Here is a 70,749-nt window from a genome sequence, read left to right on the forward strand (position 1 = left end):
GAATCTGGGTTTTTTTCCGAACTCAGTATCGTCACTATGACCTTCTCGCCTCCCAACCTGGTTTGACCCGGAAGAGGAAACAGCAAAAGCAGCACCGCGGGCAAGGCCGAATTCTCTCAGTACTTTCTCTTCACGACTGACCCGGAAGAGAAAGTAGCGCCACCGAGAAGGAGGGCAGTGTGTTTTTCACTGATTCTCTGTCAAGTCACTCACGTACAATGCAGTCATATTTACTTCTCGAGTAGTTTGTAGTTACAGAAACTGGCGACATACCTCACGTTTTGGTTAGTGTCTTCGTTATAATTAAACATTATTTCTCGCAAGTTGTTGACATAATTAAATCAGCAGATGGTGCCTACGCACTATAATAACGGAACTAATATTAATTAAGATTGTTGTGGGACACCAGTGTATCCAGTGGTGTCAACCCCAGAAAAATTCACATAATATCTCGCCGTGGCCAGAGCTCCGAACGAAAGAGCCTTCGTTAGGTCATTTGTTGTGGGAATTTGAGAGTTAAACCGTTTATAAGGATCTCGTAGCGCCACCTGCTGGACGGACTGGGAACAAGGCCAGGTCCCCGAAGCGGTGTCTGCCACAAATACTGACTTACTTACTGTATAATAACATCGGTTTGTTTTAGCAAATTCTTAACTATGGAATTCGCCGCAAGCTGAAACGTTCTAGCTCGATTCGTGAAGCTACTGAATTACGTATAAACGCGTACAGAAGTTACCGATTCTTCGATGTATTTTCGTACATTGACAGGTTTAATACATTTCGAAGGCGCCTGTCTCAGAGAATAATACAAAGAGTGCATTACATCAACAGAAGGAAAGATTGGACGAAGACACGTGAGTTTTGTCTTTGTATGTTGCATAGCATTCTGGCAGTTGCAGAAACAGAATTTCGTTAAACTTTATGATGACAATAACTTAAGTAATTGAGTTGTAGTAACGTTGGCAAAACAGCGATACAGAGAATAAACCGTCTCGATGAGAGTGTCAAGAGTTTTTCAGTGTCTTTGTTGTTGGATCCACTTTTAAATTGAAATTCTCGTCATAATTTTGCAAAAGAAAATTCTCGGCATGTGAAGATAAGTTGCTCGTATTTAAACCATAAAATCTTGCTTGGAAGCACCTAAAGTTGATAGTCATGTATCAGCAAGGGATAGTGTGTGTGTGAGAGAGATCACTCATTCATGATTGTGTGTGTTGCCTCCGATTCACACGACGCTTCAGCGCTTCTTCCGTTCGCCCGTCATTCTCACAACTTCCGTTTGTTCTGCGGCCCGAGTCGCTGTATCGATTCACACCAGCGCCCGGCGTGACGTCATAGTGACGTCGCCCTGATGTCGGCGCGTGTCGGTGTGAGTGTGTGGCCAATGGGCTCGCAGCGCCCCGCTGGAGGCCGGGCTTCCAGGCCGTCGACTCGCCTTCAGACGGATGTGAGAAGTTGAATGTACAGTACGCGCACAGACACACACACAGACAGAAACACGCCGCTCGGACCATGGCGGAAGAAGACGAAGCGAGGATTCGGGTCCTACAGAGTCTGCGGGGAAAGATCTGTAAGTGTGACCACCGGTGCGGGGTTGGTGGACAAACAAGCGGACTTGCGGAGGGAGGGAGAGGGCGAGACGAGACGAGACGACGAGGCGCGGCGAGTGGCGGACTCACTCACTGTGCCGTGTGCGGCGCTCAGATCACACCGCCGGCCGGCCGGCCGACGTCCCAGCCACGCACACACCGGGACCGGCCGTTCTCACCGGGCCTCGCCAGCCCACTGACTGAGCGAGTTCGCTTCGGCTTTCGGCGCGGCGCTGTGCAGAGAGTAGAATGTACTCACTCAGGTGTATGTGCGGTGCGGTGCGCGGCGCGGCGTGTGTGGTACTGTAGCTCCGCGCGCTGCAGCAGAGCGATGCCCGAGACGAGAGAGGCGCGTGAACGCCGCGCCACGGGGCCATGTTGCGCTGCGCGGATACAATGTATCTATTCCACATGATTAAAGAGCGACGAAGCGAGCCGCCGACGGGGAGACTCGCGCACCACTGTCTTCCTTGGTGCGACCGGAGAACCGTGGCTCAAATAAAGAGAAATATGAAAATATCACTTCTCCGTTCGCCGCTGAACTTGCGAAACGCTCGGGCAGGAAGTGCAGCGCGATCGGCCGGGTGCTGCTACCCTGTTTTTTACACCGGCGGAGCGCGCTTTAAAGCCGCGTCTTCACGCCGTACACCTCTGAGACTCTGTATCGAACGGAACACACACACGAGCTTATTTCGTTGTAGAAAGATGAGCAGATCAACTTGCTTCTTCACGTTTTCTTTTTAGTTACATACAAATTCCGAGACTCTGCCTGTAAGAGTCTGTTCACCTGCTGCGCCTGTCGGAATCCACTTGTATGAAAATAGTTTATTCACAGCCGACAGCAATAAGAAGAAGCTCTTAAAATTGTGCTTTTGTCGAAAATCACTTGGTTAACTTTTATTCCTGAGAACAAAATTGTGGTGAGACACACTGGCTCCTGCATTGCCAATGGGCCAATTACAAATCTCAGTAGATACGAACACTTTCCGTTTTACTTATTTCAACTGTTTCCTTCACTTCTTGCCTGTTCCTAAAAGTTCTCTCTTTAGCAAAATCGGTGTGAGTTGTTCACACACAGAGCCCATCGGAGGTATTAGAGTGAGTACCCAGAGTGACCCTGACCGTGACACCACCTTATTCAACGAACAAATGAAACAAAGTGCATGTGACTCTATTAAGTGTTTATCGATTGTGATTAGTGGCTAAGGTGGCTTTGGAGGGATGAACAAAAGGAGTTGTGGACAAATCGCCAGTCCTAGGAGTGTTCGTACACGGAGGCGCCTGTGTAATACCTAATTTGAGGTCTGGGTGTTGGAGGACAACGCCAAGCTCGTCCTTCTCCGACATATAATTACCTGCATCTTTCACGTAAAACACAAATCCAATAATGTGAATGTTGTTTTCGAACGACGTCGTCTTTCCTGACTAGTAATGGTCTCTCGTAACATTTGTCTGGCCTAACAGGTACTCGCGTATGTCACATTTTATTAGCTAGATGCACAGCTGACTTTGTTTTTGTACTGTTGATCATGTAAACGCAAATTTACCTTGGTCTCTGGTTTTTTGTTTTGTGAACATAACACGGGCAGTGTTGACTGCCAAACAACAGTTTTTAACCAGTAAGCTGACGTTTGTCCCTGACAGATTTGCCTTGTGTTGCTTTACCTGGATAAGGACCTGTGATGTGTACCTTGGTGGATGGGGTGGCCGCAGCAGGACGGCTACTTCGCCTTCTCGGTGAACGGCCGTTTCTTCGTTCCCACCCGTTGATCAGTGTTGAATGGGAGTGTGATCTTGAAGGCATGCGGACATCTGGCCCTTGAGGACAACTCGTGTGACCCCGTGAGGCCTGGCTCCTTGCTTTGCGGTTCCAGGTTATCATGTTGTCCCTCCTCCCTGAGTACAGTGTGTGTGAGAGCGTTGTAATGTGCAGAACCCTGCATGTGTGACAGACTTGTGTAAGATAGAATGACACTATTGGTCCAATATGTTTGGCATACGTGGAATTTTGACGTGTTCGGTGTTCATGCCGCACAGAACGTAACATAAAAGTCAGAGTAAATCTAAAGCATCAAAGTTTAAAGAAAATAATATTAAAGTAGTACAGTTATGTACGGGGGTGTGTATGTGCTTAAAGTGGAAGTAGAAGTGGGATTATTAACTTTTCACTGTCTATCAGGTGGATCTTTTTGAATATTTAAGCGTATCTGCGTATCTAGTGGTGGCTCTTTCCTGTTATTAGCCTGAGAGGAAAGCTGGATATTGTTTTTCACCCTTTGATAAACAGTACCTGTTTGCGTGTTTTTTTTATCTCGTCCATCAGTTTTCATCTGTTCCCTTTCTTCACGTTTGTTCGTACATGTGTTCACACTGCATGCTTTTTTTTTTTTTTTTTTCCCCTCCTCCCTTCTCTTTTTCTTGGTGTAGTTTGGGCAGTTGCCTATTTGGGCAGCTGAGCCTGGGTTACAGTGAGGTAAATGTGCTTGCTGTTCTGCTGTTGCCCCCAACAGCACAAGTGGTGCAGGTGAAAGAGGCTGTTTGGACTCCTGTGTGTGTGTGTGTGTGTGTGTGTAACAGTTACCCTGGAAGAAAGAGGTTCACCGTTGGTTTATGATCTGATTCAGTTCAAACCATAAATGACTCTTCCTTTTTGTGTGACACGGTGTAGTGAATTGGTGAATTTAACCTGCTGTGTGTGTGTGTGTGTGTGTGTGTATTGCAGTGCTCTGCCGTGTAGATGTGTGAATGACTTTAGGGAGTTTACTGCAGTGCATCTAACACTTTAAGTCACCTTGGATACATGTGTCTCAAGTACCAGTTAATCACTTTGTCACTTTGGAGAAAAAAATCTGCTAAATGAATAAATGTAGTAAACCAATGTTTTTACTTGTATACAATTATTTTTCAAAATGGCAAAGTTGAAGCTGATATACTGTTGCCACCAATAGCTTCTTCACAAGAAGTGTCCACTGCCTCTGTGCGCACGTGCGCTGGACTCTTGGTTCGACGTAGGGCCTGCGCTGCTCCCGTGGAAGGACCACGTTAAGTTCCTCCTTGCAGTCAGTGTGTCTGTGTGCAGCTTCTCGGCCGATTGAGTAAAAGTTTCTCGGGAAGAAGGCTCGGCACTCGCTCTGTGAATCAGCGCTCCACAGGAAGGCGTGAGCATGCTGGGAGGAAGCTGACACTGCAGGCCAGTAACCACATCTTATGAGCATCTCTTCTCGACCTTGCCCGCATCCGCTTTGTGTGGTCGTGGCCTAGTCTGCTCAAGTGCCAGGACCCTAAACTCCGCTTGTAAATACTTGACGGTAAAACAATAATTTGAAGGGAAAAAATTCGATGTTTAAATATCAATACACAATGTTCTGTTGTGGGTCCTCTGCTGAGGTTCTAGTTTTGTGAAACGCTTCTTCTGAGCTGCTGTAGATTCCTGCAAACATGACTGAACAGCAGGAGGTTTTTAACTGTTTGGCAGGTGATGCAAAGAACCTGGCTTCCTGCTCTGGGTCGACCCGCCTTAGAGATGCTTGCACCTTCTGCACCATCAGCTTGGACCAGGAGGAGGTCTACCGGACCAAGGTGTTGGAGAAAAGTCTCAGGTAACTTTGCTTGGTTCTTTCACCTTGTCATACAGGCACTGTGTCGGGTACGAGTAACGGGGATGATGGCGGCGATGGGCAGAGCAGCATCTTCCCTTGTCTCATGTCCCGGACCCCATCCTCCCTGCTCATCATCTGTCCACCATCTGTTCTTCGCCTGCTGCCCCTCCATCCCTGTCTCTTCTCCCGTGTTCCTGAGGACTGCTGTCCGCCAGGCCACGGCTCTGTGCACCTCCCCTCAGTCAGTGAAATGCGGCGCTGTTACACAACAGCGGGTTTTATTTTTATGAACCATCCGGAGGCTGCTTCTCGTTCTGTCAAGAGGAAGCACATCCACCCACGCAGGCTTGCTTTCTCTTTCTCTTTTCCCTCCAGATAGGCGGAAGGTCTAATCCTCCGACTAATGTGAGTGATCTTGCACTTCATAGGAGCCCTCTTGCTCTTAACGTCTTTTCTGCTGAATCAAGAATTGTACATGAAGTGGGGCAGGAGCACCATGGGGTTTGTGTAGCTCCTCTGACATCAGTGTAACAAACTTATGTGTAGAGACACTCGGCCTCTAACTAATTCACTGTAACACACAAGTTGTACCACATGTGTGTTCAAATTGGCCTTCAGCTGAAAAGAGAATAAATTCAGTAAAGTTGAGTTCCACATTAGAACTGCCTTTTAAAGTTACGTTAAACACCCAGTTCCTTATTTGGCAGTGAATGTGTACAGTTGAAAAAAGGTAGTACCCCCTGCAGGACCCCCATCACTATACCGTTTCCCACAGGTTTCATCCTTGAGTGTCTCCCACTGTTCCCTGTCTGACGGCTGCTCTCACGGTTTTTCTTCTTCAGCCTGTGACACGATGCGATGTAACGTGATGAGATGTAAAGTGAGCGGTGCTGCTCTTAGGTGTGGGTGTGCGGCGATGCGGTCGACTCTCTCGGGAATCGGCAGCTCTGGGGTTCTCCCTGGCTCCTCATCGCTCTAGGAACCTTTCTAGTCAATAATTGTTGAAAAAACCCTTCAACCATCAGTTTTTTTTAATATGCTTTCTTATTATATTTTACAAAAAAGTCTGCCTCGGAAGGTTTGAGCTTTTGTTCGTAATCTTTCCTGCCTTTTAAATGCGAAATGTGCTGTGATTCAATAATATGTGAGATGAGTGATTGTCCCACTCCTCTATTGTCCAGCCCTTTCTACGGAGAAGATTTCTACTTTGAAATTCCACGACCGTTTCAGTATTTGTCCTTCTATGTTTATGCCAAGACTGTTTTCCAGCGGGACCTGCCTATAGGTGAGCCAAGTGTGCGACGAGTGTGTTGAAAGTAGCAATATGGGCTACAACGGCACCTCTTCTCAGTAATTTTCTTTAATATAAAGCAACATGTTTCGACAAGGTGCTTTACTGACGCCTGTCCTTTATAAATAGAACACTTGTGTTTGCACTGTGTAGGCTGGACCCTCTTATCCTTGCAATAATGCACGTTTGGGGTGTCTGTGTGGGGGGGGCTCCTGCGATTCCAGGGAAAGTGTCGATCCGTAAAGAAGATCTGAGTCAATACAGTGGGAAAGAGCACTGGCACAGCCTGCAGCCTGTGGATGCAAACTCTGAGGTCCAGGTATGACTTTGCGGAGCATCTCTGCCCCTGCACTGTAACGCACACATACGCTCGCCAGTGCACCTCATGCATGTTTTTGGGCTACGAGAGGAAACCGGAGCACCTCGAGGAAACCCACATGAACACAGGGAGAGCATACCAATACTGTACAGACTGAGTAGGGTTGAACCCACAACCTGTTGCACTATCCAGGCCCTGTGCGACTCCAGAACTATTTCTTGCGTTTCCATGCTGCCCAGTTTTCAAAACAAATTTTTAAGTGAAATGACAAAATAAACTAGCTATTATGTAGTTAACATGACTTCTATGAAACAATTATGATATAGTAAGAATATGGTGTGTTAAGCCAACAAATAGCAACTAGTAAAATTTATTCACTCACTGAATTGCTGCTATAGTGCCTGTAATTGCCAAAATTGTCTAATACAATCATCGGGAGCAGAAAGATCCGGAATTTCGGTTGCATCGATTCCTGTGCTAAACCGTGGCTGGGTTTTAGACCAGGCTGCACGGTAGTCTTAGGTGACGTGATGTGACGTGATGTTAACCAGCAGATTGGAATTTTGTGAGGAACAAATGGAAGTGAAATCGCACAAAATGCAAAGACCTCAACCAATGGGCAAAACGTCTCGGCGCTCCAGCGAGATCCCAAGCTGCTCGAGGGTCACCCACCACGGTGAATTTGGCTGAGCTCGCGGTGAGGTGCACTCAGATGAGCTAGCAGATAACACGAATAACGCGCTCGTGCCAAGCAAGTAGTAGTAGTGTGATGCTCAGCAACAGGTCGAGACAGAAATATCCCAAACAGGAACAGGTCATTTGCATAATTTGCACCCGACAGCCAATCCGGAGGCACTTTTGACTGCTTTGTACTCATATGATGGTTAAAGGTGGCAGCGAGCCTCCCACACGGATGTGAAACATGTATTTGACACCTGTGGTGTTTCGCTGATAGGCTATTGAAATACCACAGGTTCATTGAGAAAGAACTTATCACACGCTGCCTACTCGACCCACTGGAAGCCTCATTTATAGGTGTTGATTTTAAGTTGTTAGCAGGTGGTTTTTATTGCGTATGTCTGGTACAGATGTGACCGCTTCGTCTCATCACGCTCTTTGTTCACCTGCGAGAAAGCAGGCAGCTGAATACTAAATAGGGATATTTTGTGTTTAAAAAAAAAAAATACTTCACGAGCAGATCTTTGACTGTTAGAATTCATCCACCAAGTATTTTTTTATACATGTAAAGAATTGTGTGAAACTGACACTAGACGTGTACATATGAGGGTTAGTTTAAAAAAAAAAAAAAAAAAAACATCCGCAGATATTTTCTTTTTTTAAAGAAACGTTATTGCAGACACTTTTTAACTTGGACTCGTGTATCTCAGTGTAGAAATGATCACTTTGTCCAGTGGTCATGAGCTCAGAGTGAATCACACCGTTTGTCTGAGAGTGTGTGCAGTTTCTTGGTTGGCTATCAAAGCAGGCGTTCAGCACTTGGTACGACTCGAGTGTCGCGACGAGGACACTAAAAATATAAACACCACGTAACTAGACTCGATCTCACATGAAATTTAAACTTTGAAGCAGGAACATTAAGCTGCTTTTATTGTTTTCAATGTATTGTACACTATATGGAGTGAGTGTAAAGAATTTTAATTTTTTTGTTTCTGTGGGTTCTAATTACGAAAATGTCTCATTTTCATGCTGCGTTGATCCAAAGAAATTTTTAGTTTTTACCTGTCGAACAGCAAGTGTCTCGTTCGGATGGCCTACGGCAGTAATGGAAATTGAATTCAAACCAGTATCTTCAGTTTAGCCCTCAATTTATCCTTTTTACCCCCTACTTCTCCTGCAGTGACATGAGCACAAATATGAGCACATCATCCCTCACGTGACACATTTTCATGGTTTGAGGTGTGATGTTCAAAGGCGGAGCTGAATTTGGAATTTAATGTCGTAATTTAAAGAGAGGCTGGAATTAAAGCAGATGAATAACCTTGACATTACTTAATATTTTTATGGAAGTACACAAGTTAGTGATTTTATGTTTTTTTTTTTTTTTTTTTTTTTTTTAAAAAAAAAAAAACAAAACATACTGTCCTAGAACAGTGACTTGAATATTGTAATGCTGAATTGCCTAAATCGCTGTGTGTGTGTGTGTGTGTGTGTGTGTGTGTTAAACTGTGTATAACGGTAAAATGTGCTTGTGGGTGATGTGAGTAGTTACATGTACTCTGTAACTTGTATTTAACTAAGTTTCTGGAGAAGTTGTTCTTTTCCAAGGAGCTTTTTGGCAACAGAACTTTATAGCAGTAAAAGCAGTAACTGTGTTTCATTGCGAACCAGTAACACCTCCTCGCTGTCGCCTTATTTCACGGTATTTTACTGGCTGTTTCCAGCTCGCAGTCACAGTTTTTTCCTAAACCAAAAGCCCCGGAGAAGTTTGCCAAACAGTCTGTTTTGGTTGAAAATCACATACACGCGCACATCAACTGAAACCGCTTGTTTCACACAGGGTCGCGGGGAGCCGGAGCCTAACCCGGCAACACCGGGCGTAGGGCTGAAAATCCTCAATGTCAATTTTTATGACAATGTGAACAGACTTGGCACTTTGAGATTTTTGTGATGTGGTGTGTGTGCGCACGTGCGTTCATGCGTGCTGGAACAGTGTTGGCTCTGCTTTCAAGGGTGTTGAAGCAACAGCACAAAACAAATTGAATAACACAACTACTGCACTGTGGAATATCACATCGCACCATGGATGAATGGATGGCTGGATGTTTCGTACCATTGTGTCGCATGCAGCTCACTGCACGTGAGCAGTGTCTTGAAGTCTAGGAAAGGTTCCGATTCTCCGTGTAAGGAGAGCGGTCAGGAATTAGTGTTGACCTTTATCTGGTTAGTCCTCTCTAGCTGTGGAGGCGAACTACAGAAAATTCACAAAGGTGTGTTGAGCAAATTGCTGATTGCAGGTACCTCATCAACGTGTGTGTGTGCTGGCTGCACATGTACATCGATTCATTTAGCTGACACTTTTCTCCAAAGCAACTTACGATGTTACCTTATTTATCCATTTATACAGCTGGGTGATTTTACTTGAGCAATTTAGCGTAAGTATCTTGCTCAAGGATACTATTGCTGGAGGTGCGATTTGAACCTGCGACGTTTGGGTCCAAAGGCAGCAGCTGTAACTGCTACACTACCAGCTACCCTATTATACATATACTGTACATATATAAAAAATTAAATGGTGTGTGTGTGTATATAATATATATATAAGAAAGGCTGATAGGTAGGATGTCCTTTGTAAGTGGTAACTTGAGGAGTTCCTGTCAACTGCTCAGGGGGCAGTTCCAGCAGGAGCTCTGAAAGCTGGTGTCTTTAACTACCATATCCACCTCTGTCCCCCAGGGGAAGGTTCACCTCGAAATGCGGCTGAATGAAGTGATCACTGAGAACGGATCCATGTGTCAGCAGCTGCTCGTCCAGTGAGTTTTTAAGAAAGGGTAAAATCCCACAGTTCCACGTGTCTGCTTCCTTCTACGTGATTTCGGTCGTGTGCCGAGACCGAGACGGGAACATCAGCTGCTGGCCTCCGTCCCACAGGACCTTCAGTCCTTCTCCTCCCACACTCTCCTTTATCCCTGCCTTGCGTGTTTGTTGCTTTCTGTTGGCTTTCCCTCTCACATGTTCTCGGCCTCCAACGTAAACGCTGATGTTGAAGGTGCTGGTTGTGTTTGTGTGCAGGATCATAGAGTGCCAGGGTCTGCCGCTGGTCAACGGGCAGAGCTGCGACCCCTATGCCACCGTGTCACTAGTAGGACCCGCCAGGTAGCCTGGAACACATCTGCTGTACCGTATCACCGAGTGCCAACTGGCTCACGCAATCCTTCTGCCAGTTGACTTGTCGCACTGCCGAGATTCCGGATCGTTCTCATTTCCGATTTGCGTCCTCAGGTCTGACCAGAAGAAGACCAAAGTGAAGAAGAAAACTAGCGACCCTCAGTTTGGGGAGACGTTCCATTTTGAGGTACGTTTTCACACCCACAATTTGGGTGTACCCCACCGCAGAGTGGAGGGGTCGGGTGGCCTGAATTCACTTCCGATTATATTGTGTTGTGATGGAAAAAATTAAAAAGGTGGAAACTTGTATATTACAGCTGCTTTAAAAAGAAGTGTATTTAAATGATTTTTAAGATGAAGTTATAAGGCCATGAGCTATGGGTGACGGAGCCCCACGGGAAACAGAGCGACACCAGTCCACTGATGGAATGTGGTCCATACCTTGGGGGGCCTTCTCACGATTGAGGCACGTCAAGTGCGTGTGTCTGAGTGTGTGTCTCATTGGCAGGTGACGCGCTCCAGCAGCTACACAAAAAAGTCCCAATTCCAGGTGGAAGACGAGGACATCGAGAAGCTGGAAATCAAGTGAGTTTCCAGCGTCCCTGTCGTTCAGGCCGCCGTCACAATGATGTTTTCAGCACTACGATGGTACAGCGTCTCGGCTGAAGGACGGGAGATGAGATGCGTTTGTGCTGCAGCCGCAGGTCCTCCTTTCCACATGCCTCTCATTCCTTATTTTCTGCCCAGTGCTATCTGATCGGTAGCAGATCCGACATTTCTTTGAGGTGCGAGATGCACGCCGGTTCACTGTAGACACAACAAGGACCGGCGTGACGTGTGAAGATGGTGTGGTCTGATGGGGCAGGGTGCTCTACGGTAAAAGTGCTGCGTCTGGGGTGCGTTCCCTGTGTTCACCGCATCTGGAGGTGTGCGTGTGGCTCTAAAGGAGGAGACACTGGCGCTAACTCTGTCCCCAACTGTCTCATTTGCACGCTGATTTTTCAGCAGAGTAGGACAGGGCTCAACGGAAAGAGGTAAAAAGAACAGGGTGGTGGGGGGGCTTTGTTTGCATGCCTTGGTTGTGCTGCGGTGCCTGTTTTTGACCATCTTTTTTAAGGCACTCTTTTCCACACTTGTCTGTGTGTGTGTGTGTGTGTGTGTGTTTGCCTTTGCGAGTCATCTGGACTTCTCCTGCTCGACTCATTTCTAAGTCGTCTCTGTCCATCTCACCCCCCAGGGTGGATCTGTGGAACAACGGCAACCTGGCGCAGGATGTTTTCCTGGGAGAGACGCGCGTGCCTGTTAAGATCTTGCGCAACGACACCTGCCACCGGGCTTGGTAAGGCTCGTGCTTCTACGTTAACGGCCGTTCTTTGACTGGCCAACGTTCAAGTGACAATGCCGGGAAATCTTGTAAATCTGTTATAAATATTTTTGCAGGTATAGACACCTACATTTGCATGTGAGGCAAATTTGCGTTTCCGGTCAGTGTCCTATTGTGAATTGGTGCCGTGTTTACGTGTGCGTAGCGCTGAGCACTGTGGGAAGGAACGCCATACTAGTCTCTGCTCTCCTTCACTGTGGTGCTGTCGTCATTTACTCTTAAAAAAGACACGAACGCGAAAGGTTTCTTGGGCTCGTCACCTTCTGAGGTGTCACTTTTCTTTTTCTAACTAGTTAACTATTGTTTGTTACATTTACGGTAATTTATGATAAAATATGAAAACTTTTTATTTGAAAAATGTTTTTCTCTTCATTGGGCACACATCTACAATATGGTGTTTTATTGCAGTATTTGCAGTAAAACGGTAACTTGAGAATATTTGTATTGTCCTCTTGTAAGGTAGGAATGATATTTCTCACAGTATTTGGGTTTTTTGTGTGTGTACTTGGGTCCTCCTTGGAATGATTTCAAAATAGGAAATACTGGGAAAATTCCATTTGTCATTTCCTTTTACGAATTTTGAGACTTCTTGGAATGAATTAAGTTTGTAAACTGAAGAAAGGGTGTAGTCCTTTAGTAGATGCTTCCCCCCAAGCCACTTACTATTAATAATAATCTGACGCTTTTATCCAAGGTTGCTTAGTTTTAGATACACTACAGTAAAGTCCTTAGTCATGTACACATTTATACATTGTGTATTCATATATATATATAGCACAGCAGCGTAACACACTCTCACAATAAGAGCAGCTTAGTCACCAATATACTGGAAATGCATCTTTGGATTGTGGGAAGAAACCAGAGCACTTTGAGGAACCCCGTGTGAGCATGGGGTGAATAGACAGTTACAGTTTAGGAGCTGTGTGGCACCAGCGCTACACACCCAGCACCCTCCTGCTCACACTGCCGCTGTCTGCGCGCACGCACACACTTGGGTTATTGCTGGCTACTGGTTTACTGCGTTGTTTCTTGGCCTTCAGGTATTTGTTACAGCCGAAAGGCAACGGCAAGACTTCAAAGGTGGATGAGCTGGGCTCGCTGCGTCTGAAGGTGACTTATACGGAGGACAACGTTCTGCCATCAGACTATTACACACCCCTCCGCACGCTGCTGCTCAAGTCCCCTGAAGTGAAGGTAGCGGCTCCACAGCGACTGACAGGCTGTGATCCTCATGCCTTTGCTCGCCTCTGCTTTCCCTCTCATGTGGGTCCGTTTCCATCTGGGGTTTTCTAGCCCATCTCTGCGTCGGCGGCCCACATCCTGGGGGACATCTGCCGGGAACGGTACGTGCTGCCCATGGTGCGGCTGCTGCTGCATCACAACTGCCTGGTACCCTTCGTGTCTGCTGTGGCTGCCATGGAGCTGGACCACACGCAGTGAGTGACCCTCAGGACCGCGGGGTATTGCCACGGAGTTGCCACGTTTGTGTGCTGCAGCCCTCAACTCCTGTTTTCGCAGGGAAGCCAACACCATTTTCCGAGGAAACTCCCTGGCGACGCGCTGCATCGATGACATGATGAAGATCGTAGGCCGGAGCTACCTGACCATCACCCTGAAGCCTGTGCTGGACGAGGTGCGTCGCACTGAAAGCTCCACACAAGCTCAACTGGCCTCGTATCCTGTTACTCTACATGTTCTTTCTGTTCTCCAGATCTGTGAATCCAATAAGTCGTGTGAGATTGACCCCATGAAGCTGAAGGAGGGAGACAATGTTGAGGCCAACAAGGTAGGGGATGGACCCTGGGATATAAACAGAGGGTGGTCTCAGTTATCAGACAGAGGCAATGGGTGTGCTGTGCACTGCAGCCCAGTCCCACACTGCACATTTATGCTTCCACTCTTCATACTGATTTTTCCCCACATTTCCATTTAGTATAATTGAACATGGCAAGTGAAAACGGAAATAGTAATGGATATAATTAATTTCCATTCAATCTGCAGTTTGACCCCCAAACTGCCTATAGGTCCCATTTAAATAGGATAATCGAGTCTAATATAAAGATGGTAAACATTACATTATGTGGTTTGCAGAAACACTTAGCATTCTACCCTTTTGGAACCAGAACTTCTGTGACAACTAAGGTTGTGTGTGTGTGTGTGTGTGTGTGTGTGTGTGTGTGTGTGTGTTTATGCAGGAGAACCTCCAGCTGTACGTCCAGAAGGTTTTCTCCTCCATCACTCAGTCCAGCGCCAGCTGCCCCCCAGTCATGTGTGATGTGTTTCGCTCCCTCCGACAGATGGCTTCCAGGCGCTTTCCTGGTCAGTCCACCTTCCTCACCTTCACACCAGGACTGCTGGAATCTCCCCTGCCCCATCCCCCTCCACACTTCACGAAACAGTTGAGAAACTAGTTAATAAAGAAATGTTTTTTGTGACTTTAATATAATTTCTTCAGTTCATTCTTTCTTTTATCATTCTTTCTAGCAAGAATGTTTGTTAAATTTTTCATGAGCTTTTAGGGGAGGGAAAAAAAAGATTTGGGGGACTGGTTCAGGAGAAAAAAACTGAGCATGCAATCAGTTTCCTACCCCTGCTAGACATGTTCATTTTTTCCCCAAGTGTGGAGGACATCTGCTGTGTGAGCAATTTCAGGAGCTGTAAGGTGACCCAAAAACCCTTCACCAGGTCTGGTCGAAAAGCAGCTAGTAGATTGTCAGGTGGCACAGTGAATGGCGCTGCTGTCTCTCCACAACTGGGTAGTGCGAGAGGATGTGGGTTCGATCCCCGCTCAGTCTGTGTGGAGTTTGCACATTCTCCCAGTGTCTGTGTGGGTTTCCTCCAGGTGCTCCGATTTCCTCCCACAGTCCAAAGACATGCTGTTCAGGTTCACCCATAGTGTGTGAGTGGCACGGAGAGAGTGTGTTCCACTGATGTATGGATGAGTGACCCAGTGTAAGCAGTGTATCTAGCAGTGTAAGTCGCCACGGTAAATAAGGTGTGTGGGCTGATAACACTACATAGTTCATTGGCAGTTGCTTTGGAGAAAAGCATCTACTAAATAAATAAATGTAAATGTCATCATGCCATGCCAGTGCAGCGCTCCCATTGGAGTCACTCCAGCGAAGCATATTTAACCGAGTGCTTAGATGTGTAGCAGATATAAACTGCAGGTGTTTACACAGTACCTTCAGATTCCCATTATTGCTAATAATAATATTGTTGCCTTTGAAATTCAGTGAGGCCATGCAAATGGTCTAATGTTACAAAGCTTTACTTATGTCCAGTTTTCACTTGTTCATTGTTCAGTATGTGTTTAATACTATTTATAGTTAGCATTGCCATACTGTGTCTGATGTAGTGGTGCAAATTTACTGGCAGGACAGACAAATCCAGAGGGATCGGTTGAGTATATTACTGTTTTGCTGGATGTGGCCGTCAGGCTCGCTGTTGCGTTTGGTCACCACTAGTGGGCAGCAGAGGCCTGGCTGCAGCAGATTGCTCTCGGTCAAACAGCCTCGGGTGTCACGCGAGGCCGCCTTAGTTTACCACGGGAAAAACGGCAGATCAGAGTACCGCAGGCACAGGTGTGCAGAGCGCAGCAGTAACTCCCGTTCCCTGTTTTTCAGACGACCCGCAAGTGCAGTACTCTGCCGTCAGCAGCTTTGTGTTCCTGCGCTTCTTTGCCGTGGCCGTTTTGTCGCCACACATCTTCCAGCTGCGTCCTCATCACCCGGTACGCATGCAACGCGCTGCTGGAACTGTTCTGTGCTGCGATATTTAAATGTTTTACGGTTGTGTTTTACACTTCCATCTATCACGAAAGTCATCATCATTTAATCAGCATTGTTCTTGAGTAAACTAAAGCAGTGGAAGTGTGTATGGAGCACTGATTGAGGATGAGCGTAAGAGCATCTTAGATGCATATGGGGACCCCCCCACAGCAAGTGATCTCTCTCCTCTCTTTCAGGACACAGATGTTACTCGGACCTTGACCCTCATCTCCAAAACCATTCAGACTCTGGGGAGCCTGGGCAGTTTGTCCAGGAACAAGCTAGTATGCTGGCCCTGCCTCTGCCACTCATTCCGTTGTTACTTTTTCAACCTGTTTTCATTAACTTTTATAGCAAGGCAAAAACCGAATATTGAAAATCTTCCCCTTTTCCAATCCCGACTGTTGCTTAATAAATTTTGGTCGCTTAGCTAATGTTTTCTCCAAGGAGCATTAAAACTTTGCCAGATCCTATATATTTTACTGCAGCACGTGAAGTTTGCTCAGTCCCAGTACCAGCAGGATCATCATCAAATTATAAACTCATATGTGAAAGACATGATTTTGTAATCCTGTGAATTTTGTAAAATTGAAAAAATGGTTTAATAGTGCAGTGTGTACAATGAGTTTTCCTTGTTTCTTTGTCCCCCCCCCTCCTCATCACAGTCCAGTTTTAAAGAGTCGTTCATGTACGATTTCTTCAAGTCTTTCCAAGAAGATAAATACGTGGAGGAAGTTAAAAAGGTACTTTGCTTCTCGGCCTGAGCGTCCATTCGTGTCGTTCCTCGCCCGTTTTGTTGTGTGAGGTGTGTGACCCATGTTCACTCTTCCCTCCAGTTCCTCAACGAAATTTCCTCCAACGTGAGTAAGGAGTCCAGCGGCATCGAGGACTCCGTAGTTCTCAAAGAGGGGTGAGTATGACCGGCGCTGTGTCGTCCTGAGCAACGTGTACCCCACACTCGTCTACTTGTCTGCGTCTTAAGTCGCTGTGCAGGACCTGTAGGGCATCGTGGTATTGTACTTTTGTCCCGGCAGGGAGGTCCAGAAACGTGCGCAGGGCAGAAAGCGGATCGGCAAGAAGAACTTCAACAAGCGCTGGCTCTGCGTCACCAACAGGCAGCTCTCATACCACAAGCAGAGGGGTGAGTCCATCCAGGTCCCTCTGGGTCACCTGCCATAGTCCTTACCTTTTACCATTACTGGGGGCAGCTGGTAGCGTAGCAGTTAGAGCTGCTGCCTATGGGCCCAAAGGTTGTTGGTTCAAATCCCACCTCCAGCTGTTGTACCCTTAAGCAAGGTACTTATCCTGAATTGCTCCACTAAAATTACCCAGCTGTATAAATGGGCAAATAACTAAGTAGCTTCATGCTATAAATTGCTTTGGAGAATGAATAAATGTAAATCTGCTCTCTTAATTTGTGTTTTTAATTTCTCTTTACTTTTTAAACCATAACCTGTCTCTTCTGTCTTTAATTATTGACTTTAGCTTAATTTTTAAATTTGCCTTTATGTAATGCTAAGTTATCTCCTGTACCTTTCATTTTTGCATTTGTTCTTACATTTTATTTCCCTAGTGAATTTTTAGTTTAAACTCTACCCTGTTTTTCATTTGCTTTTCCTCATTAATTCTTGCCTTATTTGCCTTATTTTATTTTGTTGTTTTTTGTGACAATAGCCAATCTCCTGCCCCACTGAAAGAATTTCCTTGGTTTTTACATTTCTCTTTTTGTGACAGCAGCATTTGAAGCTTGAATGGGTGTGTGTGTGTGTGTGTGTGTGTGTGTGTGTGTGTGTGTGATGCCCGTGGCTGCTGAAGGTCCTTTTGTGGTCTGGGTCTCAAACTCATACTCTCCACTCCAGCTCTGGTGTTTTCCCCACCACCAACTTTGTCTCGTTGGACAAGACGCGTTGTGTCCTCACGCAGCACAGAGCTGCAAATCTGCGCTCAGGGTCACAGCTCACTTTGCTTTCGTCTGCTCCCCTGGCACACATCTGCACGATAACTCATGGGAAAGCTGTGATGCTGAAACGGTTTGATTGGTTTTCTGGAATTTGCATGGAGAGCTGGAAGGCCATGAGAACGCAGTAATGGGGAAGTCAAGGGCATGTAAAGTGTGTTTCCCTCCTTGCTGGCAGACGAAGGAGGGCAGGTGAGGTCAAATGTCCACCTTCTCATTCCCGCATGGGCAGCAGGACATGCTGGAAGTGTCCCCGTCATTGGCACAGCCCCTGTTTTAAGATGGTCAGAAAGGTCGCCTGCAGGGGGCGCTCTGCACTGGTCCGCACCTCCCATGTGAGGTGAAGCCCTGGGTGTGTTGGGTGTTTGCCGGGGGTTGTGCCCCCGCTGCCTCCTGTTTAGTTTTTTTAATCTAATTAGGCTGCAGCAATGATCCCTGATAGTCTGGTAAAGTTTCATTATTTTGTTCTGTGGAAGTGACAGAGCCATGATGGAAGCTGTAAATTATTAATTCACACACAGTTTGATTTGTTCTGGCTTTTGGCACATTTCCTGTGACGTGTTCTGATTTATTCATTATGGATCTTTGCTGCTTTTAATGGGAACCAGTCATGTTCTTGTTTGATGTCGGTGTCAGGAGTGTGTCTCTCTCTCTCTCCCAGTCTGCTCTCTGTGTGTGTGTGTGTGTGTGTGTGTGTGTGTGTGTGTGTGTGTGTGTGTGTGTGTTTACCTGCCGCAGAGCCGAGTGTTTCCTCATCGCTCCAGTCAGTGTGGCATTGCAGCTCAGCTTTACAGAGTATCACCCAACAAAGTGCCTTGTTCCCTTTTTTAGCTGTTGTACAAATATAAGCAGGAATGCTATAATGCTGTGCACTCAAGTAAAATACCATAGTTCCGCAAGGCCAAGTGACACACAGCTTATGTGTCTGGCACCACCATGTTGCTGGTTTGCATCCTTCCAGGAGCTCTGATTCAAATAGCAAATACACAGATAACCATACCAGATGAGTTGACTGAGCTGTCAGGAGATGAGGAGGGAAGTAGCTCTCAAAGAGATGGGTTCAAAACCCTACCCTTCTGGAATGTGGGAGGGATTCAGTAGCTCTGAGGGACACAGGGAATTCATGACACTACAAAAGTAAGAACTTATGGGCTTTCAGTTTTGCACCCTTTGTGAGTGAAACCACTTAAATAACATTTTTAAAAAAATTGATTATTTCTGGACCTTCACTCACTACAGCAGCAAAGTGCACCTGGAGCCTCAGTGCTTTGGCTTCTCCTCCGTATCGTGTGTGTGGAACTGTAGAGGGATTCGTATCTTGCTCTGAGAAGACTGGAAAATAAGATCTGAGCTCCTCTTGTAGTCAGCAGTTTTTCTCCAGAGTGACTCAGTGATTATTAATGAGTGTTTCTCATACCTGAATCCAAGGTGATGTAGTGTTGGGTAAAGTATGGTAAAGTACCTGTACTCATTCACGCATCTGTACAGCAGAGCAGTGTAACCCGCACATGCATCCACACAAAAGGCAATTTAGAGTCACCAGTCCACGTGCAACACGTCTTTGGGCTGTGGAAGGAAACCGGAGCAGCTGGAGGAAGCCCACACACTCGGAGAGATCACGCACACTCCTCATAGACCTTTTGGGGATGGAACCCACATCCAGCAATATTGTCGAGGCCCTGTGAGGCACCAGTGCTGCCTCTTGTTCCCCTCCATGTACGAGACCCTGTCAAGCTGGCAGGTGATGTGTGTTTGGCTCTGAGAAGCTGGAGCTCGCGGATGCCATAACTCCTGAGCCTAGTTTTTAGGAGCTGCTTCTTCTAACGGCCATTTCATAACACACAAATGTATGTTTCTTGGCGCAGCTTTTATCGGAATCCAAACATGCGCCTGACAGACGTTACACATCAAATTCGTTGAGTTCGAAGCATAAACCTCTGTTTACACTGGAAGGCGGCACTGCGCTGATCAGCCAGCGCCGCGGTATTGCCGCTCCCGGGGGGGATGGAGGGGGGGGATGGTGGTTACTGCTTTCAGGGCTCCGGTTCCTGCGTGGAGACTGTGTCTCTTTACTATTCTTCCCTCCTGCAGGGGGCGCTCTAACAGCTGCTTCCTGCTTTGCAGGAAAGGAGCCGCTGAACGTCATTCCAGTGGAGCACATCCTGGGGGTGGAGAAGCTGGACGAGAGCGCCTTCAATCGCAAAAATGTGAGTGGCGTGTGTGTCTGTTTTCTTAAAGCAGGTGAACGGCTGCTGACTCTCATGAGTGCCCCGCGGAACATTCCCTATTGTCTTTTGGTTATAGTTATTTATGTATATTGTGTTTGTCATATTTTTAAACTATTTTATTGCTCGAAATGAATGAAAAGTATTAATCCCCCGAGTGTTCATTACCAGGGGGCCCAAGCAGGATGCTGCTGAAGGTACATAAACATTCAGAAAGGGGTCTGTCCAGGAACATTGTATCCCAAAGACGGGATGTGTCCCCCACAACGTATTTAAAAAAAAAAAAAAAAAAAAAAAAAAAACAGGTTTCAAGTTCATTCATGTCTTGCACCAGCATGTTGTTGGATATTTTCAGGATGTTTCGGCTGCCCTAGTACACACGCTGTCGCAGTTGAGCTGTTGTACAGATCTGACCAAGATTTTACACTGGACCCTCCTTTGTGTTCCTCTTCATGCACAACCTGGGATTGTTATTTTAATAGGAACAGAACAGCCCTGGGTCACTGGAACTGTTGCGCATGCATCTTCACATGCATAAACAAGGACAGAAGGATGTTATTGACAGGTGTGGTCAGGCAGTGCTCTCCGATGACTTCCAGATGGGTGTCCGAATGTTGGCCAGAATTAATGTGGATAATTGCGTTTCTAACGGAACAAAGTTACACTTGTGGCTCAACCACATGTTTACAGGAGGAACATCAGATTCAGACCATCAGTCAGATTCATTTCCTTGCTTAATGCAGTTTTTGATGAAGTTACGTTCTCTGGAAGTTCTGTACGTTGTTGTTGTTGTTGTTGTTGTTGTTGTTACGGTCCTAATTGTAGGTAGATTAACATTGTAAATTGTTTTGGAGAAAAGCATCAGAGGAATGTAGATGCGTTCTGCAATATCTGGACACCCTTCAGGAGCTTCTGATGTTGTACCCTTTTCCCCCTGAGTTCTTTTATTTAGCTCACGTATGTTTTTTTTAAAGATGTTTTTTGAGGAAACGAAAGTACAAGTTTATGAATCGTACAGTTTAATTGGACTGGGAGTTGGCTCGGCATCTCAGTAATGACTGCATGTCTCTGACAGATGTTCCAGGTGATTCTCCCGGAGAAGCCGCTCTACATCCAGGCGAGTAACTGCGTGGAGGCCAGAGAGTGGGTAGAGGTCATCAGCCAGGTCAGTCGCTGCAATGAGGGTCGCCGCAGCCACTTCCACCCCTCGGCGTACCTGTCTAGCGCATGGCTCTGCTGCAAGGCAACCTGTGAGGACCAGCCGGGCTGCAAACCCTGCACCATGTACGTTCCCCTCATTGGACCCTGTGGTTCTGCTGCTGTTCCAATTTTAAAAAAATAATATATGAGCATTTTAATCCACAAATTACAGCATGTATTGTATGTGACGTTCCATTAAGCTAAATGGGCCGACTTAAAGCCAGCAGTTTTCACTTTCCTCTCTGTCTTAAATGTTCTTGGTGGCACAGTGTGTTGTGCTGGTGTCCCACATCTCCTGGGTTGTGTGTTTGGACATGGGTTCAAATCCGGCTCAATCTGTGTGGAGTTTCCACGTATTGCCTGTGTTTCTGTGGGTTTCCTCCCACATCACATGAGTTTTCAGATGAGCTGGTGACTCTAAATTGCCCTGTGTGTGTGTGTGTGTGTGTGTGTGTGTGTGTGTGTGTGTGTGTGTGTGTGTGTGTGTACGTTTACACTGTATAGATGTGTGAATGACCTGGTACCTTAGTCTATCACACAGTGTAAATTACCTTGTACACAGTTGTAAAGTAAATACTAGTTAATCCCAGTGTGTTGCGCTGGAGAAAAGTTTCTCAACAAAGGCATTTAAATGTCTCTCCTTCAGGCTCACTTTGGCGAACCTTCAATTGGACATCGACTGTGACCGTGAAACAGAGAGGATCTTCTCCCTGTTCTCTGCCAACATCTCCAAGCTGCAGAAGATGGAAGGTGGGTCTATGTCTGGCCGACCACTCCGCTTGTGGTCCAGGTCACAAAACCAGTGCGCAAATGTCGAGACGCGAGGGGTTGTGTGCTCAACGAGAGCAGCACAGAGCGGCTGTGATTTTGTCCATCTGCTTGTCTCTCCAGACGCCTGCGCCAGCATCGCTGTGTATCAGGGTCCCCAGAAGGAGCAGGAGGAGTACTCGCTGTTCACCATCCAGGACCCCAAGGAGACCTTCCAGACCATCCAGCAGATACGCATCGTCTTGGAGGACTTGCAGAATCAGCACGAGGCCTTCAAGAGTGTGTTAACTGCCAAGTATGGCAGCCAGTAAGTGTCCCTGTCAGCCGCGGTTTGTCTGCACTCTGTCACGCACAGACTGCGCTTTAGCAGCCATGGTGAAATTCAGCTTCCTGAGCTTTATTTGCTTGTGTAACTCTGTTTACACTCATCCCCATTAACTGTTCCCAGTTCGTTCCCAAAAACCAACCGTATGTCAAAAAACTGGAAAACTGACTTATTCTGTAATTTTTTTCATTAGTTCGTTTTTATTTCTTTTGTAGAGCGCTCTTCTTACACAGTGACACAGAGATGAACAAAGGTTTGAGACAATAAAAAACAAATATGCCTGGGTATATATTAAATTACTACAGTTCCAATTAGTGGAAACCCCATCACACCATAAATTATGCCAAATGTCATAAGGAAGCAGCAGTGTAACGCATTAAAGTTTCATAGTTTCACTCTTTGCAATTTGCTCACACAGCATAATAACGAAAAAATTTGATTTACTCCGTCGCCTCCACAAACTTCTAGTTCTTTTTGCAGTTACAGTAGAAGACATGGGCCTTTCGTATATCAGGCTTCTACACCATTCTGCATCTTTTTTTTTTTTTTTTGGGACCTACATTTGTAATAGAGATAATGAGTTTCCTTTCTTTGTTTCATTTTGTTTAGCTTTTTCCTTCCACTTCTAAATTACACATGCTAAAATTAAAGATTTTTATTTAATAGTTAAATTTTTTTTCTTGGCCCCTTTGTTGTTGATGGTGTCAGGACCCCCTACAGAGTGCACATTCTGGGTCTGTAAGGAGAGGGCAAGCTCTTTGTGGAAATTTCTAGTGTATATAATCTTTTTATAAAATGTTTTAATTTGAACTGGGATTTCATAAATTAACCGTAATGTGGTAGTGTGTGTAAAGTGGCTTGAAGGTGAAGGCTGTGTGTCACGTTTGAATAAGTGAATGACTATATTAAGGCACAGTGCTGTGTCTTTCACATTACAGATCGAATGTTGCGGCCCTGTCTCTATGCGGCAGGCAATGAAGACAGTAAACTAGACAATCCAGCCAGATTAGTGATACTAATTATCTTTGATGGAATACGTTAAACAAAAAAATTGTTGGGAGACTCAATGATACAGGATGAATGTTTTTGTTTAGCTGACTTTTTTTTTTTTTTTTCCCTCATTCAAAACATTAAGCTTCTTAGTTATTTATCCGTTTATACAGCAGGGTAATTTTTACTGTTTCAGTTCGGGTTTTGTGTCTTGATCAAGGGCACGACTGCAGGAGGTGAGCTTCGAAACTGCCTCAGCGGCTCTAACCACTGTGCCTCCTGGGCTCTTTCTGAACAGGCCTAAATATTTTTGTCTCTCTCTCTAAAGGGAGAACCCCATAGTGGGGAAAGCAACGTAGCCCGTGGTCCCTGCTGGCCCAGAGCGCCAGTGACGGAGGTGGAAACACGCGGACCGTTTGACACTGGAGAAAACGCACTGACGATGCTGCTCAGAGAGGGAGGACCCGGGAGCCTTGCAGGTGGAGATCATGGCACCGCACCGTCGACTTGAGGTGGAGCGCAAGGAGACGGGCTCCCTCACAAAGGCCAGGACCTCATGGATTCCTATAGAAGAAGAAGGGATGAGAAGAATAAAGGCGTCGGCCTTCAGCAACCACAGAACCTTAAATCTCTCCCAATCCTGCACCTTTATTTATTTCCTCGGAGCTGTGAAAGCAGATGCTGTCCTGTATGGGCAGAACTTCTAACGTACTTTATTACAAAATTATTTTTTTTTAAATGTCATGCGTCAACAATCAACCTCGCTTTCACAATCCTCCTGTCCTTGCTGTCTGATCCCTACAGACGTGGTAAAATGACGGGTAGCGTGGTAAAGGGAGTGTTCTGCCATTCTGTCTGTTGATTTGTTTGAACTCCTTTGACCGAATGATTAACAGAAGTTGCCTTATTTTATTTATGGATGTACAGAATAATCAACTTTTGATATTCTTGGGGAGGAAATGATGGTAAAGCACTTTAAATGTACGTTTGGAATATTCCAAATGAATGATAATGATACTTAGTATCAGTTGCGCTCCTTATTGATCAGTTAAATGATCGACTCTAATGTTGTAAGTCTTGTACAGTGAAGTTTGTATCTTTACTTTTTTATAGTTATTTTTCTGACACCAAAGAGGACCATGTTGTCTCTCTGAAAGGGCAGCCGTGTGTTTGCGACGCTTTTGCACGCGAAGAACTCTCTCTCTTACTTTGTTCCCCTACTTGTACCAGAAGCGCTGTGAAGAAGGGGCTGCTTCCGGCTGCCCAGCCACTCTCGTGCTCTCTCGTCGTGTTTTGCACCATCGCCCCCCTCAGCACAGCACTCACCGGGTGGAAACTCTGTTTTGCCCCATTGTGGTTTTTCGCTCGTTTTCTCATTAGCTTTACGTCTGTCAGGCGAAGTGGTGCCTCCAGAACAACCAGTACTAACTTGAATTTTATTCCACTGTGCAAGGGAAGCATTTATTCATGTTTATACACAACAGGGAACTTTGTGCATCCCCTCCCCCGCAGTGCAACCTGTTTTTCAGAATTTACATATTTACTCTATGTGGTACGCTTGGTAAACAGTCAGTGTTTCCCATGTGAAGGTACTCTGTCCCGTTCACACCAGTAGGTGAATTGGGATGCTTCAGTCTGAACACTGGGAGTTGTGTTCCTACACAAGGAGTTGTCATGAGGTCACTCGGCTGATCTCACACGGTACTTTTATGCACGGGGACAGTTCACCGCAGTACAGTACTTGCTGACCAGTGTAACTCAGCTGGTCAAACTGCACTGTGTATGACATAATTTTACATTAACATGCAAGCTCCACGCCAGTGTATGAGCGCTCATGTGTGTTGTCTGTATGATTCTCTGCCCACACATCGCTGACACGCAGGTCCGGCTCTGCTGTGATTTAGTGTTTTTCTGACACATCCCCCTAACTGCTCATATTGCTGCTGTTCTGATGTTTTTTTATTCCAACACCTTTCTGTCCTCAGCTGCAGTTAGATGATATATAACCATATGAAGTTCTGCATGATCACCAGTACACAAGTCCATGCACACACACACGCCATCCAATTTAAACTCTAGTTGATGTCACATTGATTGCTGTTTCACATATTGAAAGTTGCTTTGACTATTAATTTAAATGTCGCAGTAACACAAAAGTGAATTTTAGCTAGGCTTTAACCTTGTTTCTCCAGGAGTTTGAAGCTTCTAGAAGGATCTTCTACATCATTCTTGGTGCCTTAGAGGAATGAAGCTCTTGAGGGCTTTGTGCTGCTCCTTTGCAACCACCGAATGTGGGTGTTTCCGCTGAGCTGCCCTGCCTATAAGGTTTACCAGGGTACCAGTAGGGGTCCCAAAGAAACCAGAGCGTCTGTCACAATCAGGCAATCGCCAGCCATCTCCATCACGCTGCCCCCTGTTCTGAATCATCTTGGACTAAATATGCATCTGCTTAAAGTGAAATAAATTTTGCAATAAAGTAAAATGAGATTCCTTCTAGACCCAAGGCTCTGAGATGCTTCAAAGCAGTTTTATTGAGCAGTAAAGTGGAAAGATCCCTGCCAGTTGTCATGTTTTGGAGTTATCTGGCTGTTTTGGAGCTGTTACTCAAGATGTATAAAGATGAGTTACTGTGCCAAAGGTATGAGTATGGGACACTGGTCTGGAAAAACACCCATTAGACTCAGTTGGGTGTCAGCCCTTAATATTCTCTAAACGTTTCCATGTTATGCAGAAACAATTCACTTCAAAGCAGCTTGTCGTGGTATGTTTGTTACTATATGTATTGGATCATTGTATTTTCTGTTATTTAAGCTTTTTTAATTTTCTGTAACAAATTAATTTTCTCTTTCTCAGAAATATTTTACAATAAACACTTTTTAAGTCTTCACTCAGGTTGTTGCTTTTAATTGAAGGAGCTGTGTCCTGGCAGCCAAGGGTGTGGGGTGGGGGGCGTGAGAAAAAGATGCTCCTTTTCCCTGGGCGCCTCTGGGTTTCTGTCCTTGCTTTGTCTGTCAGGGAAGCTGATCAGCAAAGACTCGCTGTAAACATTCTCATTCTCCTTGAAGTTAGCTGCCTGTCACGAGGGAATTTGGGTTTTTGCCACATCTACAATTGCCAAATATCACATTTTGGAGTAATTTCCAGATTTTATGTGGCACCTTTCACATGCGCAAACTGATAACTTCAGCAGGCCGAGACCACAGATGAACACATGCAGCCCATGCTGCTGCAACCTGGTACCACTTGGCTACGATTCATCCTGATTTTATAAAGATGTCTTTTCAACACAGTGATGAACAAGTGATGTAGAAGTGAGGGAAGAGCCTGAGATGAGAGAATGGTTTGCAAACAGTACATAAGTAAGTTAACTGGGAGCGGAGGAGAGGAAAACAAAAAAACTCCCGCCCAACAAATGAAAAGTAAACCTCTGGGAGTCTCAGTATTTGCGACTGCCCACCCCTCCTGGACGTTCACGTGTTTTGCAATGTGCTGGTGTATAGAATTGGTGCCAGCAGAGATGAGTCTTAGTCTGGGTTCCAGGTGGCTCATCTGCTGGCTGTCAGTGTGCAATAACAGCCAGGGGCTTTACCTTTGGACAGTTATACTTACATATGTCCTTGATGAGGGAATTATCAAAGCAACTATAGGCAATTTTTTGTGGTGCGTATAACATCATTCTGAAAAGGGAAACTCTGGACCTAAACTCAGTTTTCTGCTTTCCTCTTCAAAACCTTTGAATACACCCTTCCCAATCAGTTATCTGAATTCCTTGAGTTCCTAGAATTGTCTCCTTCACCTTTGTTCATATCATTTTAAATCTCTCAGTTGCATTTCACCGTCAACCATAGCGTTCTCCATACCTCATTTGAACACCTTCATATCAAAGAAGAACCATCAGTTGAATTTTTCCTCTCAGGCAGATTGTACCAGGTGGTTTTTCATGGCTGCTTCTCTGCAACCCAGTCTCTTTCAACAGGTGTTCCCCAGGGCCCAGTATTCAGCCCCATACCATTTCCCATTGGCACAGTCATAGTCTCTCAGCTTTTCCAACTGCTCCTATTCAGGTAAAACATGACTCTTCTGCTCTTTTGAGGAGACGTGTGTCCTCATCCACTGTTAAATATTTATCTCACATCTCCAGCTGAATGACCAACAACCATCTACATCTCAACTTCACTGAGATCATCCATCTGTCTGCTGGTCCATCTAGCTGTGAAAAACTCTGAAAAACTGGGTAAATCCCTGACCTCTTCCACTTTGTATTGCAGACATATCCTCTTCATCATCTGTCCAGTCCTCCAGCTCTTCCTGGTCCAAGCCATGGAGCCTAGACTACTGCCACCCTCTTCTGTCTGGTCTTTGCCATGAAGCTTTTACAAATGGCACGAAATGCTGCAGCACGAGTTTTTAGACCAGACCTTGCCAGAGCAAGGAAAGCCTTTTTAGATGCTTCTGTCTGTTGTGTGGTCAGAAAACATCTTCTCAAATTTAAGCACATATAAATAATGTCTGAGACCCAGCTTGGTTGTTTTCAAGGCAGAAGACTGACACATGTACACATGTGAAAGAACTGTCATTCAAAATATTTATGCTCTTACCCGTAAATTCCCAGTTAGACATAAATGCCTTTAATCACCGTTTAAAAATAGAACTTTTCTGCTTGATAATAACCCCATTCTTGTTTTCCTCTTTCTGCAGGTCAGGCTGACACCACGTAGCCACCGACCCCCCGTTATGCGTCTTATCACCGTTGCTGTTGAGTCTACATCTACAGTGCTGTAAACAGTGTCATTGGCCTGATGCCTCGTGCCCCTCGTGGATGGGTTTATAATCGAGTCTCTCGTTCACGTTGGAGCCCAGGTTTGCAGACAGACGACAAGGAACCGAAAGCCTAGAACCTCAGGATGGATCTCAGGAGGTCTGTGGCTCTGCTGGCTCTTTGTATGTTTGGAACCCAGCAGACAAGTCTGGATGTTCAAGAACACGACACAGTAAGTGAAGCTCATCATCATCACCACCATCGCTGCTCACAGTTTATGTGTATGTGCCCCTGCATGTGAGCGCCAGAAACTTATGCGGAACGTGCTGAAAAACATGTTCCATGGGAAGACATCAGTATGTGTTATTTTAGGTTATTTGTTTTAACTTCTGATGTAGCTGAAGTAATTGGAGTTGTTTTGTGACATAAACCTGATAAAATGATAAATGTGAATGTATTTTTTTTTTGGTGGGAATTTTCTTTCTCGTGATTCCTGAATGTTGTCTTTGTGAGTCTCCCTTTGACTGTGATCCTTCGGATGGCGGCATGTCTCCCAACCTTTTATACATGGGGACCGGCTCAGCTGGAGGCGTTCCTGTCCTGCAGTACAATTTGTCTGAGTTAACAAGGTATTACACCACTGCCTCAAACCATCAGACTCTACTCTGCTGAGCATGCAAGACACCATAGATACTAGTCTTCCTTTGGTTAACATGGATCCTTCACAGAGCATCTCTGTGCTTGAATTTCCTTTCCTTGACAGCTTTGTGCCAGGAATGGAAAAGGGATTAACTGGATCCACAGGTCAAAGTAAACTGAATTGAACAACTCAGTCTCTTCTCGCTGAGGCCCTGTCTTCGGCTGTATGTTCGTTTAAAAGATGTTGCTCAAGGGACTAGGCAGAGAAGAGGAAATCACATACACATGAATAGAAGTCTAAAGATGTTTGGCTTTTGTAATGGCTCTCTGTCCACAGTTTTGACTCTGAATTCGAAATACGGACACTGGACCCAGAGGGAATCATCTTCTTTGGGGACATTGGGACTGAGAGAAACTGGTTCCTTCTGGCTGTGCACCAGGGCTACCTGAGGGCGCAGACCGTTCATGAGGACAACCAGGTCATTGTCTCCACTGGAACGGTCATCAGCGACGGACAGTGGAAAACGGTAAGAGTCTCGCTGACACCACTAACCACCTGGCTAATGGACAGATTGAGGTGTGGTGTGAGCATCGCTCTTTTATGCTGTTTCAGGTGCAGGTGTCCAAGCAGGAGAGGGGCATCTTCGTTAATGTGGGAGGGGCCACAGCCGTGAAGATGGAACAGTCAAGGGAGAGTCAGGTTGTGGAGCTCGGGGGCGGGCTCCTAAGGATCGCCATTGGAGCTCTGATGCCCAATGGCATCATTGATGTAGGGGTGGGTCACTGAGATGGAACCCCAGTGTGTTACCGATGGGTTGCATGGTGTCTGTATGATCGTGACGAGTATCTTTGTGTTCTTCTGCCTCCATCGTTAGCTGAATCCTGCACTGGATGGCTGTCTGCGCAACTGGGACTGGGTAAAGCAGGACTCGAGCATTCTGCAGCACCGCGTTCAAGAGTCTGACGCTCAACGGTGTTGGGAGCATATTGGCCCTGGGTCCTTCTTTCCTGGAGAGGCTGTGGCTTGCCTGCCACTACAGGGTAAGAATAACAGGTCATATGACTGGTGGATCATGAAAGGGGGGAGGTTGTTGGTGATGTCTCACTTTGCTTCAGCAGTGCTGGAGAACATGACCTTGGTGCGCGAAAACCCCAACTGGAACTTCACGGTGGGCTTGTCCTTCCACCCAGCCCCTGGCAGCAGGGGGGTCCTCTTTGCCATTGTAGACCCCCAAAACAAAACTGTTCTCTCAGTATCCATAGACAAGGTAAGACATATGCGCAAATTGTACCAGTCATGGTAACATGGTAACCAACCAGAGACCTTTTGTTGAACTTTTCCAATGGCAATCTGTCTTTTTCTGAGGTCTTCCCTCTGTTGTGTGCTAAGAGGGGACACCGTAAATGTTTTGCCTGCTCAATAATTCATCTTCATTTTCTCCTACACTTTGTTGCACCACATCTAGTCATGTGACTATACGTTACTTTCCGATCCTCTTTATTTTGGCCAGGAACTGGTTCTGCACTTTCGGGGGAAGGTGTTGGGCTCAGGAACATTGTCTTCAAACCCTTGCTCCATGGGGAGCCACAACCTGGAGCTTCTGGTGATGGAGAGACAATTTGCCATGAAGATGGGGACAGAGCAGGGTGTGATGCAGCTGGACCAAGACGACCTGGAGCATCTGAAAAGCATTTGGAGCCACTCAGGAAGTCGGCTCTACTTGGGAGGGCAACCTGGTGAACGTCTACTTTGTAATGTCATTGATATCTCTACTCCTACGCTGAGCTGACACCTCAACCCAAAAGTCATTCTAGCGACTGGGAGATATGTTGTCAGTCTTTGCAGAAATTTAGTTTTGGAAACTGGGAAACATGAGATGTTATCCTTAAACCCATAACCATATAGGTCACAAAGAATATCCTGTCTTACCTCCTCACCACCAAAATGGCTCACACTCACAAGTAGAGAGACACCTTTCTTCTCTCACCATCACATGGTAACTGGGTGAATAGAACACTTCTCTCCACAGGGGGCTCGTCCTTCTTCCACGGGTGCCTGCAAGTGAAGATCCAGGGAACTGTTGTGGACGTGGACCTGGCAGAGGTCAAGCACACAGGCATCAGGTCCCACAGCTGCCCATCAACGATGGAAATTCGAGACCAAAAGTGAGCAGCAGTCCTGTCGGACATGTTGGTGTTGCGTGTGGCAGCCTTCGCGACACATGTCATACATTCTCAAACATTTTGTATTTTAGAAGAAACAGCAGAGATGTGAGTGGAGGATGAGTGTTTGGATAAGATAGTTCTTTTTAGACGTCTGGTATGTGTGCCAGATGTTCTCAGCTTCTAGGCTTCTCATTGTCTCATCTTTCATCTCTTCTGGCCAGTCTGCTGCTGTACGTTCACACATAGCAATTTTGTGAAACACTTCACAGCTCTGGTATTAATTTCCTTACTCATTTCCCCTTCTGCCACAAAACATGCTGTGCGATCTGACAAAAACAGTCGTGCCCGGAGCATGTGAGTGGAGTGGTGTGTGGACCTCATGGACCTGGAGGGAATCCCTGCTCCCAAGCAATCTCACCTGACCAAATGGCTTTGTAACTGAAATCCATGTAAATGAATTATGCTGAATATGGGAAGTCACTTCTGTGTGGATGCGTGATGCTTAATGTTGTTCAGAAGCACAGATCATCTGAAATGGACCATGGGCCAGCAAGAAAAGTGTTTCATCCAGGTCCATGTAGTTGCTTGCAGGAACACAAGATCACAGAAGGAAATGTGTGACTGGAAAAGACACATGGGCAGCAGAGAACATCTGATCTTAGTTCACACTCATATATTTACCCCCAGAAGTAATAATCAAGCACAACTGTGACACAGTTTTAATTAATTTTCTCATTGATTGAACACTGATGGGTAGTCATGCATTATATTTACTCCATTACTTGTAGTACTAGTACATTTTGGGACAAATTGTGCTTTTCAGAGTAATTTTTGGCTTCAGTACTTTATTCTCGAGTCCGTTTGTGAATAAAAAGATGTGCTTTTACATCACGATGTTTGTATCACTGTCTTCTTGTTACCGTTGAATTTTTCGCATTCAGTTTCTTATGATAAAACCACTTCACTTATACTGCAAAGACAACAGTTAAACCATCTGACAGTGTCACCTTCTGTGGATTTCATTGGTTATTGGTTTATTCTTGACCAATCAGAATTTACTGTTGAAGTTTGTCCCGCCTTCATTGACACCTAGTTTATTGATCTTTAAAAGCAGCAGAAGTGTTTTTTTTTTTTTTTTTAAAAAAAAAGAAACGTTTAAAGTCAGTAAACTTTAAACTAAAAATAGTTCCCCCCCATGTTGTGAAGGTAAAATTTTGTAAGTTTGTCTAAATTGCTGAACTGAGTTTTTTTTTTGTGATTTGCTCCCATTTTATTAGTTTTCTCAAGTACACATTTTCAAAACAGCTAGTGCAACCCACAAAGTAATCACACACACATTTTCAGAACCGCTCGTCCCTTACGGGGTCACGGGGAACCGGAGCCTACCCGGCAACACAGGGCGTAAGGCCGGAGGGGGAAGGGGACGCACCCAGGACAGGACGCCAGTCCGTCACAAGGCACCCCAAGCGGGACTCGAACCCCAGACCCACCGGAGAGTAGGACTGCGGTCCAACCCACTGCGCCACCGCACCCCCTTAGCACAAAGTAATCACATTAACCCAAATACACATTTTTCCTAAACAGTTCCCTGACATTCTAAAAATATCTCAATCCATCTTCTAAAGCAAAAAAAAACTTATTCCACTCCATCTTTATACTAAAACTATTATGTGTGATCAATGCTTAAATAAGAGCAAGCAAAATGATCAGTCTCAGTACAAGATTGTTGTCCGAGTAAAAAAATTTGTGAATTGTTTTGATGATTACGATCCTCCCTATAAATAGCTCATGACCCAGTGATTTAGTGTTGTTTACACCTGTGAGGTGAAGCTGGAAATATGTGACAGGTTACTTACAACCAGGAATGCAATATTCCATTTAATGCGTGACGGTCAGGGTCGCGTTGGTCCGGAGCCTATCCCGAAATCAGGGCTCTTGATAATTGTTTTTAAGCACATCGAGAAAAGAAAATGTTTCGTACCGTGTTGAAACAGCAAGCGGTAGCCTAACTGCACATGTCACAGGAATGTAATTCCCAGCAGGTTCCTTTTATTTCTTTTTGGTCAATTATGTAATTCCCTTTGCTAGAAATATGCCCCCAGCCTGACGTTATGACAAATGTTCACCTACAATGATATTAGTGTAACAAATGCTTCGGTACTAATTCTGTGCTCTTACGGTATTTGGCATTTTTACAAATGTGATGCTGAAGGTGACATTCGAGTACTGTGGACTGACGCTGAAGCCGCGTACTTTACCGGCTGTGGTCTTTCATTGATTTTGTATTTATTTCATTAGTCTAATTGGCAATATCTAATTTTTGCGCAAATAATTTTACCTGAGAGGTTTCTGGAAGTAACTTTTACTGAGCAGGCTACTGTGTTTGGCTGCTCTACCTGCCTCTGCTGACAGCTGGCAAAATGATAGAAGGTTGTGTTCATCTACACAGTTGAACAAGATATGGTATAAAATGCAGACATTCTAATCCGCTGTTCCTCGAAAGGAGGGATTATTAGCAATTTTCTTTTTTGTTGACAAACATAAGTCACACAAATTGCCGTCATATTTAAACTGAACTGAATATTTACATTTCATGTACACATATTTACATTACATTCATAATTCCCCCCAAATTGAAGCTAAAATGTCTATTATTTTTGTTCTGGCCTCAGTCGGTGCACATATTCTTACAAATACAAATATTCTGAACACCATCCAGAGCTGGGCAGCAGAGTCTGTTGTTTTATTGTAGTCCTGAATTTGTTTTATTAAAAGCTTCACTTCCAATCACGACCACAGCGAAATTATTATTATTATTATTATTATTATTATTATTATTATTAGCCGGAATATATGCCTTTGTGACTGGAAATCTTTGCATTACAGGCATCCTGGGATTTTCGATGCTCTTCTGCAAATTACAAATCCAGTGTGGACCATATAAAATGTAAAATAACATTTCCCTACTTTAGAAAGTGAAGTAAAGTATATGGTGTTTAAATTGTACTTCCTACTTGTCATCCCTCCCCCAAGGTGAAAACACTCAGAGTCCTCCGTGTTTCTAGGGCAGGAGGTTGAAGAGTGGAGCGAAGGCTGGCGGTTTCGGTTCCGTTCTGGGCGGGTCCATCGAGGAGCGCTGAGACGTGTTTGGCCCGGCGGCGGGCATGAAGTACAGGGGTGTATTCTAGAAGAGACGGTAACAACACACCTTCATTACATCTTCTAAGCGCGTTTGCTCTGACTCGCTGCGGACAGGAGGCCGTGGCTTTCAGATCACGTGCGGGACCGAGAGATCGACCAAAGAGCTGCACGCGGGCGCATGGTCAGGACCACTTCTTCCCTGACAGCTCCAAAACTGGGTCCAACACCATCTGCTACGATCACCTCTTTTAGCTATTTGAATGTCACTTCTACAGGAGCTACTGAAGGGATGTGAACCAGCAACATGGTGGTGTCACACACACAAGCTGTGTGTCCATCATCCCGTGTCTCTGTCTAAAGCCGTTTGTCTGTTGTCGATGTACTTTTGTTTGCTGAAGTTGCACATCGCTTTGGAAGAAAAGTCTCCTGGAAGAATAAATTCAAAGTATGACATCATCCAAAACTGAAATTGCAAAGTCATACATGAAAGTTATGCAATATAACCTATAATTTGGTTTTTAAATTTTTTTTTCTTTTTTTGTTTTTTTTTTTTTTTTTTTACTGTCAGGCACCTGATGCGACCGAGCCCTGTGCAACAGGTCGACATGTGATATCCCTCCGATCAGAGTGCGATGAGTACTCTGTTGGTGCTGATGCTGTGGTAAGAGAAGCCGCTCGAACCCTTCTGCTGACAGCCACACGGGAAGGCAGCGAGATCCAGAAACGCCCCGGGTTTCACCTCCTCTCCACCTTTAATGAATCCAGTCCCAGGCTGTGAACATTCCTCGTTCTCAGCTTGAAAGGGACAGATCTGTTCTCCTCACGCAACACATGTGAATGCAATGATCTCCCGCTGTGTGAGTAAACATGACGGAGAGGTGAGCGCACACACTCACAAGTGTGCGGAAGCCCTCTCTGAGTTTCGCATCTGACAATCTGTCTGGGAAGCATAACTGCCGTCCCGTCACTGTTTTCCTCATCCACAATATTTCGGAGACTTGTTTTATTTGATATGAAGCCAGGTGGAGAGAAGAAGCTGCCCTCCAGCTTTCCAAGAATAACAGCGTCCGGCACGGAAGAGCGTGAGAGAGAGACAGCGAGCGATAAAGATGAAGGCGAAAGCCAGTGATAAAAACCAGACCACATCTGGGGAGGTGGAGGCAAATTCTCATAACTGGCCAGTTAGCGGCAGCACGGGGTCGCTGGGTTCATTTACAATTTCGTGTATTCATTTTGCAGCTGCTCTCCTCCGCAACGACACACGGCTCAGAGTAAACGAAAGAGCATCAGCAACTCACAGAGGGCTTAGATACCGGCACAGGATTACCTGGCCATCGCTTGTTTGTTTGACGCCGCCGTTGTCATGACGCACGAGTTCCTGTGGCTCCTGCTGAAGTGACGCGACACAAAAATAGCAAATACGTAGATCGTCGTGCCAGACGGTGCTGGAGCTCATTTATGGAGCTGTCAGGAGATCGGGAGGGAAGTGGCTCTCAAAGAAATGGTTTGAGACCCTTCTTCGATGTGGGAGGGATTCAGCAGCTCTGAGGGATGGAGGGAGCTCATTCCAGCACAGCGGGGACGAAAGTGAGAAACCAGGTTTTAAATTAGTGCTCTGAGCAGGCGGCCAGAGGTGGAGGAGGGTCCGGCAGGCAGAGGTACCTGAGTGAGGGGGTACACGTCATGGTCCGGCAGGAGGGGGGCAGTGGGAGACAGGGAATCCACGCTTTCTTGGCCCCCCAGCTCGCTGCACAGAGACTGTCCGGCCGTACAGGGTTTCTGCCAAACACAGAGACAGCAGACAAGCAAATGCCACAATAAATTGAGTAATTATATAACATAACTATATGATCAGCAAATGTGTCTAAATAATACATATTTTTTATTAAAGGATGATGCTGCTCAAAAACTAGACGCACGGCATCTCTCGCGTCACACAGAACATGGGCTTGCATGTTTATGTAGAGAGAAAATTATTCTTGTCAAGACTTATCATCTTTGAGTACATTTGTCTCCCAGTGGCTCCATATTAATATTCCGAAGGAGAACTGGAACTTTCTCAACATTCCTTCTATGGTCGAGTCAACAGATCATACAGTGAACAGGAAATACATGAAAAATGAACATCATTAAAGAGGGTCTTTGTTACCTTGGTAACATCTGGACTTGAAGGAAAATTCTTATACGGTCATAGATGATATAGATTGTATTGTTTTAATTGTAATTATTGCTGATTAATTTAATAGTAGCGCGATTCCAGTCTTTGTCTCCATCACGACGCTTTTGCTCTTTAATCATGTTGTTGTATAAATGCACATATGTACTGTGGCCTCCTTCCACGTTGATAAGTTTGCATCGGTTCATTCTATTTAGCGGCTGTCAGCAGAGGAAAAAATCTGAACATGTGCAGCAGATACTTAGCAAACTTCATAAAACATGTAAACAGTTAAATCTATCGAAATGTTTTACAGTAAAAACATGAATAGGCAGCCTGTGTGAAACGTGTTCCTAGGAGAGAGAAGTTCAGAAGGAACGATACGTCTTCCGTGAGGTTCGGGTTTCTGAGCTTCGATGCGTTCCCGTCCCGGCAGCCTCCTCCTGCACCGAGGCTCTCGGGCTCATTACCGTAGTAATTTCCTCAGACCCGACTGGTGCTCGGCAGCGAGCCAAAATCTGACAACCTTGTGTACAAAAGTTTCCAGCTCGAACCTCGCAGATGGATGGACACACACACTCGCACACCCACACACACTCACGCATGTATCGGAAGCCATTCGGAGCATCCAATTCACCCGAATGTCCAAATTAAAACGACCTCAACATCTCGTTTCCACGGCGACAGCGCGGCACCCAGGAGCGAGGCCACGCCCACCTCCACAAGTACCACACACGCACCTGGCTTATGAGGCTATTTAAACGGAGAGTCGGGGGACTGGAGCGTTCGTTCGCACTGCGGAGCTCAGACCTGCGGTTCGAGCACATGTGTCTGTTGCACTGTGTGGATTCCTAGCGCTCAGGGTGTTTCACATGGCGACAAACAACCAGAACACACACGTGCCCATCCAGATGACACGGCGGAGCTGCACCTTCATTTCGCACTAATCATCCTTAACACACTGACATTTATTTTTTATTTTTATTTATTTTTTTATCGGACACTTTTTCTCCAAAGCAACTTAGTGTTAATCTACCTACACTGATTTACCCATTTATACAGCAGGGTAATTTTTACTGTATTAATTCAGGGTGAGTAGCTAGAGCAGGAGGAGGGATCTGAATCTGGATCCTTCGAGTCCACAAGCGCTGGAGGGAACTGCTACACGACTTGTTCGTTCCTGTATCCCCTGAGCTGTACCTACCAGTGCTGTACCCTGGTAAAGAGCAGCTCTGAGGCTGCTGGGAGAACAGGTTCTGCAGGTGACACAGTGGCACAGCGAGTAGTGCTGCTGTCTCACAGCACCTGAGTGGTGTGAGAGAATGTGGGTTCAATCCCCACTTAGTGTGTGTGGAGTTTGCATGTTCTCCCCATGTCTGTTTGGGTTTCTTCTGGGTGCTCTGGTTTCCTCCCACAATCCAAAGACATGTTGCTCAGGTTCACCCAGAGTGTGTGAGTGACAGAGAGAGAGAGAGAGAGAGAGAGAGAGAGAGAGTGAGTGAGTGTGTATGTGTGTCTTCCACTGATGTATGGATGAGTGACCCAGTGTAAGTAGTGTATCTAGCAGTGTAAGTCACCTTGGTGAATAAGGTGTGTGGGCTGATAACACTACGTAGAGTTCGCTGGAAGTCGCTTTGGACAAAAGCATCTGCTAAATAAATAGATGTAATGTAAAGGATGGCAGCGTGGGACTTGCCACACACTCACCTGGTTCTTGATGCTCCCCAGCACAGCGGTGGTCAGCACCCCCAGGACAAAGGCCACCAGGTTGAGGGCGGTGACGACCCACAAGAGGCGGTAGAGCGACAGCACGTCCTCACAGCTTCGTACCCCCACAAACTCGTAGCGGTTGTTCAGGTAGCCGCCGCTGGAGCGAACGTTACAGTGAGCGCGTTGCTCCCCGGTCGAGGAACACCGGGTCATAGATGCTGACATTTGCGCGAGTGAGCCCACGACCCAGTGTGAGTGTGTTTGACTGTTAAAGAGCTTCCACTCTACACCTTTCAGAGGCAGCACAAGTGGTGCTTTATGCACTTTTTATGCTTAACAATCTACCAACACTGATTTACCCATTTGTACAGCAGGGCAGTGTTTACTGTATCAGTTCAGGGTAAGTGCCCCGATCGAGGGTACAACAGCAGGAGGTGGGATCTGAGCCCGACTCTTTCGAGCCCAAAGGCAGCGGCTCTAACCGTTACGCCACCTGCTGTCACCTCTGTATGAGAATAATGTAGCAAGATCAGCACATGTTTGTGTTACAACGTGTAAAAAAAAACACAGGATGGAAACAGACTTTTGCCAACATGGATTTTTCATCTCAAATGACGGCTGTCGGTCAGAGATGCTACATCTGCATTTTACCGTTAAATCTCAAAATAATTCTGGGTACACTGAGGGTGCTGCTGCATGTGTGCACATACGTCCAAGTGCAGCGAGATCTGTGCGTATTTACGTGTGTGAAAGAGGGCGCGACCTGCTGAGGTCCGGTCTGTCGGTGGCACTTGACCCCGGACCCCACTCACTTGGCGCAGTCGTAGAGGTCGCAGCAGTAACAGGTTCCGCTTCGGACCTTCATGCTGCAGGACTCCATGAGGCCCTGACAGGGAACCTGCCGCCGTGGGATGCAAACCCGCGTGTTTACCGATCGCACTGCTACGGGGGGGGGTGGGAGGTGTTAGGCCAGTTCCAGAAGGAGGGGCTTTGGCAGCGTCTGTGACACTTACTGCTATCAGACTTGTGTGATAATGGAGCGAGGACAACCGACACGTCCACGTGAGATGTGTTCGGCTCCCCACGGTGCGGCCTTACCGTGGTGTAGTAGTTCTCGTAGATGTAGCTGTTCCCACTGGTGTAGAATTGGCACCTGCCGGCCTTCAGGGGACGCATGTCCTGCACACACAGGTGGACGAGAGACCGGTGAACGCAGAGGGAACGATGGCAGTCTCTCCAGCCTCGATGCCAAACCACCCGGGCACCCCCCCGCGGCCCCTACTGAGTTGGGTCGGTGGGCCGACGTGGAGAGAGAGGTTCGGTGTCATTTTGTCCCAAGGGGGACGTGAGCTCTGCTCGGTCTCTTTCCAGCCTCGATGAGGGACGCGCAGCGCTTTATGTTTTCCAGTATTTACATGTCGGACATTAAAGGTGCAGACAGATTCTTTCCACGTGAGTAAGGAGCTGCACGGGAGTCACATCTGCGGATCTCAGATGAGTTCCAGCTCTCCTCTAGGAAGCCATCAGTCTTCTCTTATTCATGCAGCTCCTGTTAAAATTTTTCACTTTACCACTTTACCTCACCGTCTGTAGCATTTAGTCCTGCCCTGCTGCTCCTCTCGGCAGAATCGCGACCATCGCAGTCTCCTCCATTCTCCTCTGCTATACCATCTCTGCCGGGTGATGGAGATGGACTCTGATGGTCCGGCATCTCTGGGCGACGGGGATGGGCTTCGCTGCACTAACGTCTCCGTTGTGTGATGGAGATGGACTCCGACGGTCCATCACCTATGGATGTTTGAGACCGCGGTTGCTGCTTAAACGTCTCTTCTTGGCGCTGGAAATGGACTTTGATCCTTTAACATCTCCACTAGATGATGGGTGGATTTGTTGATATGTTTCTAAAACATCTCCTGCTCTGCTACTTCAGCTGTAGTGTGAGGAATTACACATCGACATTCTCATCTGGAGGATGTGTTCTGGCTCAGGCTTGTAGTTTCTCAAAGGGCTCCTGGCAGAGTTACTTATTTCATAGCCCACTTCAGAACAGGGCAACCATCTGGTGGGCAAGCAACCCAAGTCACCCAACACAAGCCACGGCCCCGTGTTTTAACCGTACTCAGAAGAAAGGGGAACACAGGAGCAGAAGAAATTGCCCAGCCTTGGATACCACCCGATGGCTTTTATACCACATCCACTCCCTTGGGCCAGATCCCAGCTCTGCACCAAGTGTTTCAAATCACGGAGTTTGATGTGATCTTTGTTCAGAATAGCAGCATGAAGAGAGGGAGGGAGGGAAGGAGGGAGGGAGGGAAGGAGGCCACACCCACCCACAAACACTTGTGTACACAGTGATGAACTTTGGAAGGACTTCAACATTACTCACAATGCTCAGCAGAATGAAGACACCGTCCAGCACCAGGCAGAAAAAAGAGGCGATGATCCCGAAGCTGAGGAAGATGATGGAAGCAACAAGCTGGAGAAGCAGAGGAGCATCAGTAGGTCAATGTCCAGGTCAAAGGAGACGTGGCGTCCCGGCCGCACGTGGACACGTTCCACCGAACGCAAATATCCCTTCGTTGCCTCACTTTCCCTGCTTTTTAATCTTCCGGCCAAAAGGCCTGGAGGAGTGTGAACAATCGCAGAGGCATTTTTACGTGCCCACCTTTCTGGTTTATTACACACTCGCCCCTTTGTGTGTGTGTCTGTGAGAAAAACTTTTACTGCGATTTGTGTGAACGGTGTGTTTATTACATAAAGAGGCTTAAACGTCCCTCGATCGTGTCCAGCAGAACATACACCCCCCGCTCACGCACCCCTTTTATACGGGCATTCCCTTATTGGAACCACAGGAATTTGGGCACCACTCGTCCCGGTATGAGGGCTGCGACTGTGGAAATGCAGACTTTCGGGTCCTTAAGCGTATGAATTTAGGGCAAAAACATCTATGAGCGAGAGGCGCCAACTCGTACGGGTAACCGGTGGGATGCTGGGAGCACCGGATCGGGTCACCTGGGCACGTCCATATTTTCTGTGTTGAAGTGCACTAAGGGTGGTGAGCGTGGGGCGATAACTGCGATGTACCGTACACAGTGCTGTACACCCTTTTCCTACTTCTTTCCTACCATTTTACCCCGAAGCCCTCCCTGCGCCCACCGCGCACGGGTCACCGTTTCCTCTTCGACATCCCATCTAAATTATGTCTGCTACATGTGCACTTTCCACAAGCGGCTGAGTCCTGCAATACGATGTAACTATGAACTTTTACATTTATTCAGCTGGTGAACGCTTTTCTCCAAAGTGACAAACAACTCAGAGTGAACAAGTGCTTTTCGTACAGAGGGAAGGATGCAGACACGATTCGCAAAGTACTGTCGCTTATCTCAATACCAGTGCAAATAGGACTGATAGGGATCAAGTGTTTTTTTTTAAATCGGTAATGTTGTAAAGTGAGGGATTCAGCAGTTCTGAGGGACGGGGGAGCTCATTCCACCACAATGAAGTCAGAATTGAATTTAGGATTTTAATGTTGGACCCTTGTGAGGGGGACCACCGAGTGGGCAGGGGTGGAGGAGCACAGCGCTCTTTCTGGGCTCTAGGGAGCGACCAGGTCCTGTAGGTACCAGGGTGCAGATCCAGTCATGGTTCTGTAGGCCTTAGAGACCAGAGTGTTGGATTTGAAACGAACAGCGACGGGAAGCGAGTGGAGAGATGAGGAGGGGACACACATGGGAACACTTTGGCAGAAACTGTCATGAAAGCAAATATTGATAATGCACCACTTTAGTCACATCTATTTACAGCAGAGAAACCTTGTGATACTTGATGATAAAGCAACTGGTGTGACAAGGAGGACCTTCTTTGTACGCAGTCATGTTATTAATAGCTGCGCATCTTTTTGATCATTTCAAAGTGAACTTCGTCCATCAAAAAAAGTACTTGTTTCCATAGGGAATATTGGGAAGGGCTCCTGCAATGTTGGGAGGAGCATCTTGCGGGTAAATGTTCACCAACATATTAGGCCTGAGTAGCATGGAGTTTTTTATTTTCAATGAAGGCTCCCTGTCTCCGCTGCGCTCGCTACTCTCTGGACATAAAGGTGCGACCGTAACCTTTAACGAAAACTTTGATTGTTGCCCATCCATCTCCTTGCTGAATCACAACCCAAATGCTTTTTCTCATCAGGTTATGCTACAGAAGCTAATTATCCTTACATAGTTGGCAAGGAATAGGGGGTGCGGTGGCGCAGTGGGTTGGACCACAGTCCTGCTCTTTGGTGGGTCTGGGGTTCGAGTCCCGCTTGGGGTGCCTTGCGATGGACTGGCGTCCCGTCCTGGGTGTGTCCCCTCCCTCTCTGGCCTTACGCCCTTTGTTGCTGGGTAGGCTCCGGTTCCCCGCAACCCCGTATGGGACAAGCGGTTCTGAAAATGTGTGTGTACTTGGCGAGGAAATGTGTTGTAACGGTGTGGCCGGACCCAGAATTTAAATTTTTTCCACTGAAAAAGAGTAACTTTTCATTTGGATGATGGCTCAAAGGAATTCGGAAAGGTCTGGAAGTTATTAGACAGTACGGTGGGATCATACCGTACCTGCCTGCCATTTATCGTGACCTTTTCACCTGGAGCCTTCGCTCTGCCAACGCCCACATATTTCTCTACCTGCGTGTTGCAGCGACCCTGTGCCGTTCATAAAACGATTCGAAAAAACTGCGCTTATGAGATAAAAATGTAGCTGTAAGTGTAGCACAGGAACGGTGGGTAGTGTAGCGGTTAGAGCTGAAGGTTGTGGGTTTGAGCCCCAGCTGTAGTACCTTGAGCAAAGTGCTTAGCTTAAATTGCTCCAGTAAAATTACCGAGCTGCATAAATTGTAACCTTAATACTGTACGTTGCTTTGGAGAAAAGTGTCAGGTAAATGAATAAATGTAAGCTGTGGTGCTTTGGAGAAGTTGCTGTGGTGGCACAGCGGGTAGCTCTAGTGCCTCACAGCTCCTCATGTGCCCAGTTAGTGTTGTTATTCTCTGGGTCAAGAGAGTCTTTGGAAGGTGCTGCAGGACCCAAAGAAAATTCTGCATTTGTTGCACCACACACACACACACTGTCTACAACCGCTTGTCCCGAACGGGGTCGAAGCGAACCGGAGCCTAGCACAGGGCGCGTTGCTGGGGGGGGTGGGGAGGGACACACACCCAGGACGGGATGCCAGTCCGTCGTAAGGCACCCCAAGTGGAACTCGAACCCCAGACCCACCAGAGAGGAGGACCTGACCAAACCTGCTGCCCCGCCCCACCCCGCCCCGCCCCCAGACTTGCGCTTTACTAGAATTCCTCATTTAGTGCTCAGTCTTGGCTTTCATGCTGCGTCCAGCAGGGGGCGTCCTGGTGTGTGACTGCAAAGGCCTTCAGTCATTGTGCTGCCCCCCCCCCACCCCAAATCTGTTCCCCCCCAGCACCGAGGGCCCTCCACCGAACCCCCCCTATCGACCACCTCCCCTCACCCCACCACCACCACAGAGTCCCCACCAACCAGTCCACCCACCACCGCCCCCCCCCCGACCCCCCGCACCCGCACCTCCCGATCCCCACCTCCCACAGAACCCATCGTCATGCGACCACACAGTGCGGACCCACCCCCCACCCCAACTCCGCAGACTCTCTTCGGGGCTCTTTTTCCAATTTGCTCTTTGTTTTCCTGTCTGCGGTATTTACACCCTAATTTATGTCTCATTTCCCCTCGTGCTGCATGGCTTTTATTGCTGCTCCACATCTGCATGCGAACGGGGGAAAAACACTTTGGATTTGGACGGGCGTGACACGCTGTCTATCGGAGACACCCCTCCCTGGACGGGCCACGGGGACCTTTTCGTCGGGGGCTTCTTGACCCGGGGGCCGTGGGCCCCGCGGGGGTCCGTGAACGGGCTTCGAGCACCTCCCTGTGCGGCCGAACAGAAGTTAAAGATAAAGTAAAGAAATGACCGTGCTGTTACCGTCTGTGACGTGATTGCGCGCGACGGTCGTCGGGATTCAGCGCGGTCAGAGCCGGTTTTGTGACGGGCTCAACCCCGAGCGCTCAGATTTGCTGCTAAAATGAAAAAATAGATCGTGATGTTGGAAAAAAATGAATCAAGAATCCTTGCTAGACGTTAAAGAACGAGGATGAGAAAGCCGAACTTCTGCCACCTTTTATATGGTGTGAACATGGTACTTTTATAGGTGACGCTGTCTGTGGAACAAAGTTCCGCTTTACTCTGTAAATACTTCGTATCTCTTTGTAAAAACGACTGATTCAAAAACGCGCCTTTTATTTGCCCTTCTGCGTGCTCTGTACGTGCGTACCGTACGTCTGCAGTGAGAACATCGTGTCGTGTCCTGCCCTATATGTAAGTGCACCTTGATTCTCTTAGAGACTGACGTCTACTTTATTGTTAGTGCCACCCCGAGCCCAATAAATTCTCCACATCTACTGGACTTTTTTAGCTTTCCTCAGGTGGTTGTGGGGTCCGTGGCCCAAAGGAGGTTAAGAAGCTCAGCTCTAGTTTTTATGGTCTCATTGTGATGGGGAAACGTTTCGAATAGAGCTTCGGAGCGACGGTGAACTCGTCTTCGACTTCGTTGATCCCCGCTGATCTGGGAGCAGGAGGACGGGTGTTCAGAGCCTCGAACGGCACGTCTCGGTGTTCCGCGGCAAACAAACGACCTCGCGCTTCGTGCCCCGCCCAAGGGGCAGCCCGACGGGCCGTGCAACCCTGCTGCCGTCCGCCATCCATCCGTTACTAGTAACCAATAAACCAATCAAAATGTAGCCAATATAATATAATATTATATAATATATAACATTATAGCAACGTGGCTGAAATTACAAAAAAAAAATACTATAACTTTGCTGCCTGTTCGAACTGATTTATGTATTTATACAGTCATGTATTCATGACAGGTAGCGAGATGGAACCTCGAACCCCTGCCAGGAGCACCTGAGTGCAACCTAGGGGAGATCTGCACATCATCTAGAGACTAGTTGTTCATCATATATTTATTAATTGATGTGTTTTTGGTCTCCTCATATTTATTCATACAATTATGAGTATGTATCAGTATATTCAGAGAGAATTTTGTGAATTTTAGACGTGCCATAATTACCGTCACCGTTAGCGCATTATATTGATCCAGTTGTTCCTTAGCAATAAGCATCTGTCCAGTGCACAGCCCTGGTGGTCCAGAGCGTGTGCCGGGTGTGAGGCAGGACACTAGGGTGGGACACCAGTCTCTCACAGGGCAATCGCACACTCACGCTCATTCCGGGAAATTCAGAGTCAGCAGTTCGCCTGAAACACACGTCTTTGAACTGTGGGAGGAAACCAGAGCGCCTGGAGGAAACGCATGCAAACACAGGAGGAACGGAGTCCTCGCATTCTGAGCCTGATTGAAACCCGCTGCCCAGGAGCCGTGAGACGCCAGCACTACCTGCCGTGGTACCGCTTCGCCCTCATCTTTAATGTAGCCTTTCATTCGACTCCCTCAGGCGGGGATCCAGGTGGGTTTACATCCCCACCGTGGCGTCAGGGGCCCTCGGCTCGTGACACCAACACGGCCACCGGAAAGGGTGGAACCCGGTCCTCGCTCAGGGTGAGACCGCTGTGAACTGGACCCCTCGTACCGGAGGCCAAACGCACTCTCGGGAGCCGAGCTCTGGGACCCCCTGGGAGGTGCGGTGCTTTCGCCGCGGTTCCGACGCTCTTACCACGGTTCTGCGGCAACTTACCAGCTGTCGGCGGTTCTCCTCGAGGCACAGGCCCAGCAGCCCCAGGAAGGACCCGAACGCCAGCTGCACGGGACACAGCGGAGACGCGTCAGCTGAGACTCACCTGGTAAAATTCACCCCGCAGGTGCTGCTCAGCAGGGTACCGTCACTCAGCCCAGGGTCCTTTTCCTCTCACGCGAAGCACACGGTACATCAGTGTTGGGCGTCATTCATTCACCCTTCGTTTACCGCAGCCCTTCCTCCTCGTCATCGTAGCTCGGTACACTGATCTACCCGTTTACATTTCAGGGAAGTTTTTACTGTGCCAGTTCAGGTTCAGTACCTTGATGAAGGAGCAAGGATTGGAACCCAGAACCTTTCGATTAAAGGATGAAAGCGCCAACCACCAGGGCACCATGTTCATCCCCCAGCCCAGATACATCATTTCAGTGCAATATTTAGATTTAATAAATACTTGATGCACATTTTCAGTGAAACAGCAGAAACACAGAGTTCCTTCCTGTTCATTAGGGCTGCAGTTAAAGCTCTGAATGTTGCTTTAGACCCAGCGCTGAACCACTTTAATCCCTCGAATCACTGCTTTCCCGTGCGTGTCGTAAACTGGGGGTATTTTCTTGCTTCGGCCCCTTTCGCCCCGTTTGGACGACCATTGAACGGAGAAGCGTCAGCCTCGTACTTCGGCTCTTTGTGGACCCGACCATTTCTCTAACTCTCATTAACCGTCTATTTCCATCCTTTAGCAGTTATTAATTATCACACATTTCGTTCTGGTCTGGTCATGCTCTGGGTGTTGCATCTCAGTGCCATCTTGGTTATCTGTGTTGCTGCAAGTTCATTTTGACCAGTTCATGTAATACACACACACACACACACACTATCTGAACCGCTTGTCCCATACAGGGGTCGCGGGGAGCCGGAGCCAAACCCAGCAACACAGGGCGTAAGGCCGGAGGGGGAGGGGACACACCCAAGACGGGACGCCAGCCCGTCGCAAGGCACTCCAAACGGGACTCGAACCCCAGACCCACCGGAGAGCAGGACCTGGTCCAACCCACAGCACCACCACGCCCCCCCCTTCATGTAATATAAAATATTACATATTAAATATGACACGACTATCATATAAAATCATTAAAGATACTTAAAAATCATTCATCGGAATTATGATACTAAATATGTTATGTAGAGGGAGACTGGGGGTGATTTTTGAATTTCAACAGACAGGAGAAGCAGGTCATTCAGGGTTAGGGCCTCTGCCTTTGTACGCGGAGGCTGCCGGTTCGAATCCCACCTTGTGCCGCAGCACCCTTGCTGAAGGTACTTGCCCTGAACTAATACAGTAAAAATTACCCTGCTGTGTAAATGCATGAGTCAGTGTGAGAAGCCTGACAGCGTGAGCTGCTTTGCAGACAAGCGCCAGCGAACGAACAAGCGTGACATGGGTGGATGTCTGGTGGCCGTGCGACCTCTGACCTGCCCCTCGCTCCCTCTACTCACAATGACCCCCGCGCCGTAGCCGCTGATGGCGATGCTCTCCGTGCGCGTCGTGCTGTAGGCTCCCAGGGTGACGATGGTCAGGGACAGGCAGAGCATGGTGACCACCAGGCCGACGGTGCGCCGCCTCCTCCTCTTCATCATCACCGGCCACACGGGATGCAGAGACGCCATTATTCCCGGAGCGTTCTGAGAACAGCGGGTGTGTCCGAGCGACAGGGGTCAGGTTAGACTCTCTTTCTGGTAGAAGAACCTGCGGGTAGTGTCTTCAAGTCCCTTTGTTTGTCTGCCGGACCTCGTGTGACTCCACCCCCCTCAGGCGCGAAAAAGAGGGCAAGTCCTTGGGGAAGTCCCCAAAGGTGGTCTTCAGGGAGGTGAGCTACTCAGCGATGTCCTCGGTGAGGTTCGGCGTCCTGCAGATTCCTCCTCCGCCGCTCGAGAGCGTGATGTTGTGCAACGTCTCGGAGCTGCTGGACGACAGGAGGAGGAGGAGATGGAGGTGGAGTGTGGAGAAGCTGTAGGAGCACTGAGAGTAGAGTGAGTCTGAGGCTCCAGCAGCGCAACCATCCTGACCATCCCCCTCTGCCCAGTGAACTCTGTGCGTGTGTGTGCGTGCGCGTGCGTGTGGGGGGAGGGCAGTGATCAAACAATTTAAACAAGAAAGACTTGGTCACACACCGAATAGGAGAGAAATTAAGGCGCCGCAGCTCAACAGTCAACAAAATCAAAGGGAAAAGCGTTGATTTCCCTGCAGAAGAGCGAGAAATGAGCCGCAGGTCGCATCTCCTCCTCTTCCTCCTCCTGCTGCAAAGTCATGTGAGCAACTTTTCAGAACAGAAGAAGCGAATTTGAGATGCACAAACACATTGTTTAAAAGCCCACATTTTTTTGCATTTTAAATGCTCCCTGAGAAATTCTCGAGCCGAGCAAGTGTCCCCCACCCCCACAATGCACCCCGCTATACCGCGGAAAGCCGCATGAACAGGGCAGCGGGTTTCGAACGCACAAACTTCCCGATTACGGGACTACAGCTCTAACCACGACGCCACCTGCTGGCGTGGCCAGGATTGAGTCCATGTGTGGTACTGCACACAAGGCTGCTGTACACCGTTTCTATTTACAAAGCACGGTAATCAGTCGCTCCCGACAAAGTGAGCAGTGAGTTAAAGAGCAGAAAATAACATTAATTCCACAATTTAGTTACTGTAAATCACATCACACACACCATCTGAACCGCTTGTCCCATACGGGGTCGCGGGGAGCCGGAGCCTAACCCGGTAACACAGGGCATAAGGCTGGAGGGGGAGGGGACACACCCAGGATGGGACACCAGTCCATCTCAAGGCACCCCAAGCGGGACTTGAACCCCAGACCCACCAGAGAGCAGGATCCCGTCCAACCCACTGCACCACTGTGCCCCTTACTGTAAATTAGCAATGTTCTAGTCAAAGAATTATGTAGACCGGAGAACTTTTTTTAAAATTTCAATTTATGCACTTAAATTTCACAACTATATATAAGTATATGTATACATACATAGATATTTACATACATATACAGTATATATATAAAATTAAAAAAAAATATCTGCAAGTCTGGCTCTATCCAAAAGCTCAGGGTGTCCAGAGAAGTCACGCAATTCAAATGTTAATTCATCACTCAGGTCATAAATGCACTGCTTATACAGAGGAAACTTCTGTGAATTTAACCGAATTTAGTTTTTCACTGGATGGAATGAGCTCCCTGTGTCCCTCAGAGCTGCTGAATCCCTCCCACATTCAACAAGGGTCTCAAACCCATGTCTTTGAGAGCCACTTCTCTCCTGATCTCCTACCAGCTCCATCAATGAGTCCAGCGCCATCTGCTACGATTCTCTGGGTTTTGCTATTTCAATGTCTCTTCTATAGGAGCTACTGGAGGGATGTGAACCAGCAACATGGTGGTGTCACACACACAAGCTGTCTGTCCACAGTCCTATGTTTGCGTGTAAAGTGCTCTGCTTTTTGATGCACTTTTACTCTAAGTTGTACTTTGTTTCGGAGAACAGAGTCGTACTGTTGAATAGATGAAAAGGTAACTGTTACTCCATCATTCCTCAACCTGGTCGCACTGCATAATTAAATAATTTAATTAGATAATTAAACACATTAAGCAAGTACATCTGACCTCAACAGGATGTTCACTTTGATTCTTGGAATCAATAAAATATTTTATAGAATTTTAATATCGACAAAAGACAGAGGCTTAGTTGTTTTATGGCCCTCAAACCCACAGAAAACAAGGCAGAGACAATAAGTTAAACTAAGATAACAGTCTCAGTCAAAGTTGTAACTCAAAGAGAAAGATCCCTCTGTACTTGATTAAGATTTTCCAGTCATCATCCATCCATCTATCACTGAGATTGCTGGAAATGGCAAACATCCCATTTCTTCACTTTCTCAGCTTTGCATTTGGTTTGGGGTTTCAAGGTGTAGGGTTAGGGTTAGGGTTAGGGTTAACAGTAAGGGTTAGCAGGTAGGGGTTAGGGTGAGTAGTTAAGGTTTGGGTTAGGACTTAGGGTTAGCAGTTAGGGGTTAGGGTGAGTAGTTAAGGTTTGGGTTAGATCTTAGGGTTAGGGTTAGCAGTAAGGGTTAGCAGTTAGGGTGAGTAGTTAAGGTTTGGCCTAGGACTTAGGGTTAGGGTTAACAGTAAGGGTTAGCAGGTAGGGGTTAGGGTGAGTAGTTAAGGTTTGGGTTAGGACTTAGGGTTAGCAGTTAGGGGTTAGGGTGAGTAGTTAAGGTTTGGGTTAGATCTTAGGGTTAGGGTTAGCAGTAAGGGTTAGCAGTTAGGGTGAGTAGTTAAGGTTTGGCCTAGGACTTAGGGTTAGGGTTAACAGTAAGGGTTAGCGGTTAGCAGTAAGGTTTAACAATTAGGGGTTAGGGTTAGGGTTATGATTAGGGGTTTGTGTTAGGGTTAGGGGAAGCAGGTAGGGTTAGTGGTCTCCGTCAGGGTTGTCATGGGTATTTGGGTCCTAACATGATTGCCAAACCCCTGCAAAGCTGTGTGTTACACTGGGGAAGGGGAGCTGCATGAACGATTATTTCATTGTCATCAGAGTCACCGTGAAGGGTCCACAGTGATAGGTGAAGGCGTGTGTGTGTGTGTGTGTGTGTGTGTGTGTGTGTGTGTGTGTGTGTGTGTGTGTGTGTGTGTGTTCCGTACAACTCGTACAACGGATCATCTCAGTGACTCGTAAATAACAAAACAGCCTCACCACTATAGTTCTGAAGAGTTCAAACAAAGGAGCCTCATGCAGAACTTGTGAATTTATTGCTGGTGGGTTTCATGCATCTGTCACCAATATTGGATTGACATCATCTTCCTGGAGTTCATTTTGAAAGCAGCGTTGACTGAGGGATATTAATTTATCAAAGTTAAGCCTCTGCATTTTTTTAATGCACCCTGAGCTGACACACCATCCACACACCATCTACACACCATCCACACACCATTCACACACTATACACACACCATTCGCACACCATCCGCACACCATACGCACACCATTCACACACCATCGACACCTCATCTGCACACCATTCACACACACTTCACACACCATCCGCACACCATTCACACACCATTCACACACCATTCACACACCATTCGCACACCATCTGCACACCATCCGCACACCATACGCACACCATTCACACACCATTCACACACCATTCACACACCATTCGCACACCATCTGCACACCATCCGCACACCATACGCACACCATTCACACACCATTCACACACCATTCACACACCATTCGCACACCATCTGCACACCATCCGCACACCATTCACACACACTTCACACACCATCCGCACACCATTCACACACCATTCACACACTATACACACACACCATTCACACACCATCCGCACACCATCCGCACACCATTCGCACACCATTCGCACACCATCCGCACACCATTCGCACACCATCCGCACACCATCCGCACACCATCGACACCTCATCTGCACACCATCCACACACCATTCACAGACTATACACACACCATTCGCACACCATTCGCACACCATCCACACACCATACGCACACCATCCGCACACCATCCACACACCATTCACACACCATTCACACACCATTCACACACTATACACACACCATTCACACACCAAACACACCATTCACACACCATTCACACACCATTCACACACCATACACACACCATACGCACACCATCCACACATCATACGCACACCATTCACACACCATTCACACACCATTCACACACTATACACACACCATCGACACCTCATCTGCACACCATTCACACACCATACACACACCATCCGCACTCCATACACACACCATATAAACATCATATGCACTCCATACACACACCATCCAAATCTCATCCAGATCCCCCCCTTGATTTATGCCTGAACTTCAGGTTTGGCTCCCCGTCGGGGCTGAGCACCCTGAGCCGTTACAGAAGGTGGATCGATGGGTAACTGGGAAATTACACAGCTTTGTCTGAGTAGACTGTTGTGTCACTGTGGTCTGCATCTCCACTGTGTGTCTGGGAACAATCAATCTGCCCACTTACTGAGAACCAGCCTTGAAGCACTGAGAGCGGATTCCACGGCAAAGTAAACATGAAATATTATCTCGCCACAAAGTGTCTGAGCCAGACTGAACAGTTTGCTGCTCACGCCATAATTAAAATAGCGCTTTTCTGGAGACACCATGATTAGCTAAACACGTCTTTGTTAACAATGGCACAGCAGGTGTCATGACACTGGATGGTCTTTGGTGGAACTCGAGCAAATTCAAGGGTCTTTTGTGGGCAGGTAATTGCGAGTAAAGTATTACATACCAGAAGTAACTCTTAACACGTGTTTCCGAATGTCCGCTGTTCCTCAAATCGTTGTTGGTCTGCGACGGCCTTCAACGACAACGCCGCAATGTACGTGCTGTGCTTCAGGTCCGGACGACGAGGCCAGAAGGAGAGTCTTTCGACGTTCCGAGTAAAGCTCAGCTGTCCGATTACAGCACTTCCTGGAGGAACGCTGTGGCTCCACGCCAGCGACTTGTCATCAGGAGCAGATCCTTGAAGGAGTCAGCCTTTAACTTCGCACTCCGTCTTTGTTGCGGTTCTCCTGATATGCTTTCATTGTCTCATTTGATTTTGTTCTTGATCCTTCATTGCGATCATTTACATCCATGGTTCTCGAGAGGCCTGGAATCTGGCTTCCATGGGAGATCTGGTTTCTGAATGGAGAGACAAGGAAGGAGCGCCAGACAAATCATTAAGCGTTTGTCATTTCCTTAGAGCATTAAAAATTGGATTGTTTTTTCACATGGACTTGAAAACACGAACGCGTTAGGACCCGTTCGTGATGAATAACTCGTTTTCGGTGTTTGTCGACCCCATTGTTTTATGAAAAAAGTTCTTCCAAACTCTTGCATAACCCGGCGGAGCATTCAGGGAACATTTCGCAGAGAAGATCTTGCTGGATTCAAGATGAATCTGTACGGTTCTGTACGGTATCGTGTGGCAGCTCTCGTGAGGTGTCTTTCCAACAGTTCTGCCCAGAGACCAGTCAATGCTCCATACGAACAGCGTCCTTCTCCCAAGCAAGCTGAGGCAGGGATGGTAGATCTTGATTTTTCCATGAACATCTCCCATCTCTCCTTTCAGGCACATGTGTTTCTGTAAGATGCATTTCATTAGGAAGAACTCAGATACACAAAGTCCATTTCAACTTGTAAGCATTTCAAGCATGTGGTTTGGGTTTGGGGCTCAAACGGACCAACGGCTTTCTCGTTTTTGTTGTGTTGTGTGTGTTTTGAAATGTTTTCCTGCTGAGTGTATCTTTTTCCCCTTCATCGTACACTTTTCTTCTGGGAACTTCCCACATGTAACAAACCGATCAAAAAAAGCGAAACCCTCGCAATGTGAAATCTTGATTTTAGTGTTTTTAATTTTTGGAGGCACACCAGGTTAAGGACATGGATCTGCAACCTGAAGGTTGTTCTCTCAGAGCCACTCCGTGCAGCTGCTGTTATCCTCTTAAAATACATTACGTAGCATGATTTACTGATTTACTTTGATTTACAAAACCCCCGTGGTTGCAAACTCAGGAACCCGTGAGGAACCTGCTTGGAGAACATGGGGCACGGAGCGCAGTCTCCCTTCTCCGACTCCAGCTCCACTTAAAACTTTGATTTAATCTTCCATGAATGTAATGTAATGCTGTGTTTGTGGAGAAGTGGAGGAGAAAAGTAGAACCACAACCGGACAAAGTGTGACAAACTGCGCAAGATTAAAATATATTTTATACTCCATGTATTAAAATATATACAGTACATGGAAATATTATATCATTGTATGTACAGATGGTACACGTGGAAATTTGTAGTTATATACATGCACAGCGTATATGTAAATATGATACAGTTAAATTTACAGGAAGGAAAATCCCATTTTGCCTTTTGTGATCAATCACAGATTACAGATGCAATTTTGCGCTCTTCTATTTGGACAGTTTCAGAGCCACTTGCCAAGTTGGGACACATTTTTCATCTTTTTTCCTGACTGGACTCCTTGGGGGTTTCAGTGTCAAAAATTGGTTTTGTAAAAAATCGGTTTATTTCCCGCAGGACCACAGTCAGCATCAGGAGAGGAGCGGCCCTGCGAGAATCCCTCCCGGAGTGCCGTCCCAGGACATATTGCTCTGATTTCTTTCCTTCACAACGACAAAGTAAGATATTTACAGTTTTATACTCTTCAGGCCCCAGTAAGGAGGATTATTAGTAGCTGCAAGTAAATTCAGGAGTCCACCTGTAGTCTGGGTTTCAATGTATCTTTCATGTGTTTGGTTTTGTTTTTATGTTTTTTTGTTCTTTTATTTTTTTACGTGGGAGGTGCGGTGGCGCAGTGGGTTGGACCAGGTCCTGCTCTCCAGTGGGTCTGGGGTTTGAGTCCCGCTTGGGGTGCCTTGTGATGGACTGGTGTCCCGTCCTGGGTGTGTCCCCTCCCCCTCCGGCCTTACGCCCTGTGTTGCCGGGTAGGTTCCGGTTCCCCGCGACCCCGTATGGGACAAGCGGTTCTGAAAGTGTGTGTGTGTGTGTGTGTGTGTGTGTGTGTGTGTATTTTTTACGTTCCTCTTATGTTTGTATTTACATTTACATTTCTTCATTTAGCAGACGCTTTTGTCCGAAGCGACGTACATCTCAGCAAAACTACAATTTATGCATTACATTAAGAGATATGTAAGTTACATGTGATGCATTGTTACTATTAATAAGTAGGTAAAAACTATTTCACGTAACAGGTTTCTCGGTGAAATTTATAGCGAGAGACGGTGAGCCACAATGCATTGTGGGAACTGTGTACCCACACTTTCAGCTGCGTCTCGTCTCGCTTTGGTATTCACTCGTTTTTCTTTGCAACATGCTATATAATTATAATTATATATAATTATTCATTTGTGTAAATGTGTCATATAGCCCTTCTCTTCAAGCCAATCCAGGAAAAATTAAAATCAATATCATTATTTAATTTTTCTATATTTTTTATATACACTCGGTGGTTCATGAATGAATATGCCACAAATAGAAAGCTGTTACACACTACACACCCAGTAAACCTTGAACCTAATTTAATTACATATTTAATTATTGCCGTTTTATAGTTGCTGTTTAATTTTTATTTACAATTTAGAGTAGAATAACGGAGAATTTGAATGTAAACTATAACAACATTTTTTGTTTTTACCTCTATTCCACATTTAGAATTTAAAAAAACTGATGCACACAACTCCAAATACCCGCGGGCTTTGTGTAGAAACTCACCTGTGCACACAACTGCAACATACACAGAGAAGCTCTAATACAAAACAATTTTTATTTTTTGGGAACAAGGTCAAATTAAAACCCCATAAAAATGCTAATACGTCACAGTTTTTTTCTGTGTGGTATGAGGTATCATTCTGAGCGATTGTCGGGAGGACTTTGGGATGGAACAAACTGGATTTTTCGCCATAAGAAAAAATTAAACAAGTAATATCATAGTCCAGTTTGTCAGAATTTGGTCAGTTTTCAGGAAAGAATTAGGACCTGATAACGGGGATCAGTGCCCCTCCTTGTATGGCCACTCGGTTCGGTGTCAGCATCATCCATTCAGCCTCAGAGAGCTGTCCTTGAGCGAGGAAGTAGAAAATCATCCCTCCTTCGTCCGTCCCGTCTGCTGTCCACGTGCAGAGTGGACGCTGGGTACATTCCGGCCAAAATAAAACGTGCAAAACAAAAATGGCATGAAGAAGTTTAACTTATGATTGTATCGTACTGGAAAATGCGACTGGCAGATATGAGCTTGTATTTGATTCGCCTAACCGTAAGAAACTTTTCAGTGCTTGCTTGTTCGGAGAATTTGAGTGGTTTCAGATGTCGCCTTGAAATCTTTTGCAAATGTTGCCAAAACACTGATGCTCACGCTGAGTGGAAAAGTCTTCGCTTCGGTCCTGAGACTAGGAACGTATATCACACCGAAGGGTTTTGCTTTTCATTTTGCTACACATTCCTTGCCGAAATCTAAGTAAGACTGAAAATATTTGATTTAGATGCTTGCTCTACAGTCCCACAGGTGTCCTTTTCCGAAGCCCTCATTGGTGTTTGCGGAGCATGCAGTTGCGGAGACAAAAGATTTCAATAAGACTATATGGGTGCTCTTTTTTCCCTTCTTGACATAAAGTGGTTAAAAAAAAGCCCCATAATGTTTGTCAAGAGCCATTAAATCAACGGTTCACGAGTCTGATGCAGGAGCTCACGTGTTGCATCTTCAAGGAATAACAAATGGCTCAAAACGTGGTTCAGACATACATCGAGTGACTGTCGGGTATAAAATATAACGGAAATAAATCACGAGGATTTCCCCTGCAAACACCAGAATTACTTAACAGCTTAAATTCTTTAAAGGCAAAAGCAACACCATTCTCTTCTGCCAGATAATAAATTCTGCGTTGTAAACTTAATTTATGATACATAAATTGAATGACAACGGTTGAGTTTCATGCTGCAAAAGCACAGGAGCCTGTGAAGATTTTAAATAGTGTAAATTTTCTTTACTGGCTCTGCCCATCGTTTCTGCATTTTGTAACGCTTGTATTATACATAAACACATGTCTTTGGGTGTTAATCATCACACTCGAACCTTTACATCTGATGTGAACGCGAAAATCACTCAAGCCAAGAGCAGGAAGAGCAGAGCGGACGCGGAGGGACGGAACGGCAAGTTTTACGGGCCGGCGGCTGCATGTCAGGCCCGAGGCCCTCGGGGTTGTTGGCAGCCTGTCGCCTGGGACACCAGGTACTTCTTAGTGCTCAAACAATACATTTATTATTCATTTATCGTAGCAATTTCAATATCTTCAGCTCTCGACATTCGCAATCACGCAGTTAATACGTTTTCCCAACCGATCCTTTCATCCGCGATCGACTGGAGGATTGTGTAACATCTCATGAATTCCTCCTTGACAGCCTTCGCTTGCTGACCATACTGTGTGAGAGGAGCAACGATAAGACGCAGATGTGTCAGGACTCGTGGCTTTGAATTAGCTTCCTATTCCAGAAGGTGTTTGAGCGAACGTTGCCAAGCAGAGCATCGTGCGTGAATATGTCCTACGAGGGATTTTACTGGAGCGGCTCAGGGTTGGCGCGTTGCTCAACAGTTCTGCAGCTGGAGGTGGGATTCAAACCTGCAAACTTTGGGTCCAAAGGCAGCAGCTCCGACCACTACAGTACCAGCTGCCCCACACTCTCGATGCTGACGTATTAGTTCAGCTGGGAGGCACGAAATCCAGCTCCAGTCCTGTTTAGCCCAAAGAGAAGTCTTGCAGCCTGAAGAAGAGCTATGAAATTGAACTCCTTGCAAAGCCCATCCATCATCAAGAACCTCTTGTCCTGGCAACACAGAGTGAAGGCTGAAGGGGAGGGAACACATCCTGGACGGGATACCATTTCGCCACAAGGTGCCCCGAGCAGGGCTCAAACCCCCGACCCCCCACACAGCAGGCACAGGCCAAACCCACCGCACCGCTGCACCGCTGCACCGCTGCACCCCTTGCCAAGTCAAGTTCTCCTAACTGCAGCATGTAAACATTTCTGTATTTCTAGCAGCGTGACGCAGGCCAGGGGTAACGCCGCCTGCAGCAGCAACCCTAACCAACCCCCATGCAGATCACGAAACGATGGGCCATCCGTTATCCGCTGATCCACATTATCCACACTAGGCATACTGTCACGTGCCTAGAAAAGCAACTGAAACCCCCGGCCTGCAAGAAGCACTTAATAGAAGTTACGTTCCAGAACCGGAGTGGTTTGTAAACAGTCGCTCCCACAACGAGTCCTACGAAGACGAGTCGCCCTGCAGCCTGGTACCTGTGTGTCTGCAGGTCATTAATAAGCAGCTCTCACGAGAAGCGCAGCGGTACTAGTGCGCAGGGTCAAAATCCAGAAAGGTTACGTTCCTGAGATGCCGAGTCCTGGAGGACTGGACCGTTGTGGAACAGAAGGACCGCAGCGACTCTCATAACCACGATGCATGTGCGAACACCATCGTACAGGCGGACGCCAATCCTACGGCACCTGAAAAGGTTTCTCTTCAGAAGACGTGTTTTTCATTAATTTTCCCGCTAGCGTGATGAATTCAGGATAAAATGCAATATGAATGGGCAGCCAGAAAACGAGCAGAAGTACACAGATATTTCCTGAAAGGGCAATTGTTCTGGTTAGCTCCCAGCTCCAGATAAACCAAAAAAAAAAATCAAACAGCGAAAACAATGTGCAAAACGTACAACGTCCTACTACTTATCAGGTTAACCGATCGCAGAAACACAAGAGCAAACCGCGGCAGGGAGAAAAAAAAAATCTCACAAGCGACTGGAAACCACAAGCAGACAGAGAACTTGGAGGGATGGAAAGCTGGTGGAGAACCGCAGCTGAACCTCAGCAGTTCAGGAAACCACACACAGGAACAGTGAACATCAGCCTTGTGCGCACAATTCGTCATGAGTGTCACAACACAAGGCCGTGACTGGAATCACCTGCAGAAAACCGCTGGACAGGTGTGTGTGTCTCTGTGTGGGTGCATGGTCTGAATTTCTGTTCAAATGCCTCCATGCAAACAAAAACTGTATAAAATTTATAGCAGATGACATAGAGGGGCGTGGTGGTGCAGCAGGTTTGGCCGGGTCCTGCTCTCTGGTGGGTCTGGGGTTCGAGTCCCGCTTGGGGTGCCTTGCGATGGACCGGCGTCCTGTCCTGGGTGTGTCCCCTCCCCTCTAACCTCACTCCCCATGTTGGCGGATTAGGCTCCAGTTCGCCTCGACCTCGCTTGGGATGAGTGGTTTAAGACTGTGTGTGTGTGTGTGTGTGTGTGCACGTGACTTTTTTTTACTCTGGTATAATACTATGGTTATTTGAATATTCAAAATTCTCCATGTATTTTTTATTCCTGTTACACAACAGAGTTGGGGTCAGTCCAGCTTTCATAACACCAATGTTTTATGAGCCACATTCAAGTTCTCGTTGCAACACATCCTTGTTTAAAACCTCAAGGGAAGGAGAAGAGATGTTTACTCCAAGGATCTTCTCACATTTTCCTGTAGGCTGCATTATGCTGACAGATGTGCAGTATCCTGAAAACAACCAGGAACTAGAATGTTTGAAAAGTTTTTAATGTGGAAAAACTGTTAGTGATATAGTTTGCCTTTTAGCTGCCAACCCAAACTGCATAATTTCATGGCAGGAAGATAAATTTGTGATATTTCATCATTGAACAAGTTCAAACGCAAGGGCAGCGTTTGCCCACAATGCACTGTGGCAGGTGGCGCGGCAGAGGTGAAGAACCCTCAGAATAAGGTCTTCGCTGCAGACAAGCAAAACTGTGGGTGAGACCCCTGTGAGGTCAGACCAAAACGTGCAAGAGAAAAGTCCATAACCAACCCAGTCCTCTTCGCATGAGCTACAGAGCTCCTGTCCCCGTCCACACTCTCCGCAAGTCTGAAGAGGACCGGTCTGGATTGGATACAAGAGGTAAAAGCTACACAAATTATTTGTTGCGGAAGCAGATTTCTGCACAGTAGGTCGTCACCTTCTCTGTAGTGGCGCCAGTCAATGTTGACTCGGCAAAAACTGAGAGCCTCCACAATGTTCTCTCCTCCTCTTCCGTAATTACGTGTGACAGGGGTGAATTCGGTGTCATTGTGGCTGAGGCTAATAAAGAACCTTAGGTCAAAGATCGGGGATTTACTTTGCAGCTGTGTCATCTGACCCAAGGTCTTATGTTCTGGATTCTGTTGTCAAGGGGGTGCTGAGATGTGAACAGATCACCATCTTCTAGTGAGGTAAATCAGGCAACCGAGGAAACGTCCAGACATATCAGAGGTATGAGTGCAAGAAAGTGGTAAGGGTGCGGGGAACACCTGGTGTAGGCACAGCCGAGGACGTTTAACTCCCACCTCAGGAAGAGGTTCTCCTGCTTCTGGAGGAAAGTCAAGGTCATGGAGTCCTAACAGACTTTTTCTCAAGACTGTTATGATGAAGGCTGTCTCAGGGATCTGCTGTTCCAAGGTAGTCAGTGTTTGATATGGTGGTATGCTGGTGTACACCAAAGGTTAAAAAAGCTGCGAGGTTCAGGTATCAGCTGATGGAGGCCTATCTGGTGTCACTTCCGTGGAGAACTCCGGATCAGGCGGAAAGGTAGAGATAGGCTTAAAAGAAAGCCGAGCGGACGAGGCTGTTCATACCTCAAATGGCAGTATCACTGAGAGGTGAAAGGAGCACTTTGGGGATCTTCTGGCTGCAGTGAGAATCCATCTCTCGGGACAAATGTAGCACAGCAGTGAAACAACAGCACAGTAACAGGGTCACTTCTGCATAACATTCATTCCCTCTATCTTCAGAGCGAGAGATGTGTCTACCTTTACCCATTCAGTGTTGCTGTTGGACTCTGCAAAGAGTGTGTCTGGTCTCTTCTTCTGTCTGTGGGTTTCAAGGTGTCCAGCTGGATATCAAGAGTTTCGTTACCACAGTTTGCTGATGATCTGATCCTATGAGCCTCAGCAGAACGTGACCTTCAGCCACACTACAGCGGTTCAGGGTTGAGTGTGACCCAGTCAGGATGGAAATCAGTACCAAAGTTGAGGTGATGGTTCTCACCAGGGATGAGGTAGGTTATTCTTTCTAGTGGCGGGGTAAGCAGTTGCTCCCAGTAGGAGAAGTTAAGTACCTTGAGTGGCAGAGGGGGAATGGTGATGTTCAACTACTGTCCTTGGAGTAGAGACAGTGCTCCTCCAGATCAAGAGGATCCACTTAAGATGGTTTGAGCATCGAGATAGAATGCTCTCTGGACACCCCCTGTGGAAGGTATAATGGACACAGTTTTCTGGGAGGAGGCCTTGAGGTAAGCCCAGGATTTGCTAGAGCAATTATGCCTGGATTGGTCTGGGAGATTTGGGGATCTCTCAGGAGGAGTTGGAGACTGTTGCTGAGTAAAAGGAAGCATGGTCTGTCCTACCAGGCCTGTTGGTGGATGGATGGACAGATGGATGGATGGATGGATGGATGGATGGATGGATGGATGGATGTGTCAACTCAAGTCATCAAACATCAAATGGACATGGGCATGGCAACTTTGTGTCAGCTCAGCCCAACGCACTCTGCATGTCCAGTGTCCCACATAGTTTAATCATCCAGAGCTTTTCAGATGTTTTCATCTTCAGTTTCATTTCCATCAAAACAAAGAAGGGGTGCTTTGTTTAATTGAAAACATGTCCCTGAGAACAATCTGTGAGTAGACAATACCATAATAACTTATTGCGGGGTACAAGGCATGTGGTCAATTCGTTCTAATAACACACAAGAAAACAAATAGAGCTACAACTCTTACTGCAGATGATCAACTGAAGTGGGGGATTCTGTTGCTCCCAAAAATTCACGTCCCGAAGCATCTTTCGCACGCTGGAGTACGAGGTAGGCTTGGAAAATGGAGCAAGTCTGAAGAACCTCAGCCATCAGGATAGTGGTTTCATAAACTCTTGTCTGTACGTGTGTGTATGTGTGTGTGTGTGTGTGTGTGTGTGTGTGTGTGTGTGTGTGTGTGTGTGTGTGTGTGTCTGCGTGTGTTTTTACACTGTCTATCAAGGCACTGATCGGGTTCTGTGTTTGAGCATCTTTCTCTCTAATTGTGTAACCAGCTGCAGGTGTGCACATCTGGCCCTGAAGACAAAGGCTCAGATGAAGCAACCAGCTGTTTTTGACTCTTTTCCTGGAGCCTTTTGTGTTTTGTGTAGATCTTGACTTTTTGTGGATTTTCTTTAATGGAGCCGGTGGCATGACATCTGCTTGGTTTGTTTGTCTTAGCTGTAGGTGGATGGTTAACAGAGTCCAGTTTCGGGAAACTTCTCTGCCTTTCGTTTTCGCACCATGATCATCTCAGTATCAGGAGAACATTTCATATGAGTAAATTTAAATCAAAATAACTTTTACGAGGTCCTGGGGGTCGCAAGTACTGTAGCGGTCAGAACGGTCAGCCTGCAATCTGAAGGCCCCAGGTTTGAATCCCACCTCCTGCTGCAATACTCTTGATTAAGGTACTTACTCTGAAATCATACAGTAAAAATTACACAGATGCACGACTAGGTAAATCATTGTAAAAACAATGTACGAACCCAGTGTCGCGAGCCTCTCTGGACAAAGGTGTCAGATAAATAATTTTATGTGGAATCGGGGCAACAGGTGGCGTAGTGGGTCGAACTGCTGCCTTCCAATCCACGGCCCCAGCTTCAAATCCTACCTGCGGTTCCCTTCATCGGCATATTTACCCTGACGTAGTGCAGCAAAAATGACCCTGCTGTACAGTGTAAATGGGCAACTCACGTTAACTAGCGGTGTAAGAAGCATTGGGTAAATAAATGCGAACTGGCTGGCTGTTAATAAAATACACTTGTTCAAGTAAGACGACACTGCTGTGAACGTTGCCTGTAGCATCTAAGGAATGGAATGTGTTTCCATTGTGTTAGCTATTGGTTTGGCGCACAGCATCGATCTTCACTTGGTCTCCATGGGCTCAGGGAATAGCTCTGGTATGCGATGCATCTCTGCAGGTTTGGAGAGCAGTGTGTCTCTTTGAGTTTGTTCTCACCGCTCAGGCATGTATTTGATACAAAGCCAGTTCAGTCTTTAAAAGAAGTTTGTTTCATTGTATTTCCCATCAGTCATTTCATGAGCTTATTTGTCCTTTGCCGTCGGTACGAACACAGAAATGCTTTGGATCGCCGTGCCGGTCTCCAGCTGGGGTTGGTGCCGAACGCAGGTCACGGGATCTCAAATGTCCCGCTGCCAGTTCATCCGTGTTTTCCTTCGATTCCACCATCCGTGTCTTTATATTTACTCATTTAGCCGACACTTGTCTCCACAGCGAGTGACAATGAACACCATGTATTGGTATCAGCCCACAAGTGAAACACACTTTCTGTCTGTCGCTCTCTCTCTCTCACACACACACACACAATGGACAATTTTTTTCAGAGCCAGTCCACCTGAACAGCATGTACTGTGGGAGGAAACCAGAGCACTGAGAGGAAACCCACAAAGAGACGGGGACAACGTGCAAACTCCACGCAGACTGAGAGGGGCTCGAACCCGCATCCTCTCACCCCACCCAGGTGCTGTGACCCACTGTGCTTACACTCATTCTTACAGTCCAGTGAACACAGGACCTTGATCAGCAGAATGAGTAGCGCTACTGGACTAGTAATGTGATTAACATATGAAGTGGATGAGTATCCCAAGGTGGTGTGTGTGTGTGTGTGTGTGTGTGTGTGTGTGTGTGAGTGATCCAGACCTGGACCACAGTCAGGTTACCAAGCTAATCGGTAGCCCGACTTCTGGCCAGCGCTCGATATACTGACAGACGAAAATGTGTTGGTGAACATCTGGCCTGGCTGCGAACAAAGGCGGGGGGTGGAGCGGGGTGGGGTCGGGGGGCTGCAGTCTGCTAATGGCTGTAGTTCTTCTACAAGAGCTGCCGAGAGAAACTCAGAGAGTCGTGGGGTGACACTGCCGGAGGAAAGAAACACACAAATATGAATGTTCTCACACATTAGATGTGACCTCGTCCCTTGACCCAAGAGCTCACGTAGAGACGTCCGTCGCGGTGGCCGTCAGAGTGCAGAGGGAGCGAAGAGTGTGTGACAGAGGTGAGAAGATGTGCATCGCACGAGCGGCGGTGGCGAGGAGGACTTTGCTCCACTGAGGAGCAGCTTTTGGATGAACCATGTTGAAGAGCAACGTGTGCAAGGAGACGCAAAGCGAACTCTGTGACAATAAGGACAATAAGCGCTTTCGTGGATTTGGGGAGGAGGAAAAGGAGATACTCTGGCGGTGAGACCAAAAAAAACCCCCGTCTGAGAAAAAAATAGTCTGTCAGCTTCTGCCTGTCAGCAATCTGAGATGATGTTCATGGGGTTTGAGCCCGAAGCTCTTGCAGGGAAAGGTTTTCCATGATGAATGGCCGGTGATGTAAAAGCAGCGTGATAGTGAGGCGTGTGTATAGATATGGGACGGAATGAGCCTCAAATGAGCCTCAACGTGTTGTGTTTCTCAAGAAGCCAAAGTAAATATTTATCATTGTTCAGCCAAAGCCTTCTCTCCAAGTAAGTTCTAACCTCGGGGGGGGGGCGCTCTGTCCTCCAGGGTGCGGCAGCAGGTCTCCTCCGGGACCTGAGGTCACCGTCTGCAGGTGACGAGTCCCTGTTGTTCATGGGCGTCCCCCAGCGACCCTGACGAACCCTGACTGGGCGTCCACTCAGATAAGTAGTTCTGAATGTCTTGTGTGTGTGTGTGTGTGTTACATACACTGGTCAGATCATGTAAAACCTCCTGTTTACCACCCATTAGGGACACCTGGTAGTCTAGTGCTTAGAGCCGCTGCCCCTGGATCCAAAGGTCACAGGTTTATCCCCACTGCTGGCTGTAGCAAAGTACACACACACACACACACATTTTCTGAACCGCTTGTCCCATACGGGGTCGCGGGGAACCGGAGCCTAACCCGGCAACTGAGGCCGTAAGGCCGGAGAGGGAGGGGACACACCCAGGACGGGACGCCAGTCTGTCGCAAGGCACCCAAAACGGGACTCGAACCCGAGACCCACTGGAGAGCAGGGCCTGGTCCAACCCACTGCGCCACCACGCCCCCGCTTCTGAGCAAAGTACTTACCCTAAAATTACTACAGTAAAATTACCCAGCTGTGTAAATGGGCAAACAATTATAGGTAGATTTGCACTGTAAGTTACTTTGGAGAAAAGTGTCACATAAATGTAAGTGGTGTCTGTTTGCAGCTTGTCGAGGGCAAGGGGTACGTGTCCAAGACCGGCCACCGAGAGTGTGTGTTCCAGGCAGCATGTGCTCGAACCCTCTGATGGCTAAGAACTACCCCTCGTTTCCTCATGGAAAGAATGCAAATGTAAATAATCTAATCATAAACATTGTTATGTTAAAATTTTCTGCAAAATTTCACAACATGTGCACTTGCTGGAAGAGACGACTTTGGACGCTCCTTCACTGCCGTGTGTCTGTCAGGCAGAGACGTGATGGGTCGGGTCTCCTGGGGGTAAAGGTTGTGAGAGATCCCAGCACTGGTTTCCACACACTTCCCAATGCTGCTCACGCAAGGCAATCTATCTAAACATCGTGGCAATATTTACATTTATCTATTTAGCAGATGCTTTTCTCCAAAGTGACTTCCAATGAACTCTATGTAGTGTTATGAGCCCACACACCTTATTCACCGCGGTGACTTACACTGCTAGATACACTGCTTCCACTGGGTCACTCATCCATACATCAGTGGAACACACACACTCTCTCTCTCTGTCACTCACACACTATGGGTGAACTTGAACAGCATGTCTTTGGACTGTGGGAGGAAACCAGAGCACCCGGAAGAAACCCATGCAGACACGGGGAGAACATAGATGCCGAGCGGGGATCGAACCCATGCCCTGTCGCACCACCTAGGCACTGTGAGACAGCAGCACTACTGCTGGATATGTCCAAATGTACACTTGTTGTCAGTGGAGTCAGGGGGAACATGAGAAGTAGAGACTGGGCTGCTAATATGATGCACATCCTTGGTGCAGCACAAATTGCTGCAGTTCGGATTTTGGCTTCATAAAACAAATGGGGACATGTTTAAAATAATTTGCTTTCCAAGCGAAAGCCTTTTTCTATAGTTTTGTCCAGGTCCGCATTCTCCTCCGAGAGGAATCCCATCAAGCCGAAGAAGGAGGACCTGCAGAGACGCAGAGATGCAGACGCACATTTTCCAAACCGCTTGTCCCATACGGGGTCGCGGGGAACCGGAGCCTACCCGGCAACACAGTGCGTAAGGCCGGAGGAGGAGGGGACGCACCCAGGATGGGACACCAGTCTGTCGCAAGGCACCCCAAGCGGGACTCGAACCCCAGGCCCACGGGAGAGCAGGACCCTCTGCGGTTGTTTCGGCAGTGCAGATTTTTCTTACGTTGTGGGTTCGTCCCCATTACAGTTATAATCTCAAACACGTTGACCATGTTTCAGTCTTATTTCATCTGGGAACATAAATGTTTGATTGAAATGGCTCACTTTGAGTTTAGAGAATAAAATCACCTTTACAGCTGGTAGCACAGTGCTGAGAGCCGCTGCCTTCGGACCCAAAGGTTGCAGGTTCAAATCCCAGCTGTAGCGAGGTACTTGAGGTATCTCAGTTGCTCCAGTAAAATGACCCAGCTGTATGAATGGGTAAATAACTATCTTAACATGGTAAGTTGCTTTGGAGAAAAGTGTTGGATAAGTGTAAATATTGACCTGTTGAACAGGTAACTTGTGTCCAACAACAACAGAAGAGCTGCTTTTCCTTCGATCTGTGTCCCTTATGAATGTGTGAAGTGCACATCGTGATCTATATGCACACCTGAAGGCACATTGAGATTCCATTGCCGCTCCTGAACCAACAGGATGCTACTGGATCTCTGCAACATCAGACTGTTCTACCAAAATGGACGAGCGGATAAAACGGGCAGAAGTGACCCAAATATGAGCAGAAATGGGAATCGCTGCCCGGAGATCAATCATCTCTTCAGTGTTTCACAGGTCACTTAACTAGGATCGTCATGCCTGGAGTTTATGAGATGTTCCTAGAGTGACCCTCGGCGAACTCTGAGATGTTCAGGAGGAGGATTTTGTGGTTTAACAGAGCTGAAGTTGAGCACTTTGACCTGGATGCAAAGCACTACGATGAAGAGAAACCAGGTCCAGGTCGTGTCATCCTGATGTCAGGGGTGGTGGGCGAACCATCATGCTATGCGGTTGTTTTTCGGCGTGAGGAACTGAGAGGAGAGCTCCGGTAAAGAACAAAAATCTTTCATTTGGTCAGAGATCTGAGTCTAGGTTGGAGGTCAATGCCCCGACAGGACGGTGACCCCAGACTCAGGGAAGACGTTACGCTGGAACAGCTCAGAAACGAGAAGGTGCACACTGTGGAATCGGCCAGCCAAAGCCCAGCTTTTCATCCCACGGACGTCTGCTGATGCTGCCTCTCGGGCTTGGCGGTCGGAGCACATTTGTGTGGCGAAACAGTTAAAAATTCCCAAAGTCAAACAGCACAGAGACATACGGTGCCTACAAAGAGCCGCACTTCCCGCCAAATGCTTATCTACAAAGTAATGACTTGGGCCGGGAGGGTTTCGGGGTGGATATAATTACTGTCGTAACTCAGAAATGTGCTTGAATAATAAGTTCAACAAATTTTGCACCCTCACTTTTTTATTGCTTTCCGGCTTCAGAAAGCAAGTTTTCGGTGCAGGAGAAGAAGAGAAAAAAGCTGAAGGAGTTTGTGTAATTACCACATACATACATTTGCATAAATATGTACTCTATACATGCACAGAGAGAGAGAGAGACAGTAAAATTTCAGCTGGTTTCACTTTCATTGCTCAAAAGCAGACATTTGAAATATGATTGTGGGTTCCGTGACTCTAAGTGCAGCGAACAATGTGGAAGGATAACTCAACAGTAGGGTTAGTCTGGGATGACATTGCTGTCGTGTATCAATCTCCAGCCCAAGTGTGCACATTGCGCTCGTGTTCAAGCGTAAGTCAACAATCTCTACTTATTTCAGCTGCTTTCCGATCGACCCTCATGTTTGCGAGGCGCAGCGCTATTGTCCAGCAGGCGTTACAAAGTACACTTGACTCACAGCTGAATGAGCAGGTGAACTTCATGCCCTCCATGAACGAAGCTGAGGCTGATTCTCCTCGAACCCTCGGGGGACAGGCTTCTCCACCCCTGTGCGCAGAGCCAGGAGGCGGAGCTGCAGACACTCGCACACGTGGCACGAGACTCAAACTTGGAGTTTCGGTCACATTGTGTCCGGCGAGGACGTTCGGTAGCCTCTTGCGCCCTCATCCAACGCATCAGGTGTGTGAAAAAGTGTCACAAAAAAGGAGAGAACCGACAACAATGGGCCAACAATAAGAGACCTCATGTATTGGACAGGGGGACAGGGGTCTGCGATGGACCTTCAGATGAGCCACCACCGAAATTCCCTTCAGTTAGAAACCTCCATCCACACATCATGAACAACTGCCTGTTCGCTGCAGGGTCACAGTGGTGTGGACACTATCCCGAAAACGTAAGGCACGAGGCAAGGCACACCCTGGACCGGACACCTATCACACACACACACACACACACACACACACACACACAAAGGGCAATTTAGAGTCAGCAGTTCACCTGAAATGCACCTTCGATATGTGGGAGGAAACCAGAGCACCTGGAAAAAAAAACCCATAAATATGAGGAGAACATGTAGTCTATACAGACAAGCCAAACTCAGAGCTAAAACCACAACCCAGGAGCTGTGAGACCTCGGTTCTACCCTTTTCTCCACGGTTCCATTATAATACTAAACTATATAATGGAAAAAATGCAATGTTACACCCAGATAGTGATGCAAATTAACCCTTAAATAATTCATTTGAACTGCGTATAATTATGGCACCATTTATCTGCAACCTTGATCAGTTTTTAAAAATTGTTATTTGGATGTTAATGCTGCAGACTTTTCAGAAGTAACCTGGACCCGCAAGGCCAACCTGATTATACGGTGAAAAGACAAACTGAACTCGTTCATTTCCCAGGTCTCTTCATGTGTGCTTTGAAAGCCCAGTAGAAGAGAGCTGCTCTTTCCCAGAATTTTACGCTCTGACTCCACCGTGTGTCAGATCCGTGATACCACATACAGTACAGTAACTACTGCACTCCTTCTGTGATTTACTTCCACAAGTTGCACAGACCTGGTCTGATTAAAGGAAAAGGACATTTCTCATTTTCCTCTCTATGAGTGATCGTGCTGCGCTGGGATATTTAAGGGTGTGTTAGGGGTAGCTACCAGGCAGCGATCAGCTGACGGTCAGCAAATGGTCATCTGATGGTCAGAAATGTCCATGTTTGACTTCCCCTCGCTCACACGTGCGTGTGTGTGTGTGTGTCCTGCAATGAATTAATAAGAGGAGCCGTTTGCTTCAGCTCACGCGCAGCAGAGCCCAGCAGCTGTGGTCCAACCAAGATGGACTCAAAGTGAACTGTTTTATCTCACGTTTTCTTGTCTTACCCGCACCCCCAGGCGCAGAGTAAACAGAGGAAAATACATGTTGGGAAGTGTCTCAATGTGGATTTTAACGAGCAAGCTGTCACCCGTTTACACTTGCTTCTTCCTTGTTTGTGCATCCGTAGAGGCGGAGTCCACTCTGAGGGTCGTTCACAAGAACATGTGGGCATCTTCAGTCAATGGAAAAGGACATCATGCTGGGCAAAGTGGAAGGTCAACGCAGAAGAGGAAGACCTGCTACATGGTGCATCGCCACAATCGCCGCAGCCGTGGATGCCCCGCTTTCAAGTCTTAGCCGGCTGGCGGAAAACCCGACGCTTTTCGGGACAACTATCCACAGAGTCGCCGTGAGTCGACATCAGTTCGACGGCACCTAACGTCACATGTTCTTCTACCCAGGAAAGCTGTGAAATTCACTAATGGCCTTTTGGCAAAGCGAGAGACTCCAGCGAGACTCCGGCTGTCTGTCAGCACTGGATCTGTGTTCCCCCTGTTGCCAGAGGTTTGATAACAAGCACTATTACTAAATAACTTTTCACTTGTTGCCATATTTTAACAAACATGACCGGTTCTATTATTCATACTGGACCTTGGCCGTTGGTCATTTCCGGTCGGAGTCCAGTGAAAACGTAGCCTATATGCGTGCAAATTTGGAACTGTGTTGGTTCCAGAGAGGAAGAGAAGTTAGGTATCTGCAAAATACATTATATGTGGAATATTCAAAATTATAATAATATAACAGGGAAAGCTGGGGTAAGTGAATGGGGATTTGCTGTGTGTGTCAAACGCTTCATGGTTAACCGGCGGGCGCCTCCGTGGGCTGTAATGGCATCATGTGACCGGCAGGTGTCGCCAGGATACCTTTTATATTACCTAAGAAAAATGCACACTGTCAGTGTTTTCTCAAGACGCTGCATTCTACACCTGTGACCTAAATTTCAAGCGGGAGAAGAGTGTGTCAATACCCAGTTATACCTGCCTACCTGCCGTGCAGCCATGATAAGGCCATAGATTTAGCCCTCTTGTTCAATAGTCAACCATTCATTACTGGGGATAATTACATGTGTGGGCAGCAAGGTGGCACAGTGGCACAGCGAGTAGCGCTGCTGTCTCACAGCGCCTGGGTGGTGCGAGAGGACATGGGTTTGCTCCCCGCTCAGTCTGTGTGAAGTTTGCATGTTCTCCCCGTGTCTGTGTAGGTTTCCTCCGGGTGCTCTGGTTTCCTCCCACACTCCAAAGACTTGCTGTTCAGGTTCACCCATAGTGTGTGAGTGACAGAGAGAGAGTGTGTGTGTGTGTTCCACTGATGTATGTATGAGTGACCCATTGTAAGTAGTGTATCTAGCAGTGTAAATCACCGCGGTGAATAAGGTGTGAGGGATGATAACGCTACACAGAGTTCATTGGAAGTCGCTTTGGCGAAAAGTGTCTGCTAAATAAATAAATGTCAGTGTATGGGGGATAAGTCACCATTTTGCTTTGGAAATAGCCATATTTCCTCCTCCTCCCCCGATACTTTTAAACAGCACCTATACCCTAAACGATTAAAAAAGCCCAAACTGGAAATCACCAGGATCCTACAGTAGGTGGTGGAGTCTTCTGTGACGTGGCTTCAGATGAAGAATGATGAGCAGAGAATCCTGCAGAGCAGATACGTGTGTGGGTGACCAAGGCAGGCTGGAGAATTGGCGTGTCTTGCTTCCACCAACAGAAATTACCTTCTCATTTGGGCAATCGCCAACAAGAATTAGTCATCTATAATCTTCTCCCTCGGATGGTAGTACTGCGGTGAAAAGAGGGAGGTAAACTATGGTACGTGAGTGGGACATCAGTTAAACCTGCTTAATTGCTGAGGTTTGCTCCTCTACGTTCTGTGTGCCTGGGGGTAAACAGGGGACCTAATAATAACTCACTGGACATGCAGGACTCTTTCCGTGTTGCACTGGGG

At 46.9% G+C, this 70,749-nt stretch overlaps 3 protein-coding genes across 3 annotated transcripts; 2 read left to right on the plus strand and 1 right to left on the minus strand.

Moving 5' to 3' along the window:
* Positions 1 to 1,211: 1,211 nt before the first annotated feature.
* rasa2 (RAS p21 protein activator 2) lies at positions 1,212 to 26,049 on the plus strand. The gene is made up of 24 exons (XM_018748731.1): positions 1,212 to 1,570; positions 5,065 to 5,188; positions 6,370 to 6,473; positions 6,704 to 6,798; positions 10,213 to 10,289; positions 10,549 to 10,632; positions 10,759 to 10,831; positions 11,153 to 11,229; positions 11,882 to 11,983; positions 13,069 to 13,222; positions 13,322 to 13,464; positions 13,547 to 13,661; positions 13,740 to 13,814; positions 14,224 to 14,347; positions 15,655 to 15,761; positions 15,996 to 16,082; positions 16,464 to 16,541; positions 16,635 to 16,708; positions 16,833 to 16,939; positions 19,880 to 19,962; positions 21,056 to 21,264; positions 21,827 to 21,930; positions 22,072 to 22,255; positions 23,592 to 26,049. Exons 1-24 carry the CDS (start codon positions 1,513 to 1,515, stop codon positions 23,620 to 23,622), a joined length of 2,469 nt encoding a protein of 822 aa, XP_018604247.1. The 5' UTR covers positions 1,212 to 1,512; the 3' UTR covers positions 23,623 to 26,049.
* Positions 26,050 to 28,995: 2,946 nt separating this feature from the next.
* On the plus strand, positions 28,996 to 31,506 carry LOC108932312 (growth arrest-specific protein 6-like). The gene is made up of 7 exons (XM_018748579.1): positions 28,996 to 29,188; positions 29,275 to 29,436; positions 29,537 to 29,702; positions 29,781 to 29,929; positions 30,173 to 30,398; positions 30,692 to 30,827; positions 31,167 to 31,506. Exons 2-7 carry the CDS (start codon positions 29,338 to 29,340, stop codon positions 31,183 to 31,185), a joined length of 795 nt encoding a protein of 264 aa, XP_018604095.1. The 5' UTR covers positions 28,996 to 29,188; positions 29,275 to 29,337; the 3' UTR covers positions 31,186 to 31,506.
* An 806-nt stretch (positions 31,507 to 32,312) lies between these two features.
* LOC108932146 (transmembrane protein 255B) lies at positions 32,313 to 47,608 on the minus strand. Its single transcript, XM_018748364.2, has 8 exons — positions 47,086 to 47,608; positions 45,589 to 45,651; positions 40,220 to 40,309; positions 38,932 to 39,012; positions 38,646 to 38,731; positions 37,831 to 37,990; positions 35,631 to 35,747; positions 32,313 to 34,011 (listed from the first exon to the last, which is right to left on the minus strand). The coding sequence occupies exons 1-8, from the start codon at positions 47,254 to 47,256 to the stop codon at positions 33,889 to 33,891; spliced, it is 891 nt and encodes a 296-aa protein (XP_018603880.2). The 5' UTR covers positions 47,257 to 47,608; the 3' UTR covers positions 32,313 to 33,888.
* Positions 47,609 to 70,749: the final 23,141 nt, after the last annotated feature.

This window comes from Scleropages formosus, chromosome 10 (assembly GCF_900964775.1).
Source record: "Scleropages formosus chromosome 10, fSclFor1.1, whole genome shotgun sequence".
In the NCBI taxonomy this organism is placed as follows: domain Eukaryota; kingdom Metazoa; phylum Chordata; class Actinopteri; order Osteoglossiformes; family Osteoglossidae; genus Scleropages; species Scleropages formosus.

Bases quoted from the DNA above. Each gene is read 5' to 3' on its own strand.
- LOC108932312 (XM_018748579.1), top strand. From the start codon at position 29,338: ATGGAACAGTCAAGGGAGAGTCAGGTTGTGGAGCTCGGGGGCGGGCTC. The intron at 29,930-30,172 runs GTAAGACATATG...TATTTTGGCCAG, and splicing joins TCTCAGTATCCATAGACAAG to GAACTGGTTCTGCACTTTCG. The intron at 30,399-30,691 runs GTGAACGTCTAC...TTCTCTCCACAG, and splicing joins CTACTTGGGAGGGCAACCTG to GGGGCTCGTCCTTCTTCCAC.
- rasa2 (XM_018748731.1), top strand. From the start codon at position 1,513: ATGGCGGAAGAAGACGAAGCGAGGATTCGGGTCCTACAGAGTCTGCGG. The intron at 16,083-16,463 runs GTATGCTGGCCC...TCCTCATCACAG, and splicing joins GTTTGTCCAGGAACAAGCTA to TCCAGTTTTAAAGAGTCGTT. The intron at 16,940-19,879 runs GTGAGTCCATCC...CCTGCTTTGCAG, and splicing joins CTCATACCACAAGCAGAGGG to GAAAGGAGCCGCTGAACGTC.
- LOC108932146 (XM_018748364.2), bottom strand. From the start codon at position 47,256: ATGGCGTCTCTGCATCCCGTGTGGCCGGTGATGATGAAGAGGAGGAGG. The intron at 45,652-47,085 runs GTGAGTAGAGGG...TGTCCCGTGCAG, and splicing joins GCTACGGCGCGGGGGTCATT to CTGGCGTTCGGGTCCTTCCT. The intron at 38,732-38,931 runs GTAAGGCCGCAC...CCACGGCGGCAG, and splicing joins ACGAGAACTACTACACCACG to GTTCCCTGTCAGGGCCTCAT.